Source organism: Castor canadensis, chromosome X, assembly GCF_047511655.1.
Source record: "Castor canadensis chromosome X, mCasCan1.hap1v2, whole genome shotgun sequence".
Taxonomy (NCBI): domain Eukaryota; kingdom Metazoa; phylum Chordata; class Mammalia; order Rodentia; family Castoridae; genus Castor; species Castor canadensis.
The window spans coordinates 136,332,204-136,404,292 of NC_133405.1; the positions used below are offsets into that span (position 1 = coordinate 136,332,204).

At 42.6% G+C, this 72,089-nt stretch overlaps 1 long non-coding RNA gene across 1 annotated transcript; it reads left to right on the forward strand.

Moving 5' to 3' along the window:
* Nucleotides 1–18,332: 18,332 nt before the first annotated feature.
* Nucleotides 18,333–54,297, forward strand: LOC141419526 (uncharacterized). The gene is made up of 3 exons (XR_012444176.1): nt 18,333–18,558; nt 52,177–52,342; nt 54,174–54,297. It is a non-coding gene; the product is annotated as an uncharacterized lncRNA (long non-coding RNA).
* The last annotated feature ends 17,792 nt before the right edge of the window (nt 54,298–72,089 follow it).

Genomic DNA, 72,089 nt, shown 5'->3' on the forward strand with positions numbered 1-72,089 from the left:
CTGTGTCATTAATTCACTGTTATGAGCTGACTTGGTTTAGGGTCTTGGCTCAGTTATAAAATGCTTGGATGTTTTAGTGGAAGACGCTTTGATAATTTGTCTGACTTCTGTTTTCTGGATTTGGATGCTAATGTTCCCCCTTTCATCTTCCTTCGAAGGAACAGGGATCATTTTATAACAGCATTTGGAACTTTCCATAATCAGAATTGGCTCACAACTTTACCAAGAGTCATCCATTCCTTTGAATAAAAACATCTATTTTTTGAAATGCCTTGGACTTTGAGAGTTTTATTTAGTGCTTGCACAGCTCCTTGACCATTAGTATTCAGCAATATGGAAACTTGTGCAGGTGAAAAATTCATTGTTGGTAGGTCAAATGTAAATTGTGTTCGGAGGAACAAAAATGACCCCAAACGCATAAAAAATGTGTGACTTCATGCAACAATAGTGACTCACAAATGACACCGCAAGTTGCTCAGGACATCCTTGTGTAACCAGCTTGATGTGGGATGCTGAGTTGCTATGTAGGCTTAGGGAGATGTAGGGGCCTGAACACAGGCAACCAGGAGCCCCAAGAAATGCAGCCAACCTGGAGGGACTTTTGAAAGACTTCCAGGTGGCTCTGAGTTAGACCCAGAGATAAAAATCTAGAGTTGGCCTTCTGTATCTGCAGGTTGAATCTGATGGATTCAGCCACCCAGAGATGGAAAAATCTCCAAAAATTTATTTCTACTAAGCATGTACGTTGTCATTATTCTCTAAACGATGCAGCATTTATATTACATTAGGTATTACATCATTTAGAGATGATTTAACGTATATGAGGCCAGGAATGGTGTCTCAAGTCTGTAATCCCAGCTACTCAGGAGGTGGAGGCAATATGAGCTGGAGTTTGAGGTCAGTCTGGGCAAAGCTAATGAGACTTTGTCTCAAAAACAAAAGGGCTGGGCGTGTGGCTCAAGTGGTAGAGTGCTTGCCTAGTATGCATGAGGCCCTGGGTTCAATCCCCAGTACCACACACAAAAACGTATGGAAGAATAACATCGTATGTATTTCAAAAAGCTAAAAAAGGGACATTGGATGTTTTTATCATTAAAAAAATAGTAAATGTCTGAAGAGACAGATACGTGTAGCCTCGCTTAAACATGGCCTAGTGTATACAGGTATTAAAATAGCACATGACCCTATAAATATGTGTGAATCTTTTTTTTGGTGGCACTAGCATTTGAACTCAGGGCCTCACACTTGCTAGGCAGGCGCTCTTACCACTTGGGTCACTCCACCAGCCCTTTTTTGTGATGGGTTTTTTCAAGATAGGGTCTCAGGTACTATTTGCCTGGTCTGGCTTCGAACCGCCATCCTCCTGATCTCTGCCTCCTGAGTAGCTAGGATTACAGGTGTGAGTCACTGGCGCCTGGCTAATACGTATGCTTTCTATGTAGCAGTTAAAATTAAATGTTAAAAAAGTATAGCACGTGTAGCACAATGGTATAGCACTGTATAGCAAGAGCTAGCTCCTGGGTTCAATCCCCAGCACCCCTCCTTCCCCATAAGAAAAGGGGTATGAGAGGATGTGCACAGACTATATGGTGCTAGAACCAATCCCCCACAGATATGGAGTGACAACTGTGTATCATACAGGTGCAAAAAGGTGTTGAAGCTGGGTATGGTGGTACGTATCTGTAGTCCCAGCTACTTGGGAAGCTGAGGGAGGAAGATCACTTCAGCCCAGAAGTTCCCTGCCACCCTGGGCAACATAACAAGACACTGTCTTGAAAGAAAGAGAGAGAGACAGAAAGCCAGAGAGAGAGAGAGAGAGAGAGAGAGAGAGAGAGAGAGAGAGAGAGAGGGAAAGGGAGGAAGGGAGGATGGGGGGAAGGGATTGATTCTTCTTATTAATTGTGGCGTTGCTCTGTGTAGTTACCTTAGCTATAGATAAAAGTGAATGAGTGGCAATGTTAAGGAGTTAAAGTCTAGACAAAGAAAATGAAAGAAAAGAATGAGTAGAGTCCTTATTTTAGGTTGAGAAAAAGGATCCAGACATCAGAAAATATGGGACATGGTCCCTGGATCTATATATGGGACAGAGTAATAAATAGATTTATGGCATTTTATCCTGGAATAGAGAAGGTGCTAGAAAGAGGGGCAGATAGGATGGAATTAGTTTTGGACTTTGAATAAATCTTGACTTTGTCTTTGTCGTGGACATCCAGGGAAACTGATGCAGGATGTGTATAGACTGGCATAATGATACATTTATCAGCAGTGAGGGAAGTAGTTTTAATCCCAGTGGCTGGAGCAGGGCCTAGTGGCATTCATAAATAAGAGGCGGGAAGAAGTCAGAGAGGAGAGTGATGTAAAGAAACGGTGGGAAAACTTCCAGGGCACACAGAGGCCGGGGTCGGGGGTTCTTTCTCTGCTTAAGACTTCTGTGATTTAGCAGCACATTCCTGTTGCAAGCATAGCAAAATCCAAGGAGGGCCGTAGGTCCCTGTGCGCTGGATTAGGGAGGCGCCTGTGTTGTATGAATCAGCGCAATTGCAACAGCAGAAGCCGGGGAAGTGGATGGAGAGTTGCCAACCTGTTTTTGGTTTAGCAGAAACATGGACAAGCTTGAATATGGAGCACACCGAACCATGAGAAGTGGAAGTGGAAGTGGCTCAGGCCACTGATGGTGAAGTGTAAATATGAAAACTAAGTATTTCCATCTTTGTGACTCGTCCACTCTCGTCCTGGTAGTCAGCTCTGCTGCTCTAGAATGAAAGGAGCCATTGACAAATGTGAACTGATGACTGTGGCTGAGTTTCAATAAAACTTTATTTATGGACCCTGCAATTTGGAGTCTGTATAATTTTCATGGGTTAGGACATACTATGATTCTTTTGACTTTTGTTCAACCATTTGGACATGTCAGAACCATTCCTAGCTTTTGCGTCGTACAAAAATAGGAGGAGGGCTGGGTATGCCTGCAGGCTGTCATATGCTGTGTGCTGATTCAGAACTATGATTTAGAACTTCTTCCAGCAGTTAGTCCAGATAGGTTCTGATTGTGCTCCTCAAAGTTTCATGCGTTGGAAGCTTGTTGTTGTAGTAGAACCTTTAAGAGGTGGGGCTAGAGGGAGGTGATTAGGCCACTCAGGTCATTACCTTTGGAAAGGATTAAGGTAGTTCTCATGAGACCTTGATAAGTTCTTGTAACAGGGTTGTTATAAAAGAGCAAACTGGGCCCCACCCTGGTCTCTGGCTTTCTGTCTCATCCCATGCTCTCCCACTACCGTGATGCCAATATGACTTGGGGTCCTCCCCAGAGCTACATCGATGCTGGCACCAGAACTGTGAGCAACACAAACTTTTCTTTATCAAGTATCCAGCTTCAGGTATTTTACTGTGGACTACCACACTTTCCTCATCTTGCCGTCAGTGGACTCAATGGCACACACTACTACTGTAGCTTGGTAACTTCTAATTAATTGCGTATCTTCTAGTGTGGAGTTAGCTGTTTTGAAATTCTCCCCCCAACCTTACTATTATTATTGTGTTGTTGTTTATAATTTCAGCCCAGGGTTCAGAGCATGGTGTTTTAATGACTTTCCTTGAATCAGGTACGGCCATTTCTTTTCTTTCTTTCTCTTTTTGGCAGGACCATTGTTTGAATTCAGGGCTTCATGCTTGCAAGGCAGCCACTCTAACTGCTTGAGCCACACCTCCAGTTCATTTTGCTCTGGTTATTTTGGAGATAGGGTCTTGCAAATTATTTGCCTGATTTAGCCTTGAAGCATGATCCTCCCAATCTCAGCCTCCTAAGTAACTGGGATTACAGGCATGAGCCTCTGGTGCCCAGCTCAGCCATTTCCAAAAAAGCTCTTTCCTTTACAACTGTTTTCCACCCCATGTCCTCTTTGTGGCCTTTGCCATGTTCCCTATGGCACAGCCTGTTTTGTTACTGGCCACGCCATTGTCCTTTCTTCTTGGCCACACGGCTGGACATATCCTAGCGTCCCTGGCCCTTTAGTGCAGCCATATGCCTGAACTCTGTCCAGCTAGATGTGGCAGATGACACGTGCCAGCTCCAGGGTGAGCCCCAAGCAGCTTCCCGGCTGTACTGTATGCACTATCTTGTCTCCCCCCCAACCATGTGCCTGCATGGAGAGTTCCTTATGGCCCTAGAATGTGATGGGCCCAAAATTGGGAGCAGGAGAGGTGTCCAGGATTCCTGTCTGAGCAAGAACTTGCCTGTTGGGATGCTGTTTGATGAATCCATGTTTATTGCTTAAGCCCCTGGGACTGTTTGTTCCAGATGTGTTCCTCCTTTGATTAAGGCATGTTTGACTTGTGAAGATAGCATATACTTCATAAAACATAGACAAGTGGTCTGATTACTTCATGCTTGGCTCTATCTGTGTATGGGCATCCCAAATTGCTCACTGAGTTCCCCAGCGTGGCACACCTTGCCCTCATCTGTAGGCTGATCCCCTCTCCCCTTGCTGGGCTCCATCTCGGAGAGTCATTCATGGTACTCAGATGAATTGTTTGTTCACTTTTCCTGGCATGGCTTTAAATTTCCAAGTAAGCAGTGACTAACAGCACAGAAAATACATTTAAGGAGCAGAGGAGTGGATGGTGGGAGAGCAGAAGGGTTGGTGAAGAATGTCAGGCAGTTTAAGAATGAGGAGTGACCGGTGTCCGTTGTGTTCACTGGGGACTACTTTGTGCTGGCCTGGGGCCTCTAGAGGACAGGCGGGCTGGGATGGACTGAGCATTAATTTGGGAGTTTGACATATTTTATGAGTTGGTAAAATTTAAAGGCTGTTATACATGCATGTAAAATATATTGTCAAACATTGATATATATGCTATGTAATGCACATTGCAGAATGGTAGAATTATATATTATGTAAAATATAATTGTACATTGCATATAATATCCATAGTCACGCATCTCTTTACAGTTGAAAGATTTTGTCCTTGTGCTATCATCACAGAGTGTACCTAGATGAGACAAGTCAGTCACTCCACGTGGCCTGATGCAATGTAGAAACACTGTTAACACTAGCTATCTGAGGCAACTGGCATAAAAAATACAGTTGCAAGCCGGGCGCAAAAATACAGTTGCAAGCTGGGCGCAACAGCTCATGCCTGTAATCTTAGCTACCTGGGAAGCCCAGATAGGGAGGATTGTTGTCCTAGGCCAGCCTGGGCAGAAAAAGTTCACAAGACCCCATCTCAATGGAAAAAGCTGGCATGTGGTGGCACATTCCCGTCATCAGCAATGGTGGAAAGCCTAAAATAGGAGACTCACAGCCCAGGATGGCCTGGGCAAAAAGTGAGATTGGGTTTCCAAAACAACCAGAGCAAGGGCTAGAGGTATGGCTCAAGCAGCAGAGCACCTGCCTAGCAACCTTGAAGCCCTGAGTTCAAATCCTAGTACTGCCCCCTTCCCCATATTGTAGTAAATATGTAAACCAGTAAGTCATTTATGACTATTACCAAATATCAGGAACTATAAATAATTATATGTGTCATGCCTTTATACAACTTTCTGTGTAGTGAATTTGTTTACACCAGTGCCATAGTTTGGATCTGAAATGTGCCCCAAAGGTCCAAGGTTGAAGCTTTGGTCTCCAACCTGTGGCACTACTGGGAGGTGTGGACAACCTTTAAGAAATGGGCCTCGCTGATGGAGTGGCTCAAGCAGTAAGAGCACCTGCCTGGAACAAGTGTGAGGCCCCAAGTTCAAAACCCAGTGCTGCCAAAAAAAAAAAAAAAAAAGAAAAGAAAAGAAGTGCACTTAATGGAAGGAAGTTAGGTCACTGGGGGCATGGCCTTAAAGGAGATGCTGGGACCCCGGCCCCTTCCCGTCTCTCTCTTTGCTTCCCACCTGCCAGAAGGTCAGCGGCCTCCTCCACCACACACTCCTGCCATGATGTACTGTGGCTGCCACAGCCCAAAGCAACTGGGCCAAGCAACCGCAGCCTGAAACCTCTGAAACTGTGAGCTGCAATACACTTTCCTCCTAATAAGTTGTTTATTTCAGGTATTTTGCTACAGCACTGGACAGCTAACAACCAGCATTGCTACAGGCAGTGAGGAATTTGTATCTCAGCTATGAGGTCACTGGGCAATAGGAAATTTTCAGCTCCATGTCACTTATGAGATCACTGAACATGTGGGCTGTCCTCGCCCAAAACACCATTAAATGGTACATGACTGGGACTATATTATATATTAATAAACATTAAAAACGTAACCTTACATAATTGAGTTATACAATATAAATTATTATGCAATTACAATTACACATTACGGAAATACATAAGACGGTCGTGCTCATGGTTTCTGGGTATAAGACTAAAACAGAAGCTACGTTGTGGGGTTTTTCCCTCAAGATGTTGCTCTTTGTTTTTCTGGATGCCAACTGATGCGTTTCCGGAACTAAGGAGCACTAGTGTATGGGTAATCGAGTGTCAGATCGAGTGATTGACTGCAGAGCCCTGAGCGCTGGGTCCCACCATGGGCGCCTGATCCGCATTGTAAAGCTCTCTCTCATCTGCACAGAGAGGCCCTGCCACTGACAGCAGTCATCCAGTCACACTGTCCTGCTCGTGTGGCCGTGCAGTGCTTGCCTAGTATTGACTGTGATTCATTTGCCAATAAGTAGGGAGCCTGCTGTGAGAGAGGCTCTGGTGGCCGCTCACACGCCTCACTGCCACCTATACATGCTTCTACCATTCTTTAGTGTGACAGGTATTGCCCAGGAAGCCGCAGAAATCCCATCTGTCTGGTAGCTCAGGCCACCAACCTCAGGATCTTTCTGGAGTCTTTGTGTCCAGCCCCTCCAGTCCCCCATCTTCAACACAAGCTGGCTGGAGCGCTGGTATTTCTCCCGCACCACTGGGAGCCACTGTCTTTTCTCTGCAGTTACTCTGAGCACTGCTTTGACATCTATCGCCTGTATTTAGAGGTAAATTGTTTTTATGTGGGTGAAAAAGCTGAAAAAAACAAAAAAGAGGGACTGGTGGTTGTATGAGCATTGTGAGAAACACGTGATCTGAAGTAGAACCTACCTGTCAAGTTAGCAGTGAGGGGAAGATGGAGGAAAGGACAGACAGACATCCGTTTGAGGAAGAAGGCACAGTTTCGGTTAGTTGGTGAAACATGCGTTAGACACTTCTCTATGGGCTCCAAAAACATGTAGCACAGCTTGGCAGAGTCTTGGCTGTGGTGGGGGTCTGGCGGAGGTGCAGGGGGCATAGAACGGAACACTCTGGTGCCTTGGAGAGGAGGTGGGGTGCCTTGCACAGACGGATCTGTGCAATATGCATTTGGAGCCCTTGTGCAGCATTTGCGTGGAAGGCAGAATTACACAGCACCAGGCACAGGGATCTGTCCTCTAGCTCCCCCGCCTATAATGAGGGTCCCCAGGGATCACATTCACGTGTAGATTGCCACTCAGTAATTCTGGGTGGGGCTGAGCTCCCGTGTTCCTAGGAAGGGCCAGGTGATGCCATTTTAAGGCACCTGACATTATCTTGATGTGCCATTTTCTTTACCTGGGAAAACTTCCAACCCCTTTGTTTTATTTCTTTATTATTATTATTATTATTTTTGGTGGTATTCGGGCTTGAACTCAGGGCCTCATGCTTCCTAGGCAGGCACTCCACCACTTGAGCTACTCTGCCAGCCCTGTCCCTTTCTTTTAACCTAGATGCATCTATACATCTTAATCTCTGCTTGCTTTATTTAGTTTTGCAACTATTTTTTGCCGTGTCAAGTCCATAGAGGAGAGATCCCCCCGACTCCTATCTTCTCCCCACCTGTTTTTAGAATCACTTATTCTTAGAATCCTCTAGGAGGCATTTAAAAAAGTGACAGTATGGGCTGGTGGAGTGGCTCAAGTGGTAAGAGCTCCTGCCCGGCAAGTGTGAGGCCCTGAGTTCAAACCCCAGTACTGAGGAGGGGCACAGGGAGAGTGACACTAGGCTGGGTGTAGTGGCTCAAGCCTATACTCTTAGCTACATGGGAGGCAGAGCTTGGGAGTGTCATGGTTCACCAGCCTGGGCAAAAAATTTGAGAGAGTCCATATCGACCTCAACCAGTGGCTGGGCATGGTGGTATGTACCTGTAATCCCAGCTACATGGGGAAGCACAAATAGGAAGATTATGGTCCAGACTGGCCAGGACATAAAGCAAGATCCTATCTCAAAAATAACCAAAGCAAGAGGGGCTGGTGGCACAGCTGAAGTGGTAGAGCACCTGCCTAGCAAGCATAAAGCCCTAAGTTGAACCCTCAATCTCCCCCCTCCCCACCAATGAAGACGCCAGTATAAGATTTTTTTTTTCCTGGGTTTGGGGATGGAACCCAGGATCTTCTGCATGCTAGGCAGGTGCTCTACCACTGAGCTACATCCCCAGTTCTAATATATGTTTTTATAAGTATCTTAAATACAAGTTAATTTTTCTTCCAAAAGGGAGAGAGGGAGGGAGAGAGGAAGGAAGGAAGGAAACCTAAGCCTGTTGGAACAAAGATCTTACAGTTTACTTAGCAGACTGTGTTTCATGTGTTTTAAATCATGCATTTAAAAAAAATGAGGTGAAACTCACATCAAATAAGATGGACCATTTCGGAGTGAACAATTTGGTGGCATCTAGTGTAGTCACAATGTTGGGCAACCAGAACCTCTCTCCAGTTCCTAAATATGTTCATCACCTCAAAATAAACTTGGATCCAGTACACACTCCCCCACCCCCAGCCCTTACCAACCTCCCAGTCAGCTTTTGTTTCTATGGATTCAGCTTTTCTGAATATTTCATAGAAGTGGAATCATCATATAATATTCATCCTTTTGTGTCTGGCTTCCTTCTCTGAACATATTTTTCAAGGCTCTTCCATGCTGTAGCATGAATCACTACCTCACTCATTTTTGTGGCTGAATAATATTCCACTCTACATATAAGCTCTAATTTGTGTCTATCCATCCTTTCCTGGGGATGTGATTTGCTTCCACCTTCTGCCTCTTATGAATAGCATTTCAGTGAACATTCATGGGAATCATACATGGTATTTGTTTAGGGAATGAGTCTTTCTAAAAAACACAAGTAGATTTTGAAGTCAGTGGTTTGAGGAGTGCACCAGAGGTGTGACACTCAAATACTCAAATTCATAAATTAAAAAACCCCACTTCTGAAACAGATTTCAAAATACTCTAAATTGTTGCAAGCAACGGATAATCTCGTTAAAGAAACTCAACGATTTATTCAGGAATCCTGGGGCTTCCTAACACAAAAGGGTCTGTGAATACAGCTGTGTGTACTGCCACACGAAATCAATAGCCATTTCTCTGCACAATCTTTGGAGGATCCACAGGACGTCAGAGACACTCACCCTGGGCCCCACAGTGGAGCCGTCTAGCTGCCTGCCAAAGGTACAATCTGAAAATTTCCCCTATTAACCCAAAGCTGTTGGAGCTTCCAGTCACATCACAGCAAAGGCTCCCCACACCGTGATGGGAGATAACGCACAGCTGTCATCTCTGGGCCGCACGCAGAGGGGCTCCCACCCTTTTCCATTAGGTGGAAAAAGAAACTGAGAGCCTGTGCGCGCCCGTGTGCGTGCATGTGTGCACGTGTGCTGCATTGCGGGTGAGAATGTGCGTGCAACCCTCCGCTTGGCTTTCCAGACACCAGAGCTTATCTGTGGCGAGGTTTCTTCACAGATCCCTCCAGGCTGCGGGCTGTAATTAAGATTGATTCCCGGGCAGCTGCGTAGTGTTGGGTCCCATCCGTCCTGAAATTGGCCCCACATGGCTGGGCCTGTTTGGTTGGATTGCAGGATGGTGGAGGCTCCTCAGCTGAGCGAGGTGAAGGTGCTGGGAAGGGGGTTCCATCCAGGGTGAGATGAGACAGGCTGCAAATGGCCTGTTGATTAAATGGAGCAGAAACTGGCCCTGGGGAAATGTAGCATAGAGTCCCACAGGGTCAGAGAGCCAGGGGATGCCAGGTGAGGGCCAGAGGAGGCTGAGCTGTAGAAGGCCCTGGGCACTGCCAGGCATTTCCCTTGGTGTAAGGCCTTTTGAAAGGAAGTAGAACGGGTCTGTGCTCTGCATGAGGTTTGTCCCCTGAAGGCTCAGGTACTGGAAGCTTGGGCCCTGGCGTGCTGGCATTGAGGTGGTAGGACCTTTAAGAGTAGGGCCTACAATAAACACATGAAGGAATGGTCACCATCTTTTGGATAAAAGAAATGCAAGTCAAAAGTACATTGAGATTCCATCTCGCCCTAGTCAGAGTGGCTGTCATCAAGAAAACAAAGAACAAATGCTGAGAGGACGGAAGAAAAGAGGGACCCATATCCACTACTGGTGGGAATGCAAACTAGTGCAAGGCTATGGAAATCAGTATGGAGGTTCCTCAAAAAACTAAAAACAGACCTACCTTATACTCTGCTGCACCACTCCTGGGCATAGACCCGAAGGAATGTAAGTCAGCACACAATAGACACCTGCACACCCATATTTCTAGCATCACTGTTCACAATAACCAGGCTGTGGAATCAGCCTAGGTGTCTGTCTACCAACCAATGAGTGGACAAATTAAAAATGGTACACACAATGGAGTATTAGTCATAAAGAGTAAAGTTATGTCATTTTCTGGAAAACGGATGGAACTGGAGATCGTGTTAAGTGAAATAAGCTAAACTTAGAAAGACAAATGTCACATTTTCTTTCATTTGCGGAACCTAGATATAAAAAATTAAAAGGTCATGAACATGAAAGGGAGACTATGGGGGACCAGCAGGAAGAGCGCTAGGATGACTATGATTGAAGTACACTGTCTACAGGTATGAAAATGTCATGATGAAACTCACTAAAAAGAAATGAAAAAAGAAGAGTGGGGCCTAGAAATTAGGTGCTCAGGTTCCAAGGCTCCACCGTCATGACGGGATTAATGTAGGTCTCAGGATAGGTCAGGTCTCTGTGACTGGATTAATTCTTAAGAGCCCAGCTTGCTGCAGAGCAAGGCTCCCCCAACCTCAGTCCTTCACCATGCAGCCAGTTTCCTCTCTGATTTTCTGCACTGCTGTGACACAGCTGGAGAATTCTCACCACAAGGTCAGCACCGTACTGTTTGGGCCTTCCAGCCACCAGAATCATGAACCAAATAAATTCCTTTTTTTTTTCTACCATTTTTTTATTCATTTATTCACATGAGCATACATTGTTTGCGCCATACAGAGAGATTCCTAGCATTGCTTCCATGTACAAATGTGTTACATCCCAAGTTGTTTCATCTCTAATTGACCTTTTCACTAGTTCCTGATCCCCTTCTCATATTGACCTCCATTGCTTTAAGGTTTCTGTATTAGTTCCTCTGCCAAATAAATTCCTTTGCCTGATAAAGTATCCAGCCTCAGGTATTTTGTGATTGCACACAAAATGGACTAAGACAGATGGAGAAGCATCTGGAACGTGGGAAGTGCACAGAAGTCATAAGGTAACAACTGTGCCTTGAGGGGAAGTCTCACCTGGGTACTTGTGCATGCTATTTAGTGCTTCATGGAAGCATCGCATGTCTAGATTCTAGCGTGACCAGGGGAAGCCATGAGAAGGCAAATGCATTTGGAGGAAGCACTGTTGATTTTACAAGTTGGATTCAGCAAACTTCTCTACTGGGAAGCTTTCAAATCTAGAGTAATATGTATAAAGAGAAAAAAGCAAGGGCAGTTTGAGTTCCTGCTGATGCTGGCAAAGGGTGGTTTTGTGTGTGGGAAGGGTATGTGGTTACCTCTTAATTTCAACGTTGCTTATTTGAACATAATCTCTTTCCTGGTCACAGGCAGTCGTTGACCTTCAGGGAATGTCCTGAGCCCTTGAGCTTTCTTTTGCGTTGCCTCGAAGCATGACTATCTTGTTCCAAGATGGGTACCATGGCTCCTTGCTATAGGTGCACAAGTGTCACTATTAGCATCTTGTCTTTTGTTGATGGACCAGACTAGAAATATGTGGACGTTCTTGCTAGAAGGCCATTTATAAGTCGAAGTGTCTCTCGTTTGTGTTTCTTGAGGTTGGTCCTGCGCAGTGCTTTAATACAGAAGGTCAGGGACCCTGAGGCTAAGGGACCCTGAGGCTGGGAAGTGAGAGGGAGGCAAACACATGAGCTCCAGGGATTTGAATCCCCCAATCACTCCTTAAAGCGACTGGCAGGAGGGAATATCGCTTGGGCCAGGTAGGTGAGAGGCTGAAGGGAGAGGGAGACAGGCCAGGTGTGGGCCAGACTCACTTCCTCACTGCCCTTTCCTAAGGCTATGACTATGAGACCTTGCGATAAGGAGGAATGAACTCAGCCGGAGGGCAGGGTGGGCTCCTTGCTGTCTGTGACCTAGCTGGAGCATGAGGACAGAGAGAACTTTAGATATTAAAAAACAAAACAAAACAAAACCCCCAACACTCTGTAAAGCTACACGGATGAGAGGTTCAACTATACAACGTCCGACTAGCATTTCTATAGGACTTTGGGTTCAGAATTTATAGCTCAAGGTCGTTATTGTCCAAACTTCAACAATTCTACCCGAATAATAATATTGATCTGAAATAAACAAGTCGAAGAGCAAAAGCTCCCCAGTATAATTTGTGTGTAGATACACGCACGGTATCTGCAATGTGCGTATGTATAATACATGCCTGTGTGCTTATACGTGACCGTTCACACGTTTGAATGCAGTTGCTTCTGTTACCAGGTTTTTACTACATTATACTACAATAGAATGCTTGATCTCTTCCCCTTCTTCTACATAATTGGCTGTAAATAATACACTTACAAAGTTTCTTGACTGTATTTTTTTAAAAAACATAAATTCACTCAGCCCTGTGTATACAGTAATGATTACATGTCACATATGAAAATGGGATGTCAGAGGAACTTTGATTGGAAGGCTTTTCTTTTCTTATTGGCAAATTTCAGGCTGGAGGTTTGGGGGTGTTTTTCGTGATGTTTTCTCTTCAGCACCATTGACCTTGACTAGCCAGTTCTGCTGGGCATAGAGATATGGCTTTGCTTTCCTGGATTCACAATTTAATTTACTTAGCAGTTCTGTAAGCACATGGGGGGCAGGGAAGATGTCCTGTGTTGCAAACCCGGGACTTTTCCTTTTCACTCTCAGCTGAAGCTGAAAACATTGCAGAGAAAGGAAAGATATAAAGACACGTGGCAAAGACTCCAAAAGTACAAAGATACACACCGTTAATCCCTGTATTTCAGGGCTTATAACCAAGCAGGGCCATTAAAGCAGAAGTACATGAAAGAGACAGCTAAGAACTGTGGGTAGTACATTAGGGAGTGGCTTTTAAGTGCTAGGGCGCAGCTGGAGCCCGGGCAGGTGGTACCCCAGGCTGGATGGTTTTGGAAAAAGGCTGCAATTTGAAGCTTTGCAGATTTTGCAATGTAGGGAAGAATGGGCAGGTCATGACAGAGAAAGCATGGGACCATTGTCTTTAACACCCAGCATTTCAAAGACTGATGATATTTACAAATACCAAGAGCTTGCTAAAACCTCTCAGCATCAGGATTTTGGATGAATTTTGCATCAAGTTTTTTTTTTTTTTTTTTTGGACAGGATCTCTCTATGTAGCCCAGGCTGGCCTCTAACCCTTGATTGTCCTGCCTCAGCTTCCCAAGTACTGGGATTACAAAGTGTGTCCCATCATGCTTGACTTTTGCTCAGGCTGGCCTTGAACTTGTAATCCTCCTACTGTCTCCTCCTGAGTAGCTGAGATTACAGGCATACACCACCTTGCCTGGCTCCTTCCATCTTTTTTGATGGGACTGAGATTTGACCTCAGGGCTTTGCACTTGCAAAGCAGACACTACCACATTCAGTCCTCCTGTCATCTTTTGATGCTGTTCCAACTACTGCTCTCTGGTTGCTGCCCAAACAGCTTGTATTTCATGAGAATACACTTTCCAGAACGCAGTCATGCTGAAAACGTCTGGTTTCAAATGGACAGGTGTAGTGTGTTGGTTGTGGGTGGTCTTTCCCCAAGTGGATATAGTCAGTGGCAGCTCATTAATTTGTTGACTTGTCATACTGAATTTTCAACGCAAAGATGAAGAACCTATCAAAAAAGTCACCAAACTTTTTCATGACAAGTCCAGCACCATTTTTTCCCCATCCTTGGGATGGGAACCAGGGCCTTGTGCATGCTGGGCAAGCACTGTATTAACTGAGCTACAGCCCCTCCTGGGAGCTTAATAAGCATATAGGATTTTGCAGAACAACCCGCATCTATTGATGGATTCGGTTAGCCGGCGGATACTTTCTCGAGGTCTTGCTGTGCGTTGGGTTTTGTGGGAATTATCAAGATAGGGCCCAAAGGAACCTCATGTGGTGAAGGTAGAGGGTGGAGAGCCAACCTCTGCACTCAGTGATCTAACTGCTTCAGTGGAGGTAAGGGAGCAGAGGGAAAGAAAAGAGAGAGGAATTACAGAGAGGTGCATGAGAAAGCTCTCCTCAAAGGATGCAGTCTTTGAAGCAAAAAAGTCAAAAGTGCAAAGGCAGGGTTAGCTGGAACAAAGGCTCAGCACGGTGGAGCCCAGGCAGATTTGGGCTGGAGGAAGTGTGCGATGTGTGGCTGGAGTGGAGGGGTGGGGGTGGTCTGGCCCTAGTGGAGCTATACCGGGAGGCCAGAATTTAGAAAAACCAGAATCCACTTAGACCATCCTTTTAAATTCTTTTTTTGTTTGTTTGTTTTTGAGACAGGGTCCCACTTTGCAGCCCAGACTGGCCTTGAGCTCTGTATCCTCCCACCTCCTGAGTGCTGGATTACAAGTGTGTACCACCATACCTGGCTTTTAAACACAATGCTAACGTAAACCAAGTTTTTAATCCTTAATTATTTTCTGAGAAAAACTGAAACTGTTGAAGGGAAAGCAGCAGAAAAAATTAAAAAGGTGAAAGAAGTTCCTTTAAGAGTTAAAGTTTTTGTTGGTTTGTCTCATTTACTTATTCTATTTCTTTTATTTTTTTTGGCCCTCTTGGAATGGCAGGTGTGTCCATAGAGAAGCATGACATACCTGGATTTTCCGTTGTACCCAGAGCTCTCTACAATGCGTGGTGTGGCTAGCCAGTGTGAGACGGCAGCTGCTCCAGCTTGGTGCATCTGGTCCTGTGAGAGGTGCTTAAACTACTTTTGCTGAAAACCACTGACCCCTTATTTGGGTCCACGAATTAACTAAAAACAGGAGAAAAGCTTGGCTTCTCTGACTCCATTTTGTACCTATTATACTTGGCTCTGAGCCATTCTCTCCGGTACCCACCTTGGAATCAAGGAAGGACAAGACAGATCAATAACTTTCTGACGTGACTGAAACTTCCCCTAAGGAACAATGGAAACTTGCAGGACAGACCACCCTCCAAATGAGGACAATCACCTATACTGGTGAGGCTGTACCCTGGGGCAGGAGTCTTGGGAACTAGATTCCTCCCCTCAAGTGATGACAGCGTTAACAGTTTTTCCAGAATCAGGGACAAGGACTGATAGTGCTTAACCAGGCCACACCTGGGCCTGGTACTGTTGATGCATAACTTTTGTCCCCTGTCCCTATGTCTTTGTCTATTTAAAGCAAGAGCTCATGTCTGTACCCTAAAGATGGCACGAGATGGGCTGAGTGGTTACTCTGCCTCTTTTCATGGCATATTCTGGGCCATATAATAAGTCTCCTTTCTCTTCCCTTCACCATGTCTCTTTATTTGGCGTATAGGGGCGAGAGGCTGAAATGGACATGTGGAAGCCCAAGAGTTCAGGCCTGGGGTCCAAAATTCTGGTTTCAGGGTAGCTGTTTTGCAGCCCCATCGCTTGTCACCACCTGGTGCCTAGTGGTCCAGGTCGTGACTGTGAGGAGACACTGTCTCCATTCCTTTCTTGGGCAGCAGACAGACCTCTCTGTTCTCATCCAGCATGAACATAGGCAGGGATACATCTCTGCCTTGTTTTCCCAGTTACAGGTAATTAGCTCTCTGCTTTTGGATGTGAGTTTGAAATTGCATCTTCTACATCTGCCTTATTATAATGCAGCGTGGCTGCCTCTAGACAAAACATCATCTAAATGAGATTTGCTCTCAAGTAGCTGCTGTGTAGGAGGAGGCAGCAAATGAAATGGTGCAGGTTTTAAATCTATCATGGAAAAACAGACGGCAGGGCTGAATAATGGTACCCGATGAAATCACACATTAGGCATATCTCATTGGAATAACCAGTGTGAAGGAGTAAGCATTTCTATTTTGAACTCCCATCCCAGAGGTGGGGTGAGCCATATAAATTTTCATAGCAGTGATCTGTTTATCTTGTGATTTCCTTTCCTGACCCTTTCTCTCTCCAGCTTTCCAGAAGACAAGCAATTTGGCTTATTACTGGCTTATTTGAACTCGTGCAATTCAAATATGATTTTTTTTTTCAAAACACAATTTGTCATGCATCTGTTGCAAAGGCAAGAGCCTTTGTTATAAGGATTGTACCGAGATTCTAAATTCTAAGGTCTGAAAAGGCATGTCTGTCTACAGGCTGTAAAGATTTTATCTTCTGTCTCTCCAGACTCTGAATCCAGTGTGCTAGGAAGCTGATTAGTCTATTGATACCAATCTTTGATGCAGATTTTCTCCAGGCAATGATGTCGAGCTGAGATTCCTTCTTTCCACTTACAGCCCCTCCCTCCAAAACTTTGCTAGTGCTTCGGTTAGTGCATGGCGAGCCTGGACCTTCTGTCTTGCCATCAGATTCCCCCCATAGCAGCAGTACTTCCCATCCCAACTTCCCACCTGCCACCTCGCTAGGGACATCCATTTTACGTTTCACAAAAGGGTTACGCTAGCAGAACTTTGTGAAAATAAAATGTGCTCCTGAATGCAAAGATAATTTATATAGCTGGTGCCATGTTGTGTTTGATTACCTGGGAGCCTGTTTTCATCAGCCCTTCATGCTAACAGCACCTTGATTGCCTGTGAACAAAACACTTTGTTACTTTCTCAGAGGGTCTGTAGTGCAGAAAATGGTGCCAGACACCAGGAAGGTCCACTTGAACAGGTCTAGAGGTTCACCTGGTTGTCATTACCTGTGTGGGTCAAGCAGATCTCTTTTCAGTCCATTCAAAAGCCTAGCTTATCATTATGTTACCTTCCTGCAGTGGTTTTAGCAGGTGTAGGTGTCCACCTGCCCCCTCCCAACAAGTAGAATAAAGGTTTAGATCAGAGGTCAGTAGGTATTTTTAGGGGACCAGAGAGTATATATTTTTAGCTTTGTGGGCCACTCTTTCTCTGTTACATCTTCTCTATTCTGTCATTATAGTGAAAGCAAGCATAGACGAATTAACAGCCTTGACTGTGTTTCAGTAAAACTTTATTTACAAAAATGTACAGGTAGCTGGGCATGGTGGAACACATTTTTTCCAATGTAAAAACTCATTTCTATCTCTTTCGGGAAATATTAACCCCTCCAACCCACAACCTCACATACAGAATGAAAATAAGAATCAGAACAAGCACGTTGTGTTTTTAGCCTTTTGTCACTGGGACAAACACCTAACATAAGCCACTAGAAGGATGAAAGCATTATTTCAGCTCGTAATTTCAGGGGTTTCAGTCCATGTCTGATTGACCCCATCGCTTTGGCCTGAGGCCGGGCAGAACATCATGGTGGAGAGACCACGGTGGACAGAGCTGCTCACCTCATGGCGGCTGGGAGACAGAGACAGAGGAAGGGCTTGGGGCAAGATGCATCCTTCAGAGGCACGCTCCAGTGACATTTCCTCTGACGAGGCCCCGTCTCCTCACACTTCCACCATGCCAAATTATGACTCTATGAATCCATTAATGAGGTCAGAGCCCTCAGGATCCAATCACCTCTCAAAGTCTGGTCCCCAGCTGGGGTCCAAGTCCTCAACACATGAGCCTTTTGAAGGTCACTTCACATCCAAACCATAACACACATAAACTCTAATGAGTGTATTAACTACCTTTAAAAGGATAAAGTAAGCTTTTCTTGAGGTCTTCTTTCACGGTTGGAAAATGTCCCTTGTCATGACACGTTGGATGCTGCGTCTCTGATAGTACTGCAGCATGCTTCTGTTCCTTGGAGTCATTACCAGCTCCTGCATCCCCCTTCCCCCTCCAGTCCTGGTAATTCTTTCCGTATGGACGGGAGAAGTAGCCAAGTTTGAGAGGCCGCCTTCTTGGGCGATTGCTGAAATCAACCCCACGTGCCTAACTGATCTGGCAGGTTGCTCCACACGTGCTTGAGAGGGCTGGAATTATTTTGAGTTTCAGGTTTTAAAAATAGCAGGCAATTCTCTTTGAGAATTTGCTATTCTTGAACACTCTGGGGACAATCGAGGAGGGTCAGATTTCGTGTCTGTCATTTTAGAGTACCCTCCCAGGGTAGAAGACTTCATTTTTGTGAGTGTTTGCCTAACACGTTGGTTTTGGTTGCAATTGTGTGTGCTGTGTCAGTGGCGTGTCCCAAGCTGGCCTCTCTGTAAGGAGCTGTCCGGGTAAGGATGTTCCAGCTGTGGTGACTGGTAAGTGTGAGTCCTCTGGGAGGAAGTTGTGCCCTCTGGGTTAGGCAGAGAGGGTCTCACCATGTAGACTCTTAGCTTCCAATCTGCCTCCTCTCCATGCAGCCATTTTCACATGTTGTAAAGCATGTGCAAGATGGTCTATTCTCCAAGGGTCCGTTGGAGATAAAAGTGTCATTATTTACTGCAGCACAAAGCCACTAGAGATGCATGGCTTTGGGGCACACCTTGGAGGATGACAGAATGCCCTCAGCTTGCACTTCTGAGGACCAAGGGGGAACAGAAGGGAAGAAGAGAACTCTCTCCAAAGGGAGGGGACCCCGGGCAGAGACACCTTTGTCCAGAGTGAAAGACCTTTCTTCTCAGGCCCGACAAAAGGTGAAAAGATGATTTTGTTTTGCCCATTGCCTGAGTATTTTGACTGTGGACGTTGCTGAGTGTCAGAAAGTATTCAAAATAACTTAGGTACCCAGATTTTACACTCTCAACACGAATCCTTTCATGTATATTAAATCTCGCCCCCACGTGCCATCTGAGCCTTATTGTCATGTTGGTAATATCTAACTGAGTGGTTCTTTGGGGAAGGAATGCACGCGTGGAGTTAGGTGCAGTAAATGGTAGCCATTGTTTATTAAGCATTGTGAGTTAAATTACAGGTGTGTATTGCAACTGATAACCCTTACATTCAGGGGACAGTGGTAGATTGGGTCCTGTTGATTGACTGATGGATTTTGTTTTTATGCTAGGCTTTATTGATGTATGATTTATACCTGGTGAAATGTACCCACTTAAGGGCAGAATTTGATGTGTTTTGAAAAACCCAGCCAGTCACATAGCATCACAATTGTGATATAGACTAATTCTATTAACCCTCTGCCCCCAATTCTCCCTTGTCCCTTTGTAGTCAGCCTGTCCCCCCTTCCTAGCCCCACTGATCTGATTTCTGTCCACTATTTTGCATTTTCTGAAAAATCTCAAATAAAATCAATCATGCAGGAAGAAGTTTTTGTATCTGGCTTCTTTCACTTCACATAAAGCTTTTGAGGTTCCTCTGTGTTGTAGCATGCATGGGAACTGTTCTTTTTTACGACTCACCAGTATTCCCTCATACAGCTATATTTACTATTGCTTGTTTGCTCACTCATCAAGGTAGGACACTAGAAAGTTTCTAAGTTTTGGTGATTATGAATAGGGTCATTAAACACATTTACAATCATGTCTTTGTGTGGACATGCAGGTTTTTTTTCTTGTATATATATGTAGCAGTATGAATGCTACATTGTGTGTAAGTGTGTGTTCAGTTGTACAAAAATACTGCCAGACTATTTTTCAATGTGGTTCTGCCATTTTCCACTCTTAGCAGCTATGCAAATACGAGTATCCCAACTGCCTGGCACCCTTGCCAGCACTTGGCACTGTCAACTATTTTCCTCCTACATTTCTTCATTTAATAGTCACGTAGTAATAATTCACTGTGGTTTTAATTTGTGTTTCTAGTTGTTAAAGATGGTGAACATTTTTTCCTGTGTTTATTTCCTTATTTATCTGTCCTTAAGTGGTGTATATGTATACATTTGGAGGGTCAGTTTCCTCCTGCATCTACTTTGCAATCACGTTATGGATGTATGGATGTATTTATTTGCAGGATCACAATGAAATAATTCAAGTGAAAGTTTCTTTTCTTCTTCTTCTTTTTTTATACAAGCGTGCGGTACATAGCTGCTTCTGTTTCTTTTAAATGCACAGTTATTGGCTGAAGAGTGACCTCAGAGTCACTCTTTGAACATCTGACAAACCATGAAGATGGGAGAATTAACTACCAGGAATAAAGATCCTCACAAGGAAGGCAGGAAGATGTGATGCTCACACGTGGAGACAAACAGCTGGAGAATGTTCCAGAGAGCTGAGCAAGGTTGCCTTGCCAAAAAGCTCAGCTCTCGTCCCATGGATGACAGGAGGTCATTGCGAACGTGAAGATGAAACTGTCCCCATTAGGTCTGAGTTCCAGAAACACAAACCAGGCAGCAATCCTGTGACTTAGCTTGTTTTATACATATGTCCATGCGTTGCCATGAATGTGGGCGACATCCTATTAGGTAAAGAATGCTATGATCTCAAAACCGGAAGAACACGGAAGGGTTGACTATAGAAGTAAACTATTGCGCCAGTGTAGCCACCTTCTGGAGGTGACAGCAGGATCCTCTGAGCAGGCATCTTTGACAGGAGCATAGGCAAGAGCCAGACGTCCTACCACCTGTCCTGGAAACTCGATCTGATTACTTTTACTTGCTCACCTGTTGTCATGTTGTATTGGCGGAGGGTAATATATTATGTTCATTTTACTTGCTTCTTACAATCTTAACTGTCAATACCCCCATGAGTGTATAAATCCATTCTAGTTGTCAGCAGACTACTCAAAAACATGTGGCTTAAAAACAGGAATCCTCAGTATAACCTAGCATGTTGGTTGGACACAGATTCACAGAGCATTGATTGGAGGCTTTGGATAGACACATCAGGGAGCAAAACTCACACAATTCCTCCTGGATCTGTGGGCTAGGAGAGACACTGCACATTCTGTACTGGTAAGTAAATTGTACCATCTGTTAGACAGTCGTGAGCACTACCATGGACAAGCTCTTTAAAACCTACTAGGTGTTTCCATGTGGCTTGGGTAGATCTGTGATCCTTGTTCATCTTATGGCATGTGATTCTGTGGCCAGGGTTATTTCTTCCACAGTGGAGATGTGGCCCTTATGGAAGGGGACACAGAGCTATGAAGCTTGGAGTCAGGGCAAAGAAGAGCCAGAGGGCTCAGGAGCCTATCTGCATTAAATCTGGGAGGCAGATGCACTGGTGGCATTCAGGGTAGACCCCCACTATTTCTCTTCTGATCCCAGGAGAATATGCACTGAAAAGTCTTGGCAGGGCAGGGTCCTGGAAGATGAAATAAAAACTTTCCAGTGCAAATACAGAGTGTGATGGAAGTGTGACTGCTGTGGTAGGGAGCCCAGATGCATACTGTTTGTAAGAGGAGAGCTGAGTGGCCCCGGCAGAGCAGAGGCATACACTGCTTTCTGTTTTGTTCCTTTCATTTTAATGCCACCTACAAATGAGCATTTCTTGACAGATTATAGGCAGAGTTCTTAAAACTTAATTTTGCAGTTCAAAATATTATTTTGACTTTTTTTCTCTGTAATGAAACATGCCTAGTGTTCTTCCAGGGACCAAACTCCGTTTTGAGTGTGGTTGATGAGAGAGAGAGAGAGAGAGAGAGAGAGAGAGAGAGAGAGAGAGAGAGAGATGGTGTACATTATGACTTGGGTTGAGAAAGACTGCCCCCCGCCCCCCCCAGCTCCCACCAAAACACGAACTTCTAGAATGTAAGACAGGCTGTGTTGGGCAATACAATTTTCAGCTGACACACGTAACATGTTAACAGAATTTCCTTTCCCCACAAGTGGAATGGAATCTTGTAATGCCACAAGAGCCTTCAGACATTTCTTGCTTTCAGAGTTTGGGTTACAACTCTTTTTCCTCTCAGAGATAATGATTTCATTAGGATGAAGATTTGCTAAATATAATAGGTTTCTTTGCTCCACTACAGTGTTTGACAGCAGGTAATTGGGCCTTTAGTTAATTAGCTGGGGCCGATAGCATATGTGCTAGAGTCACACACGGGTATTTCCCCTCTTATTTTATCACGTGCACATAGTTGGAAAGATATTTTAGGAGCATTCTAGTCATTCAAGTCTACCATACAAGAGAAAAAAGTCAATCCCATTAGTTTCAGGGTGTTTAGTGTAGAAGGAAGAAAATAGAATTTTCTGGGGAAACAAGGGCATCTGTGAAGGCTCTGTTCCTCTCCAAATATAAGTTTCTTTCTCCATTCCTGGGTTTGGTTTGTTGTCATTTTTTGGTCTTTTGTCAGCTTCTCTTGATTGTCCCAGAATACACAGGGACCTCTTGTCAAGCAGTAGTGAGCTCTTCAGCAATGCAGGAAAATGTAGACTGGATATTTGGTGTATGTGATGCCCTTGACACAGAACCTGGCAAGCCTCCAACTGCAAGACATGTGCCTGACCACAGGTCCCAGCTACTGTGCTCTGGGAGCCATTGCTGTATTGGCGCCGAGATCACGCTTGTCACGGACTCATCCCAACCAGTACCTGACTATGGCTGACATGGTTTGCCAGCTCCCCTAGGATCTCACCAAACCTACCTTTCTTGGTACAGCAGCAGAGAACGCTTCTTCTCAACCCTCCCTCCCTCTCTCCACCACTTGGGGCAGACCTCCATTGCATTGTTTTCAGGCAGGTATGTCCCCTAAAACAATCCTTATTTGCTCAATTCCATTTGGGCACCTGCTTCTTACAGGACCAGGACTCGCTCAATATGCTGGCCATTGACCCACTGCCTTTTCCTATAGGAGATAGGACTTCTTTTGTAGTTGTCTCTTTGGTGTTCAGAGACTGGCACCAGCCCACACAGCAGCGTGTTTGCATGGATGTCCCTATTTTGCCTGATTCCTGCTGGCCTTCCTGAGGGTTCTCTTGACCTTCTGTCTTGACAGGTTCTCTTTTTTACCTTGGGTATGTTGACAGAACATCCACCAGGCTTTGCTGCTGTCCTGCTCATGACTCTTCTGTAGACCTCTCCACTAACTCGTGTGTCTTCCGTGGTTGTGGATCCCGCCACACTTTTCTCACTTTTCCAAGTGATCTCAGCCATACCCAGAGCTTCTCCTTCTACCAGTACTCTCAAGTCCTTTTCAAAGTCATTTGCATAGGGGATACCACTACCTTGTCATCCCACAGTAGGCCTCTCAAACTCAGTATGTCTTACCCTCAAACTCTAAATCTATCCTCCTTCATCCCAAGCCACCATTTATACAGCTGATGGAACCACCGTCTTAGCAGTGTCTCAAGTAAGAAAGCTATGAGTTAGTTGCACTTAAACTCTATCCCTCTGGACTCTCCACCATCCCCTACTCATCCCCTACTCATCCAATAACCACTTTTCTCTAAGCCCTGTTGATCTCTTTGTAGCATTTTTTGAATTCTACAAAAGGTGTTTGGAATGTATGGATCAATGGAATAAAATTGAGAGTCTCGATATAAACCATCACGTTTAAGGTCAATTGATTTTTTTTTTCAACAAAGGAGTCAGGACAATTCAGTGGGGGGAGAAGGACAATCTTTTCAAAAGATGGTGCTGGGACAAATCAATATTCATACGCCAAAGTTTGAGGTTGGATCCCCATCTCATACCATATTGATAGTTAACTCAAAGTGGATCAAAGCTCTAAATGTAAAGACTGATAGGAGAAGAGGTTTAGAAGATGCTAATGATGTCTTCATTTGGAATCTAGAAAGAAGACTGTTGAAGCAAGTAAAGGAGAATAGTAGCGGCTTAATGAATGGTTAATTGGCCCGGGGAAGCTGCTACCTGCTTCTGGCACACGGTGGGGGTAGGAGGTTTTCTCCATGAGTGAGAGACCCTTGCTGGAATATCTGCCCACCTTAGGGGTGAAGACGTTGCTGCTGTTGTAATCTTGGGGTTGGAGCCCAGGGCCTCACCCATGCTAGGCAAGTGCTGTACCACCGAGCTACGCCCCAGCCCTATGTTAACCTTTCTTTATGCTCTTACTCATCATTTGATGAGCACAAACTGTGTTCTGCCATTTCTATCTTTTAGTGTATTGAGTCAGTTAAATTCTTTCCTAATAACTTTGTGTGATTAGGTTACTCACACAGGGCCAATAATCCTAAAAACCAGGGGTCAGCAAATTTTTCCATAAAGACTTAGAGGATAAATGAATATAAATATTCATTTGGCTTTGCTGGCTGTGTGGTCTCTGTTGCCACTGCTCAACTCTGTAGCTGCAACTTGAGGCTGCTATGGAAAAGACACATAAATGGCCATGGGTTCCAATAAAATCTTATATAAAAAACAGGTACTTGGCCAGATGTGGCCCAGGGGTAGGAGTTTTCCAGCCCTTGGTGGTTGTGAAAAACAATGTAAAATGTCAGTTAAAAGCCAGAGTTTTGGAATCAGGTTTGCATTCCCATTTTCCTTTACTTACTGTGTGATCTCATGCAGGGCATTAACGTCTCTGTGTCTTAGTTTGCTTATCTTTTAATACAAGGACCACCACAATGACTCAAGTTTTTAAAATTTTATTTTACTTTTTATTAGCATACATTGATTTTATGAGGGGGTTTATAGTAATAATTCCATATGTGTTCATCCCCTCCATTACATTCACTAATACTCCCTCTTTTTCAAGCAGTGTTTTCTGGGTTTCATTTCACTGTCTACTTCAATCCTCTTCACCCCTCAGTATCCTTGCCTTTCCTCCTCCCCCACTGCTTCTTGCCCATGTAGTCACCTTTACACTTATGTGTTATTGTTACTATCATCATCGTTTTAGGTCAAGAGTCCACAAATGACTGAACACGTGATATCTGGTTTTTTGAGCTTTGCTTATCTCACTCGACATGATGATCTCCAGTCCCATCCATTTTCCTGCAAATGACATAATTTCATTTTTTATGACTGAATATGTATACATATATATTTATCATATTTTCTTTATCCATTCGCTGGTTTTCTGGCCCTTTGGTTAATTCCATGGTTTGGCTATAGTGAACAGAGCTGCAATAAACATGGGCGTGCATGTTGATTGATATCCCTTTGGATATATGTGCAAAAGTAGTATGGCAGGGCCATAGGTAAGTCTGTCTTTAGTTTTTTGAGGAGCTTCCATACTGATTTCCAGAGTGGTTGCATGCATGCATGTGATTCCTTTCTCCCTGCATTCTTACCAGCATTTGCTGTTGTGTGTTTACTGGATGGCTGCCATTCTGACTGGGGTGAGATGGAAGCTTAGTGTGGTTTTGACGTGCATTTCCTTTATGGCTAAGGGTGTTGAACATTTCTTCATGTGTTTATTAGCCATCTGTACTTCTTCTGAGAGCCATTCAATTCGTTTGCCCATTCATCAATTAGATTATTTGTTCTTTTGCTGTTTAATTTTTTGAGCTCTTTGTATATTCTGCTTATCAATCTTTTAAGCATTGATTTGCTGGTGAAGATTTCCTCCCATTTTGTATGTTGTCTTTTGATTCTGGTAATTGTTTCCTTTGATGGGCAGAAACTTTTAAATTTGATGCAATCCCATTTGCTCTTGTTTTATTTCCTGGGCAACTGGAGTCCTATTTAGAAAATAATTACCTATGCTGCATCTTTCAGTGTATTCTCTATGATTTCCTGTGGTAGTTTCAAAGTTTCAGATTTTACATTAAGATCTGTGATTCATTTGGAGCTGATTTTTGTGCAGGGTGAGTGGTAGGGGTCTAGTTTCAGTCTTCCCAGCACCATTTGGTGAAGAGACTGTCTCTTCTCCAATGTATGCTTTTGCCTCTTTTGTCAAAAGTCAAATGGCTGTAGCTGTGTGGGTTTATTTCTGGGGCATCTATTTGGTTCCATTAGTCTTCATGTCTGTTTTTGCCAGAGGCATGCTGGTTTTGTTAATAGGGCTTTGTGGTATAATTTGAGGTCTGGTATTGTGATACCTCCGGATTATTTGCTATTTGAGGTCTTTTGTCTTCCCAATGAATGTTAGTATTGATTTTTCTATTTCTGCAATGAATGATATTGAGTTTTGATGGACATTGCATTGAATCTGTGGATTGTTTTTGGTAGTATGTTCATTTTTACAATATTAATTCTGCCAATCCATGAACACCGTCTTCTGATATCTTCTTTAATTTCCTTCTTCAACGTTTCATAGTTTTTCACTGTAGAGGTCTCTCACCTCTTTCATTAAGTTTATACCTAGTTTTTTGTTTTTTTTTTTTGAGGCTGTTGTGAATGGAATTGTTTTCCTGATTTCTTTCTCAGCCATTGTTGGGAGATAAATGTTGCTTTTTATATCCTGCTACTTTGCCCAAAGTATGATCAGATCTAGGAGGTTTTTTTAGTGAAATATTTAGGGTTTTTTAAGTATGGGATCATACCATCTGTGAACAGGAATGATTCAACTTCTTCCTTTGAATCTCTTATTTCTTTCTCTTACCTTATATCTCTGGCTAGGAATTCCAGTGCTATATTGAATAAGAGTGCAGACAGTGGACACTCTTGCCTCATTCCTGAGACAAAATAATTCAACAATATTAAAATTTATTAATAAGTATTCAAAACAATTTCAGTTTTTCCCATTTAGTGTGATGTTGACTATAGGATTGTCACACGTAGCTTTTTTTTATATCGAGGTGGAATATGATCTTTTAAATGCATTGTTAAATTTGATTTGCAATCATTTTATTGAGAATTTTTACATTTATCTTCAAAGAGATTAGTCTATAATTCTCTATTTTTGTTGTGTCCTTGTCCAGTTTTGGTATGTGTGTGATATTGGCTTCATAGTATGAGTTTGGTACCATTCCTTTTCTTTTTATTTCATGGAATAGTTTGAAGAGCATTGGTGTTAGTTTTTCTTAACGGTCTGATAGAATTTGCCAGTGAATATATCAGGTTCTGGGCTCTTCTTTGTTAAGAGACTTTATTACTGCTTCAATCTCATTACTTGTTATAGATCTGTTTAAGTGGTTGATATTCTCTTGGTTCATCTAGAAATTTATCCATTTCTTCTAGACTTTCCAGTTTATTAGAATATAAGTTTTCAAAGTAGTCCCTCATGACCCTCTGGATTTCCTTGGCATTCATTATGTTTCCTTTTTCATATCTAATCTTATTAATTTGGGTATTTTCCATCCTTCTTTTGGTCAGTTTGGCTAAGTGTCTAAAGATTATTTATCTTTTCAAAGAACTAACTTTTTGTTTCATTTATTCCTTGTATTGTCTTTTTAGTCTCCATTTCATTGATTTCTGCCCTAGTCTTTATTATTTATTTCAGCCTGCTAATTTAGGGTTTAGCTTATCCTTGTTTATCTAGAAGCTTGAAGTAAATATTAGGCTATTTGTGTGAGATCTCTTTCTCTCTCATAGCTGCAAATTTTCCTATTAGCACTGCTTTTGTTGTATCCCAAAAGTTCTGGTAAATTGTGTTTTCATTTTCATTAGATTCAAGGAACTTTTTGGTTTTCCCTCTTACTTCTTCAGTGCCCCACTGGTCATTCAACAATGTATTGTTCATTTTCCATGTATTTGAATATTTTCTGTAGTTTCTTTTGCTATTGAATGTTATTTTTATTCCATTATTGTCTGATAGAATACAGGAATTATTTCAAACTTCTTATATTTGTTAAGAATTGTTCTATGTTCTAAAATATGATCTATTTTGGAGAAAGTTCTGTGGGCTGCTGAGAAGAATGTGTATTGTGCAGTTGCTGAGTGAAATATTCTATAAATGTCTGTTAAGTCCATTTGGTTTATAGTGTTGATTAATTCTGAAGATTCTTTGTTGATGTTTGGTCTGGATGACCAGTCTATTGATGAGAGTGGGGTACTGAAGTATCTTCATATTATTGTGTTGGGGTCTGTGTTTGTAAGTCCAATAGTGTTTGTTCAATGAAATTGGGTATACCAATGTTTGGTGCATATATGTTATTATCTCTTTTGATGGATTGTTCCCTTTATTAATACGAATATATAATATATATAATATATAATTAATATATAATTATAATTATTTTTTTGGGGGTTTTCATTTAAAAATTTTTTTTATTGTTTTATTATTCATATGTGCATACAAGGCTTGGGTCATTTCTCCCCCCTGCCCCCACGCCCTCCCTTACCACCCACTCCACCCCCTCCTTCTCCCCCCAACCCCCTCAATACCCGGCAGAAACTATTTTGCCCTTATCTCTAATTTTGTTGAAGAGACAGTATAAGCAATAATTAATATATAATTATGAAGTGACCATCTTTGTCTTTTCTGACTAATTTTGGTTTGAAGTTTTATTTGTCTGACATGAGTATAGCTATTCTTGCCTGTTTTGGGGGTCCATTTTCTTGGAAACTTTTTCCATCCTTTCACCCTATGCCTATGTTTGTCTGTGAGTGAGATATGTTTCTTTTATGCAACAAGTGGTTAGGTCTTGCTTTTTAATTTAACTCACCATTCTATGTCTTTGGAGTGGGAAATTGAGGCCATTAACAAATTCAGTGTTAATATTGAAAAGTGTGTAGTATTTCCTATCATTTTGCTGTTTTTGTGACTGGAAAGTCATTGTCTCACTAATCCCTACAGTGGGGTTAACCTTGTAGGAGATGTGAGATTACCTTACAGCTAGAATTGTTGGTCTGTTGTCCAGGCCATTTATTTTACCTTGCAATGGAGTCTTCCTCTCCCCTTCCTGGGAAGCTGGGACAGGCTTGGAATTCCTTCCTGCATTTTTATCTGTTGACTCAGTTTCTCTATGGTTTTCGGCCTTCCTGCTACCTCTTTGGTGGTTGGAATCTAGTTTCTCCTGTGTTACCAGATCTTCTCAGTTAAAAGTAGGATGTTTCTAATCTGCCATCTTGCTCTGCTCCTTTCACCAAATTTTATAAGGATTAAGAATCATAATATATGTGAAACATTTATCTTGGTTTCTGGCACATTGTAAGTGATCATAAATGTCAGGAAATAATTATGTTCAATTATTTAAAACTTTACATTTAGATATAAAATTTGAAAGCTCATTTCCTTAATTTTTAGCCTCAAATTGTTCTTGGAACTTGTCTTTGGTTCCCCAGGCAGACAGATAGACAGGCAAATACATACCACAACCTGCCCGCTATCACAGGGAGGGATGCATTTTTGAATAAAGCAATCAATGAATGATGCAAGTTGGAAGTCAGTTGCTCATAGCAGAATTAAAGCTGATGCACATAACTCTGAATCCAGTGCCACTTAAGAAAATCCAGCCTATGAGAAATGCATTGTTGAGTCTACTATTCTTGTTTTCCTCTGCTGTGTAAGCCAGACCTCCAGACTACTATCGCTGAGTATCTGTGTTTGAAGGAAATGTGAGAAATTCTCTTCTCAGAATTGTATGAGAAAGTTTGGTTTTGTTGTTATTTCTTTGCTTGTTTGTTGTGTTTTTCCTTCTTAAGTTGTTTGCCCTTCTGCAGAGAACTTGGAACAGCTGCCTCCTTAGCCTCCTGATTGTGTCTCTTTCTTTTTTCTTTTCTTTTTATAATTATTTTGGCCATATCACCATGCCTTGGTACCAGGGGTTTGAACTCAGGGCCTCATGCTTGCTAGGCAGGTGCTCTATCACTTGTGTGTCTCTTTTTTTAATCCAGAATCAATTGTCTGCAGTTGCCACTGTACAAGGCTTTACCAGCCTTAACCACTAACACTTCTCCAAGTGCCAAAAACCATGTGCATGTCCTTCTGTGATACCATGGGGACAATTACCAAAAAGAAGTGTAAATCGCATTCACAGTCTTTCAGAGCTGTGCACTCAGTCAAGTAACATTATTGGGCAGCATTTTGTGTTCAGTGTAATTGTCTTCTCTTTTCTGAGTATTCCTAAGGCCTATGCTTTACCAGGTTTTAAAAAACAAACATGTACTTTTGTGGAAGCTACTAAAGTGCCTTGGGAAATGGGAACATTTTAATAAAAAAAATTATTTTTAGATAAAAAAATCCTTGTTTACCAAGAAAAGTATTTTTTAATAATTCTCTAGATCTTTTGCACACTTTACAGTTTATTGTTTCCCCACCATAGCAGGAGGTACAGTTGGATCCTCCCTGATGCAAGATGGTAACGTAGCTAGGGGTACTGAAATATGAAATGCAACTCAAATCTCTAAGCTATTTCTCTCATTTTGAAGGTTCAAAAATAATCACTAGTTAAAAAAAGCAACCCAAAATGAAGAACGCATGATGTTTGAGCAATGAAATTCCATAGCTAAGTCTATGGACTCTTTGCTTCCAGGCTGGGGGTGTAGCTCAGTGGTAGACCACTTGCCCAGCATATTCAAGGCCCTGGGTTTGATTCCCAGCACAACAAAAGAAAGAAAAAAGTCAAATAAGAAGAAATCACACAGACATATAAACTTTGCCTCCAAAAGTATCACAGGATAAAAATTTCCAATTTTTTTTCAGGTATATGTTGGAAATGTGATTTTTGGTGTTAGTATAAATAGAAGCACTTTCTTTCTGCTACTTACAAATTTAATTCTCATACTTGCAGAAAAAACATTCACACTTGCAAGCTTTTCTTAAAACTGGTTGTTCGTTCCTTGGCATACATCCATTTCACTTGTATTTAAGAAAAACAATTTATTTCAAAGATATAGTGAACAAAACAGGAAGTGCATAAAGCTAGTAGGGAGAACTATTTGAGAATGAACCACCTTGTAGGAACTGGGTCCTTGTGTTGGCTAGAAGCAGCTCTGTGTCTCATGGAGTAAGTTGCTGGACTAGCCGTCCATCAAAAGCCTCATTTTATTTGGTAGCCATCCATAGGGAAGTGCTTGTAAAGGAATATTTGATCAAATTGAAATCTGAAGTGCAATATCCTAATGGTTACTGAGGAGTTTTGCTTATAAGTGACTTCAGGGCTGAGGACATGGCTCAGTGGCAAAGCGCTTGCCTGGCATGCTCCAGGCCCTGAGGTCCAACCCCAGCATGGCAAGAGAACACCAAAACCAAACCAACAAACCCAAAACAAGGACAAAAAAGCGTCTTCAAAAGTGAATGAAGCAGCCAGATCCAGGTAGTAAGCCAGGTGGGCACCACTTTACACCTGAGGGGGTGATCTGAGAGCCTCAGTGGGAATCAAAGGTGCAGGGTAAGTGTGAGCACGGGATCCAGTTAGCAGTGTACTGCTGGCCTAAGCATGGCTCAAAGTCAATTCTTTTATTCTACCTGTCTGGAGCCCAAGGTGGTCAGGAGCTTGGGAAACAGGCTGGTGGCAGGTTTGTTCCTGTGACTTACTGAGCAGTGCATTCACATCACTAATAATGCATCGTTTTATTTCCCCTCTTCTGCCTAGTGTCCTCTGCAACCCCTGTGTGCGATGAGGAGAAGCTGCAGCTTGTTTTGTCACCTTTGAGGAAGTTCCAGACAACGTCTACTTCCTTTCTCTCCTCTTGGGTTGTGGTTGCCATCACAGTCAAAACAAAAGTGCTAAAAGTTGAAAGAGAAGCTGAGCTCCTATGCACTCTTCAGACTAAAATCTTCCTCCAAAAATCTTCCTGATCTTTCCATTCTCCCAGGCTCCCCTAGGCCCCCTACCGCGAGCTCTGCATGTTTCCCATACAACACCATCACGGGATGGTGGAGATTTTTTTTTTTATTCATATGTGCATACAATGCTTGGGTCATTTCCCCTCCCCCCTCCCTCTCCCCCTCCCCCCTCGCTACCAGGCAGAAACTATTTTACCCATATCCTAATTTTGTTGAAGAGAGCGTATAAGCAATAATAGGAAGGAACAAGGGTTTTTGCTAGTTGAGATAAGGATAGCTATACAGAGAGTTGACTCACATTAATTTCCTGTGCGTGTGTGTTACCTTCTAAGTTAATTCTTTTTGATCTAACCTTTTCTCTAGTTCCTGGTCCCCTTCTCCTATTGGCCTCAGTTGCTTTAAAGTATCTGCTTTAGTTTCTCTGCGTTGAGGGCAACAAACGCTATCTAGTTTTTTGGGTGTCTTACCTATCCTCACACCTCCCTTGTGTGCTCTCGCTTTATCATGTGCTCAAAGTCCAATCCCCTTGTTGTGTTTGCCCTTGATCTAATGTCCACATATGAGGGAGAACATACGATTTTTTGGTCTTTTGGGCCAGGCTAACCTCACTCAGAATGATCTTCTCCAGTTCCATCCATTTACTTGTGAATGATAACATTTTGTTCTTCTTCATGGCTGCATAAAATTCCATTGTGTATAGATACCACATTTTCTTAATCCATTCGTCAGTAGTGGGGCATCTTGGCTGTTTCCATAACTTGGCTACTGTGAATAGTGCCGCAGTAAACATGGGTGTGCAGGTGCCTCTGAAGTAACCTGAGTCACATTCTTTTGGGTATATCCCCAAGAGTGGGATTGCTGGATCATATGGTAGATCAATGTTTAGCTTTTTAAGAAGCCTCCAAATTTTTTTCCAGAGTGGTTGTACTAGTTTACATTCCCACCAACAGCGTAAGAGGGTTCCTTTTTCCCTGCATCCTCGCCAACACCTGTTGTTGGTGGTATTGCTGATGATGGCTATTCTAACAGGGGTGAGGTGGAATCTTAGTGTGGTTTTAATTTACATTTCCTTTATTGCTAGAGATGGTGAGCATTTTTTCATGTGGTTTTTGGCCATTTGAATTTCTTCTTTTGAGAAACTTCTGTTTAGTTCACTTGCCCATTTCTTTATTGGTTCATTAGTTTTGGGAGAATTTAGTTTTTTAAGTTCCCTATATATTCTGGTTATCAGTCCTTTGTCTGATGTGTACTTGGCAAATATTTTCTCCCACTCTGTGGGTGTTCTCTTCAGTTTAGAGACTATTTCTTGTGTTGAGCAGAAGCTTTTTAGTTTTATGAAGTCCCATTTATCTATGCTATCTCTGAGTTGCTGAGCTGCTGGGGTTCCATTGAGAAAGCCTTTGCCTATACAAAGTATTTCCAACTCTTTCTTGTACCAACTTTAGAGTTTGGGGTCTGATATTAAGATCCTTGATCCATTTTGAGTTAATATGGTATAGGGTGATAAAAATGAGTTTTTTTCTTGCTCCTGTTGCTACTGACCTAACTGGCAGCGACTGGAGATGCAGAAAGGACAAATGATAGAAGACAGACATGCAGAAAGCTGGGGCCAGGTGTGCTGGGCGCTTGGATGCAGACACACAACTGCCTCGTTGCTTCTTTTCTCTAATAACTCTTCTTTTACGTGGCTTCTTTTCTTCTCTAGTCTTTAAGGCCTTACTTCTGCACTATTCCTCTTTAAAACCGTGCTTCTTTCCTATTCTTTAAAGTTTCTTTCCTTAGACTCGCTCTGTCCACACTTTCTTTAGCTTTCTTAAAGTCTAGGTGCTCAGACTTGCACTGTCCCGTGTTTCCGCTAATTTCTAGCATAACAGCAGCAGCAGCATTATTCTCCAATCAGTCCCCCATCCAAAAACCTCCCATCCTCCTTCAGCGAGACTTTTATATCCAGTGGTAAACAAGGAGGTGGAGCAACAGTTATTGGGGAGGGGTGTGACACTGTAACAAGAGAAACCTGAGATCTTACTTCGCTGAATGTAAACAACTTAGGAAAAGCAGCTGTGCTGCATTTTGCCTTCCCCCCTTCTATGGCTGGGGCCATGCCAAACTCAGTGTGTAGATAATTGAGCACAACTGTGCTTATGTCCGTTCTCATAGGCTTCTCGTAATCCGTTCCCCACAGGATGGGCCATTCGTGAGCACTTTGCAGGCACATTCTGTGCTTCCTGCTTTGGGAATAAAGTGAGAACCTGGTGCATTTCTAAATGCTCAATTGCAGAGCAGTTGAGAGTTTTAAACACTATTTGGTTTCTAATTATTGTCTTAAAAGAGAAAATTCATGCACAGCTATTACACAGTGCCAAACACCTATATGCCTTTCGCTAGTTTCTATGTTATTTGGGGTCACTCAGCTGAAGCAAAGGAAAACCCAAGGACAAATGAAGAAGGATGATTTTGTCTTGCCCATGAAGATGAGGTCACAATGGGTATGGCGAGACAGTGGTCCTATGACAGTATCAAAGCTCCACCTGACATAGTAGGATGCCTTTGTCCTCATGCTTACATGGCCACCCTTTAGCTTCTCTAAAAGCCCCATCTGTCTATGATATTCACCTACTTCTCATTGGCCCAGAACTGGAGTTGTGGATGGAGTGGGATCCACCAAGTCACCTGGTCAGCTAGAGTCCGCTGTTCTACCTCTGCTCTGCACAGCTTCCAAAGGACAGTACATGTGTTGATGGTCCTGTTGGTGGTCCACAGGAGTGGCAGTCACAAGCCATCCCGAGTGTCTTGCTCCTTATTACTCTACTGCATTCCCCCCTCCCCTGTTTCTGTCTTTTATTCTGGGTCTACATCTAAGTAGCTGGTCAACAGATAGAATCAAAATGTTCCAAGAATGTTTGTATGCATTAATATCTTATATTCTGTATTGTGCAATTAACTATTAGGTCAATTTCTCTGGGCACTGGTGGCTCATGCCTGTAATCCTAGCTACTCCAGAGGCAGAGATCAGGAGGATCGCAGTTTGAGGCCAGCTGGGGCAAGTAGTTAGAGAGATACTATCTTAAAGCTACCCAACACAAGAAAAGGCTGGTGGAGTTGCTCAAGTGGTAGAGCACCTGCCCAACAAATGTGAGGCCCTCAGTTCAAACTCTCTGTCTCTCTCTCTCTAGTCGATGTATATTTGCAGCCCAGTTTAAAAAAATATTCGCTGATCTCAGTAGCTCTTGGATTTGATGAGTTTTCATTGTGCAAGACTATGCGTCTTCTTCTTTTCAGTACTGGGGATTGAACCCAGGGCCTAGAACTTGCTAGGCAAGCTATTTACCACTTAAGCCACACACCCAGCCTATTCTTTGGCTTCAATTTTGTTTTTGAGATAAAGTCTTGCTAAACTTGTCTAGGCTGGCCTCAAACTCAAAAACCTCCTGCTTCTAATTCCTGAGTAGCTGAGATTAGAGGCATATACCACCATTGCCCAGAGTTGTGCATGGCTCTTGATTAGGGGTAGAAGGGAAGTTCTAGCTCTGAATAACCATGAAGCAAACAAGTTTTCTTCATAGAGATATTTTATTATGTATGTGAACAGAGCTAATGAGCAATTAGTTTTCATATCATGAAGACTACATATATAGATATATGTGTGTGATATTATACATGTGTATCATGCACACATACTATATATGATAATTACATATATATGTAATTCTGAAAATTTTGCAAGAGAACATACCTAATTGCTTACTCTAACTTCAATTAAAGCAACAGTCTTGAAAAATTGAAATCACCAGGAAGAAATCGTTTATGGAATTAAATACTGACAACTTATTTTTAGAATGAACACCTTTCACTTTCACTAGGAAAAAAATGACTATGTATTTGAGATGTGAGATAAAATTAGCAAATGGAGGAGAGGAGCAATGAAGAGAGGGTGGGTAGGAATTTATTTTCCTTTCGGGTTCCAGGAGTCACTGTCACCAAAACTAAAACTTGGCCTTCATCAAGAGAAAACAAGGTTTCCTGCCAGCTAGCTTTTATTACTCTCTATGGCACCAGTTTTGGCTTGCAGACAGTAGCTTTCTGCAATGAAGATTCATAAATGGTTCTTCATACTTGACGCAAATGTAAAGGCTGTCAATTCCTGAGCCTGCATATTTTGCAAAAATATCATGCCCCAGCATCTTCATTCTAGTTTGGAACGAATTCAGGAAAATGTCCTTGGCTCCAAAATAGCTTTGACTAAGGGTTGGATGCTCTGGGAAGCTGGGCTTTGTTCCAGTCACGGTGCCCTTCACCACTTCCAGGTAAGGATGGAGATGTTCAGGCATCCGTGCCTTAAAAGGACTGGCCCTCTAAATAAGCAGAGATGCTACATTTTCCGGCTACCCAACCTGGGGCCTTGTTTGTGTACAAAAGCTGCCTGCTCTGAAAGTCACATCAAGAAGTCAAATGTGAGAGGCCTCAGCCGACTCAAACCTCTTTGCCAAGCTTTACCAGCCCCGTGCAACTCCTGTTTCCGGTCTTCCTGAGTTTCGGGAACCTGTGCACTCCACAGGGAGGCTGGCATCTCATGGGCTTTTGCAAGTTTCTCTGTAACCCTGCTCAAGAACTTTATCTGAGACTTGCGCTGATGGTATTCGTGTGTACATCCAGTGTTGATATGCAGCATCCCATGGTCGGCAAGATCCCAAATGATGTGACCACTGACCACCTCTCATGGACTGCCCACTCCTTTCCTCACTGTCAGCAAGCAGCCTGCCTTTTTGTTCCTCAGGCCTGGCACTCAGTCCAGTCTCCCAGTCTGCACTTGCTGTGGCCTTTCCCCTTTCCCCAGATACTCGTTTAGTTCTTCATTTTCCTGTGAGGCTGTCCTGATCTCTCCAGCTCTTCATATCACTTGACTTCCTGCAATATACTTCTTTGTTTATGTATATCTTCATCTTCTCCATTGCAAAAAAAGCTTGAAGCTGGGCATAGTGGTACATGCCTGTAATCCCAGCTACTCTGCCTGTAATCCCAGCTACTCAGAGGGCCACTGGTAGGAGGATGATGGTCCAAGGAGAGGCAAAAATGCTAGACCCTATCTGAAAAATAACTAAAGCAAAAAAGGACTTGGGGGCGTGGCTCAAGTAGTAGTGCATGCCTGGCAAGTACAAGGCCCTGAGTTCAAACCCCATACTGCCAAAAAACAAAATAAAACAAAAAAACCAACCAACCAAAAAAAAAAAAAAAACCCCAACCAAACAAAAACAACAAGAAAACACAGTTTTGATGGGAGCGGGCATTTTGTGGTTTTGTTTGTTTTGAACTAAGGGCCTAGGACCTGGCATATATTGCTTAAATAAATATTTTTATGTGGATTAATGAATAAATCCATGGATATGTTCTTAAGTATCACGTGTCGTACTTATTATTTAGGTGTCTTGCTCTTTGAGAAGATAACTGAGCAGTTGTTCAGTAGAATGCCCCAGTGTGGGCTCCCAGGCATTTCGTCATTACTTTACTGTAGGCTATGCGTTGTTAGCAAGAATGCCACAGAACTGACAGAGTCCTTCTCAGTGCATAGTCTCAAGGGGCACATAATGTCAGTATGTTTCATTCTTGGCAGCTTTAGCCTTGATCATTGTGTCTGCCGGGACTCTGGTCTGTAAAGTTACTATGTTTCCTTTGAAATTAAAACCCATCTTGTGGGAAGATACACTGTCAGTTTGTAAATATCCTATTTCTTATCATACTTCCTTTTTTTTTTGGCAGTACTGGTATTTGAACTCAGGGCCTTACGCTTGCTAGGCAGGCGCTCTATCACTTGAGCCACTCCTTCATTATAACACGCATAGATGGCTCCTCCCAGAGCAGTTATTGCTCTGGAATATGCATATGGTGACATTCTAGTTCTGTCATTCCTTCTACATTTTTAAATTGAATTTTCACAATGAGGAAGAGTTCTGCCTTCTCCCCCTTTTATTTTTATTAATAAATTCACAGATATTCATTCCATGGACTATCATTTGTTACTGTCAGGTTTTTTTGTTGTTGTTATTGTTCAGATTGTCTTCAGATTGGGTCATTGGGAGCGTCTTTAACTGTCCTTTGTCATCCCCCCATCACTTTTTATCACTTCTTACTTTTTGGCTCATAACGCAGATGGAACACCTCACATTTCCCTTGTCTTAGTCCTGGATTCTTCTTTTGGATAATGGATCTAGAAACCATGAACTTGGTGTGCTCATGCTACTGGGCTGTCATTGCTTTGTTTTGTGGTACTGGGTATTGAATTCAGGGTCTCCTATTTGTTACTGAAGCAGTATACTACTTGAGTCACAGCCCCAGCCTGTTTTGCTTTTGGTTTGTTTTTCAGATAGGGTTTCACACTTTTGCTTAGGCCTCAGACCGTGATTCTCCTATCTCTGTCTTCCAAGTGTCTGGAATTACAGGCACACACCACCATCATTGCTTCTTAGTCCTCTAGAAGAGCAGTGGTATTTCCTAGTATGTATGTGAATACACACAGGCACACACACACACACACACACACACACACACATACACATATGCAGGTACACACATCCCCATCCCTGTCCCTATTTCTATGTCTACCTCTATTTCATCTGTCTGTTTATATATTAAGGACCATGAGTTTATACTGTCATAGATTCAGTCCAACAACACAGTGCTCATTCTATCCTTTTCCTGTATTTGAAACTCTGTGTTTCCTCACTGAAACACCTGTTTCCCATTGCCCTCAGCATATTTACCGACTCATTCAATTCGAGCATGCTCGTTTCCAGATGGCTAATTCTATACCACTTGAAGAACACTTCCTAACTAGAACACAGCATACAGCTGTCCCTCATTTTCAGCGGGGGATTGGTTCTAGGACCCCCTGTGGATACCAAGCTCCATGGATGCTCAAATTCCTTCTACAGAAACGTGCAGTATCAGCACAGAACCTCCAAAATCCTCCTGTTTACTTGAAATCATCTCTACATTAATTACAATATCTAATACAGTATAAATGTTATACAAATGTGTTATGTGTTTAGGGAATAATGACAAGAAAAAAGTCTGTATATTTCCTTACAGACACATTTTTTTCTGAGTATTTTCAATTCACAGTTGGTTAAATCCATGGACATGGAAAATCTACAAAAGCAGAGTTCCAAGCAGTATTAAAATATAATAAAAATACTGTTTTTCAAGGTCAGTTAAGCCAATTCCTTTCTTCTTCTGGTGTGGCTCTGTTATTCATTTGCAATATGACTTAGTGCTGCTGCCACTGTCCTGGTTGATTTTAATTCTTTGTTAATTTTCTGAGTAAGTGAAACACTAACATAGTTCTAAAATCCATAGTATATGGAAAAGCACTGACATAGGCTGCTGCATCCCACTGAGCAGACGAGCTGAGCCCAAGACTCTGCTCTTTCTATTTTCAACTCCTATTCTACTCTGGTAAGTAGAATTACCTGCTGAAGGAAATCCACGGCTCAGTGGTGATAATCTCCTACAGGCAATTTCAACTAATTAGAGGAAAAATGTCCTAATTTACAAGGGAAAAGACAGTTGTCTTGAGAATAATTAATTTCCGCTATGAAAGATGCATATATTAGTATGGTTACCTTCAAGAATTAATTACCCTGTCTTTGACTATTTATCTTTTCAGGAATGCTGCTTACTTCGAAATGTAATTAAAATATTTAGCACATAACAAATCGAAAATCATTGCTCTGCTGTGATGAAGCTAGCATGCAGGAAAGAAATACTGGTTTGTAAACATGCTGTAATTTCTCATCTTAATTCCTCTGGGCAAAGGATGTTGGATGTTTCTTCCGAGATAATAATATCAGTGGTTGTGCTCAGTTTTCTAGAGATTTGAGATTTAGCTGCCTGGTACTAACGCTATGGGTGAATGAAATGATAATAACTGATTCCTGCCCCCTCGTGTGGTTCTTTTAATCTCAGAATCTGTAGATGCTGAGGGAGCCTTGGATGGTGCTTGCACAGCTTTTGATGACTTCACAGTTGTCCCCAAGATTATGTGTCTAGGAGATGCAATAGCATGTGTCGTGTGTAACTGTTGTGTGAGTCACCATGGTGGTGTCCATAAATTCTTGTCAGCTTTTGTGTCCCACATACATCTTCTAGAACCTTCTATTCCTTATCAGGAGGTGGAGTGTATTTCCTCTCTCCTTGAATCTGAGTGGGGCTTTTTGACTACTTCCATAAGTAGAATGTGGTAGAAATGATGAAGTGTAACCTCCTAGGCTAGATCATAAAATTCAAGATTATGTCCATCTCTCCCTGAACCTTTACTCTTGGAACTCAGGCACCATGTTGTGAGGAGGACCACACCACATGAAGAGGTTATGCATCAGCTATTCAATCAATACACTAAGATGTCAACTCACAGTTAATATTGAACTCTAGGAACATGACTGAGTGAGTCTTCAGCAGATTCCAGCCTAATGGGTGCCCTAGCTAAAACTAAGAGCAACAGAAATGAATGAGCCCTGTCCAACTTGCAGATTCTGGGAGAAAAATGGGAGATAATTTGTTAGGATATTATATGTATAATATAAGACATTTGCTTTAAAATTTTTTTTTCTTGCTGGGGATTGAACCCAAGGCCTTGTTGGCACACTCAGAAGCACTCTACCACTGAGCTACCTTTCCAGCCCCCCAGACATTTTCTGAAGATACTTTTTGGGGAAAGTTCCTTTGTGGTGGGTTATAAAAAATGTTTTGTGGTATAAGGATCAGTTAGATTGCTTATAATTGAGACTGACGTTTTCACTGAACTCAAGTGAATAAATGGCTTGCCAACACATGCACACACACATTTATTGCCTCAATGCCCCAAACTTTCCATCTCGCTTCTGCTCTAGCACTGTGCTGTGTAACCTTCTCAGATTACCTCATAACTCTTCTAGACCAAGTGGACCATAAAGGAAATCTTTATTTCTCTTTTATATCTCTCACACATTTTCCTTCAGTGGCCTAAAGAGTATTTGTAATTTTCTTCTTTGCTTTGGCTTCACAGCCTGCCAACACTAGTGTGCAGAGGTGGACAGGCCTGCTCACCTTTCTCTGGGGGCTATAAAACGCTATTTCTGTTGACTCAAGCTCTCATGAATCTAAAGAATGAGGAGCAAAGCCCTGAATGGAAGTATTTTCAGTAATAGCTCCTTTCCCCCACAGCCAGGGGTGGCTGTATACCAACTCTGTGATTTTAAAAACAAAACACACGCCTATCCTTTGCACCTTCACGTTCTTTAGAAATCAGCATAACTAGGAACATAGCAATGTTCTACCTCCCCAGTTCACAATTGCGTAGGGTGGAATAATGAATGTGTGTTTGCAATGTGCTCAGTGTGGTAGATGGCCAAGGCGGTGTAGAAAGCACTGCTAACAAGATCAGATCTCATGGAAATGCCATCAGAATTTACCACCCAAATTGCTGCATCAGTCTCAGCATCAATTCAAGAAAGTTCGCCTGATGCAAAAGCATGCTTCCTTCCCCTCGTCCCCCACCAGCAATCGCCTTTGGGATTGTCATGAAGCGATTGGCAGTGCAGATTTGCTTCCACACGGCCTAGATCATTGGCGCTAATGGAAACCCGCTTTCCCTTTGTCAATGGCTCTTCTCACTGACAAGAACAGATGCTACTCTGGGGATCACCTCGTGGCTTTCAACAGGAAGCATGCTCTGCCAACTTTAATATGAACCCTTCCATCTTTTGTGAAACCTCGCCAAGGCGTTTTCACAGCAAGTCCACGCTGACTGCAGGAATCCTATATATATGGATTGTAGGAATCCATAGAAGGTCACATTTAGAGACGGGAACTGGAGGCTTGATGGGATATGAGGAACCCATCTGGGCCGTGAAGCAGAGTTTTAGAAACTAGCACCATTTGTTAAGATTCTCCTGTAAAGAGATCTCATTTTCTCTCTCAGCAAACCACACGAAAGCCTTCCCGGGTGGGTATCAACACGACATCCAGGCGGAAAGCAGAAAAACTAATCAGTTCTTGGAAACATTTGGAATGATTCAGGGCGATGACAGACTAAGGTTTTCACATCTCAGAGGATCCTTGACAGCCTGTGGCTCTAATTCAGCCCATTGATGAAAATACAGGGTGAAAGGTAGTGATTGCAACTTGGCTAGCAGGCTCTTCCTTATGTATGACCTTGACTCTGTTTGTTTGTTAGCAATTTCTGAGAGCAGGTGACTAACTGCAGAAGGCAGTAATGTTGGTATTTGAGGCAGCTCTGAGTGTAAGAAAATTGAGAGTGTTGGGGCCTACAGGGAAAACAGATAAGATAGCTAATAGATAATAAGTTCGCTCAGATTTTCAAAACCACTGCATTGTTCAAACCAAGTAGGACTGAGCAGGAAGAGTTACATGACTTGCAGGGTCTAGTGCAAACTCAAACTGTGGAGTCACTCATTCAAAAATTAAGAATTTAAAGATGACAATGTTAGCAGGTCAGTAAGGCAGGTGTCCTTGGGACAAACTCCTAGATCAACGCACCTTCACAATGTCCTTTTCTTTGTTTTCAGCTAAAACCTTTTTTTGGGAAAAAGAAGCTGAATATGCCCAGAAATATTCCTGTCTGCCATCTTTATGACACATACATGCCTAGAAATATTCTTGCTGGCCATCTTTATGAGAAGCTGAACATGCCCAGAAATATTATGTCTGCCATCTTCACGATGTAAGCTAAGCATGCCCAGAAATGTGTCTGCCATGTTTTCTATTTGAACTATGACCTTAAACTGAGCATGCTCAGTAATGTACATCTTAAACTGAGCCTGCTCATGAGTGTGCCCATCCCCAAAGTACTTTTCTATGTGAATGTGTGTAGGCTCCCTGAATAAAATTCCCACACATCTTGGTTTGGGGAGGGAATTGCTTTGTAAATAACTCTTGCAGCTCTCCTTCCTTACCTGCTGCAGGTAATAACCCTTTCTCCATTCTTTTATCTTCTGGTTGTGCTTATTGGCTTTGCACTCACCAAGAGAACACTGTGTTCAGTTACAGCAAGAGCAGAGAATTAAACTGGGTGGAATCTGTCTGCCCTGATTTTGACCTTTTAAATAATGTCATATAAGTGGAAGGGTATAGTCAGCCCTCTGTACCTGCTAGTTCTATATCTGTGGATTCAGCCAACTTTGAATAGAAAATATTCAAAGCAAAACAAAACAAACAATCCCCCCCAAAAAAATCAAGAGAAAAGAAAAAGAAATTTCATGTGTACTGAACATGCAGATGTTTTTCTTGTCCTTATTCCCTGGGCACTGCAGTGTATCAACTCTTTACGTAGTGTTCACATTGCATTAGGTATTGGAAGTGATCTAGAGCTGACTTAAAGTCCTCTTACAGGAGGATGGGCATAGGTGATATGCAAATATTATGCCATTTTACAGAAGGGACTTGAGCCTCTGGATTTCGGAATCCAAGGGAGTCCCAGATTAATTAATATGAAGCATCTGCTTCTGTCTGGCCTCTTTCACTTGTTAGCTTATGCTTCTCAGTTGCACATGTCAGCGATTATTTCTTTTTTATTCCTGATGAGTATTCAAGTGTATATATGTATGGACCACCGTTCGTTTCTCTATTTACTTGTTGAATGACATTGGATTGCTTCCAGTTTTGGATGATTGTGAATAAAGCCACCATAAGCATTCATATTCAGGTTTTGTTGTGGACACACATTTCTACTGCTTTCAGGTAAATACCTAGGAGCAGATTTGTTGGGTCACACACTAAGCAACTCTGTAAGAGCCATTTTGCATTCCTGCCAGTGCTATGTGAGACTTCTTGCTCTGCATTGTCATCGTTACTTGCTGTTGTCAGTCTTTTCAACTTTAGTGACTCTCTTAGATGCATATGGCTTTCAATTCTGCTTTCCCTCATGATTCATGCTTCTGAACATCATCTTACAAGTGTCTTGCTGTTTACATCTTCTCTTTTGGAGTGACTGTTCCAATCTTTGGCTCATTTAAAAGGTTGGGTGGTTTATCCTCTTCTTGAATGTTCAGAGTTCTCTATATATTCTGCACACAAGCCTCTGTCAGAAATATTTTGCAATTTTTTTACCAGCCTGTGGAATTCCCTTTCATTTTTCTTGACTGTGTCTTTCACAGAGTAAATGTTTCTTTTAATCTTCATAATATCCATCTTTTTCATTTAAAAATATTCTTGTATCTTTTGTGTCCTGATTTAGAAAGGCTTGCTTTAGTCAGTTTCCCAAAAAATTGTCTCCTAGGTTCTCTCTGAAAAATTTAATAGTTTTACCTCTTTCATATATGAAGCACTTTGAGTCAACTTGGAAGTTTGGTATAAAATAGGAGTGAGGACTCATGTTTTTCTATGCAAATATCCAGTTGTCCCAGCACCATTTGTGTGCACACTTTTTTTTTGTAGTACTGGGGTTTTGAACTTGGCCTCATGCTTGCTAAGCAGGTACTCTACCACTTGAGCCACTCCACCACTCCTTTTTTGGTTGGGTATTTTTTGAGATAGACTAGACTCTCATGACTATTTTCCTGGGCTGGCTTCAAACCACGACCCTCCGGTGCCTGGCTGTGTTCAAACTTTGAATTTTCACTTGGAAGAATTCTGAGTGTGTGCTGTATGGATTTGATACCTGTGCAGTCATATCATACGTTCTATGCACTTCTTTCCATCTCTTCTCAGTTTATGCCTCTTTGAGACAGGAGCCTAGAGTTAGTAGCCTCAGGTTTTCTGAAATGTTCACTGTAGGGATCATAATTAACCAATGTCACGGCCAAAGGATTGCTAAATTCTAACTTAAAATACATGATTAAAAGATGTATTTATACATATTGTTCATGCTTCCTTTTTTTAAAGAAGGCATTTTTTCAGTGTTCCATGGGCTCAGTGACAACCAGCTAACTGATCACATCTCTTTTGTCCATTCTGTAGTAACTTGTAGATGACTATAATCACACGACAGTTCCTGGAAGTCACTTACGCCTGGCCCACCTGATCCTCCCAAGGCTGCTCCTTCATGGCAATGCCCAACTGGTTGGACCTAGTTAAGCTTGCCAACTGAGGAAGCTTTGTGCTGAAGATGGCTGCACCACAAGTTGGAAGAAGTTTAGCCTATGGCTTATCACCGGGAGGAGAGCTGCCAAGGGCATGCCATGAGTGAGGGATGAGCCATTAGTGTGCGAAACCACTGAGATGGGGGCTTGGTATTACTGCAAGTCAGAGTCCCGTCCAAAGGCATACACCCCCCAATGAGTGTGGAGATGGCTCCCTAAAAGCTCCTACCAGATTGCAGTGCTCTGTGGCACAGAGGAGCTTTTAGGGACCCAGTTCCACTCATTGGGGAATGTATGCCTTTAGATGGGACTCTGACTTGCAGTAATACCAAACCCTCATCTCATGAGCTGCTTCTTTCTTCAGCTGCAGGCTCCTGTTGCCATGTGAGATTTCCTTAGAAGCTAAGGACCACAGGGCAAGGATCTGTTATTTCACTCTGTGTCTGTGGATATGCAGCCTCAAGAGTGTTTTAGTTGTCTGATGTCTTCTGGCTTGAGGCATAGATGGCTTCTTTGGTGTTTTTGGTAGACAGAGTTATGGTCTCCTAAAGATATCCGTGTCCTAATTCCTTCAACTTGTGAATGTGGGGCTTTGTGATAGGAACAGTTATTTTGGAGTATCTGGTGGAGCCAATATAATTACAAGGGTTCTGATAAGGAGGCTAAGGGTCAGAACCAGAGAGGTAGAGATCAGAGCAAGACAGAGAGAGCTGGAAGATGCTGCATTGCTGGTCTTGATATGCAGAAGAAGCCATGAACCAAATAGTGCAGGTGGCTCCGAGAAGCGGGCTTTTCTGCTTGACAATCTCCAGAAGGAATCAACCCTGTCCACATCTTGATTTTAGGACTTCTGACCTCCAGAGGAGAAAGCTAACACATTTGTGTTGTTTTCAGCCACTGAATTTGTGGCACTTGGTTATAGAAACAAAAGGAAACTGATGTAGTGTTAGTTTAGATTTGTATTATCATTTCAAAGTATTTTGAAGATACATTTTCCCCAATCCTCTATCTCTACCTCCTGAAGCAGGAACAGAAACACAGTAACTCTTCATGGAGAGAAGCCACAATGAGGGCTTGACAACACTGTAGCTAATGATGAACAAGGAAAGTAGATGTGACAGTTACAGCTCCAGTTCCAAAGTCCTCCACCAACAGGTGTTTAGTGGTTATGAGGAATGATGCTACAGAAACTGCCTTTACTGGAAAATCCCCTCTCGTAATTTGATATGAAGAGTAGGTTGTAACAGGAGCGCTGCTAGCTCTTTGTGACTTTGTTGTTTTTGATACCCTTTTTGTTCATGTATGTGGAAAATTACAATCCCTCCCATCAAAAATCAGGGATATTAAGAATGTGTTGCTTCAGTCCTGCCTTCTTCCTTCTTTCCTTCAAATACTCTAGCATTCCTAAAATATTCAAGTGTTTTCTATTTGGGGCAAAAATTCAATCATGCAACTAAAACCTAGTGGCTTTTTTTTGATGGTACTGGACATTGAACTCAGGGTCTCCCACTGGCTAGGCAAGCACTGTAGCCCTTGAGCCATGCCCCAAGTCCTTTTGCTTTTGGTTTGTTTTTCAGATAGGGTCTCGTGTTTTTTGCCCAGGCTTTCCTCAGCCTGTGATCTTCCTATCTCTGCTTCCCTAATAGCAGGGATTACATGCATGTGCCACCATGCCTGGCTCTTGTAAAAATCTTTATCATGTGGGATTATTCCTTTAAGCCTATATTAAGTGGAAATCATTCATGGTAGAAGGATTTCACATCTGTTACAGGCACAACACTTGCTCCTGTGTTTCCTTACCTGTTGTCAAGCATAGGCTTTGGCAGATAGTGTGTTCCCATCTGATAAAGATCACTCATGTTTCAGCAAGTAATAAATCACTGGCAGTGGACAGACTCTTTGGGGCTGTTTTCTTTCACATCATTGCACGTTTTTTATTGGATTTTGTGTATCACTATAGAACTACAAGAATAAAATCTCCTGAATTTGCTCGTATCTCTAACCTGTGCAGATGAATAAACACAGTCTTATGCCTGCAGCATCCATATCTGCTACCTAGCAGGGTGATTTTTAACTAGAAAAAAACAGGATGTCTGAAACTCAGCTTTCCATGACTAGGGAGGACCACAATCCTCAGCGTTCCCACCCCAGTGGGTGATTTGTGTACCTGAACACTCAGAAATTCAGTTAAGTTCCCTAGATTTGGGGGTACGATGCATCTGAAAACAAGTTTCGTGCAAGCGCAGGGGATGTATAACATCAAGTGTCCTCATGAGACATCTGCTGAAGTCCCTGGAGCTGCACGTTGTCCTGCTGAGAGGACAGTAACTCATCCCAGCGCAGAGTAGGCACTAATTTTGCCTTGTGGAAGAGTGTCACTCCTGTGTTACAGTCTCCTGACACAACCTAGAACACGTTTTTGTCTGGCAGTAGTGGGGCTTGAACTCAGGGCCTTATGCTTGCTAGGCAGGCACACCACCGCTTGTGCCATTCCGGCAGCCCCTAGAACACATTTCAATTTCCTTTAGAATCAGGAGGAAGAGAATGACCTTAGTTTAGTATAGATTACATTCATCTTTTACAAAAGTTATCAAAATAGATAAAATTGATAGGTCAAATGTAAAAAATGTATTAAATACATATAATATATAAAATTATATATAGATCAGAAAAGGTAATAAACTGAATTTATATAACATAAAATATGTATACATTTATATGAATAATTTCTAGGTTAATACCACAAATACCTGAATTAATACACATATTTATATATAATGTATTTATATATGAAAGATAAATATATAATTTCTATTCAGCATTTGTGTGTATAATATATTATTACATGATATAAGTGATAGTCATGATGTGACAACCATATCCATATATCATGTAACTATATGAGGATATTATTAATATATGAAATATGTAAATATAGCTCAGGGTTTGGTTCTAGGATGGAGTGCTTGCCTGCTATGCATGAGGCCTTGGGTTTGATCCCCAGCACCACACACACACACACACACACACACACACATATTAACATATTAAGGCCATGGTGGTGTACACCGCAATTTTAGCAGTTGGAGGCTATGGTAGCAGGGTTGTGAGTTCAAGGACAGCCTGGGATACATAGCAAGACCCTGTCTCAACTCCCCCCAGATATATCTATGCTAGGCAACACTTTACCACTGAGCTACACCACCAGCCCATCTCATCTATCTATCTATCTATCTACCTATATTTTGCTGGGGTTGGCCTTGAACTGAGATCCTCCTGTCTTTGCCTCCAAGGAACCTGGGATTATAGGTGAATGCCATGACTGATGCCTGGCTCATATTATATTTTAATATTGTAGTATAATTTCAACTGACATAATTTATATTCTATATAATTGTTTATTATTACAAATAATCAGCAACAATAATTATTGTAAAATTGAAATAATTATATGAAATAAATATTGCATATTCATAATGATTTGTGCATTTACAATTTGACATATCCAAGACCTGTGGAGGACCAGCCAGTTGCCACGTCACTGAACTTTCACAATTTGAGAACTTGCAAAGATGAACAGACCCTCCTAACTTATTTTTGCATACAGGAATTACATACCCATCTTCCACAGAATGGCCCTCAAAAGAAATATCCCATGGTTCAAAGCTCCCCCTCCCGCAATGTGCTTTCCTGAAGTAATGCCACCAAGAAGGTTCTTTCTGGACAAAAGTTAGGAAGAAGTGCACTGGAGTGTCACTGCTACACAGAAGCCCTGCATGCAGCGTTTCTCAGTTGCATCTTCTTGGGGCTGCAGAAGGACAGCATTTTCTTCTCACAACAAACAGCTCCCCAATGAGCAGACCAATGTGCCAGGACAAACTTGTCTGAAGCCCACCAAGAGTGCTATCACCCAGCAGAGCACTGGGCCTAGCTGGGGTGTGCTCTGTGGAGAGCAAGGAAAGAGTTCTCCATTGTGTGCTCAGCAGACAACTGGACTGAGTGAGTCCCTTGCTTCCCTTCTCTCCTCTCATTCTCTTCTGACCTGGTCAGCAAATCTCAACGGCTTTATTCCATCTCACTGAGGAGATGCATGATTTGTAGGCACTAGTGTGGTCCTTCCAAATACCTCTGTAATCCAAGACTTTGTCTAAAGACTCTTGGACAATTTCTGCTTGTTCAAGAAAGTTGAGGTACATTTTGTGTCCCCAGAGTCCTACACATTGCTAATCTTGATTCTGGAGTTTTAGGCCCCAACCAAAACTCTAGGGGTTCCACATATCAGGTCTGGCCACTGGCTCCCAAATGCCAAATAAAGAGATGAGTAAATGGTGAAGGGCAAAGAAGACTTCTTATGCCACGCGGGCATGCCGGGAAGAAAGCACTCCAGCTCATCTTCGGGGTACAAATGTGAGTCTTAGGTTTAAATAGAAAAAGAAATAGTTCTAGTCAAAGGTGGTATGGCATGGCCTGGTTGATCATTATCTCAGTCCTAGCTTTGGGAGGGCTCTGAAATTGTTTTCTCTGTCATCACTTGAGGGGAACAATCTGGTCAGGATTATTCCAAATTAGTCCAAATTATTGCTGCTTGCTGCGTGGTCTGTCCTGAGGAGGCTCTGCTGTTCCTTTCTTTGGGGGCAGTTTCCTCCATCCTTCCTTATAAACATGGTACCAATCAGTCCAGTCCTTCTTTGAGTCTAAGGTGGCTGCAAGGTGAATGGCTCAGAGCAAAGACAGATAGAAAAATGGAGACAGAGACTGGAGGCGTGGATCAAGTGGTAGACCAGCTTCCTAGTGAGTTGAAAGTCCCGAGTTCAAAACCCCAGCACCACCAAAAAGAAAAGAAAAGAAAAAAAGATTTTTAAATGGAAGCAGGGATGCCAAGCTTTTCTCCTGCTTTTAGTTAATTTATGGGCTCAAGTAAGGAGTCAGTGCTTTCCAACATGAGCAGTTTAGGTACCTATTACAATCTCGTCTCTAGAAATGTAAACCTGAAATTTTCGCCTTCAGCATGCAGGGAAGAATGCCCAAGGGAGCTTGAACACATACGCATACTCTCTGGCTACTGCCCAAGATCCCAAGTCAGCAATTCTGTGCTGGCATCCAGGAGTTCACATGCAAAACAAGCCCCCAGGTGATGTGGCCGCAGGTTAGGGGGTCCTTCCTTCCTTCAACCATTAGGAAACATAGCACAGTTTTAAACTGTCTTCATGGTTGGCACTTTGGCCACCTTGTGCAGGTGATCTGGGATTACCTTCTTCCAATCACCATGTAAATAACGTTAGTAAAGAAGGCAATCCCTTCTCCTCGTTTCTATTTTGTGGTGCTGGGCATGGAACCCAGGGCCTCACACATACTAGCAAGCACTCCACCACTGAGCTACCTCCCCAGCTTCTCTGTCTTTTTTATTAAAATGAGGAAAACTGAGTTATCAAGCAAAGAGAAGCAGTGGCCTGAAAATATAAAGCTGTGTGTGTCACCCTGGTGGCCCAATTCCAGATCATTCAGGGAAGGGCAGGAATTGCAGGTCAGAAAGTGCTCCAATACTTAGTCTCTCCCATCCAAGTGCTAACCAGGCCCCACCCTGTTTAGCTTCTGAGGTCAAATGAGATCGGGCCCATTTTCAGGGAGATGGTCATGGACCTAAAACTTAACTTTCTCCTGAATGTTTCCTATTTTTCTTTTGGGCTACCTAAATCACACCTATTTTTTTAAATGCTCAGACTTGGTATCTACCTTTCTGAAGTTTATCCTGAGGGCTCCTGCAGTCTTTCCCCAGGTAAGCCCACACATAAACAGCATCCAAGTCTCTATCCTAGTATAAGACACTTGCTCATATGTAATTACAGTCTTGTAGGGTTTGCTTTTGGTCATGAATTTTAGTCTTGCAAATTGGTTGAGAGCCAGAGTGTCCAGCTCTTCCTTTTCTCCTGCTCTCCCCCAGGCCTGGCCAGGATCGGCCTTGGGAGGCATATGTCAGAGCCTGGTTCTGTTTTCAGTTTGGCTGCTGTGCTCAGGAAACTATACAGTCAGCATTCCACTTACAGAGGTGCTGTATCTGAGATTCCTCAGATCAAAATGTTTGAAAACCCTTGCATCTGTACTGAACAGGTACACACTTTTTTGGTCATTTTCCCCTGAACAATACCGTATAACAACTATTTGCACAGGACTTGCATTGCATAAATAATCTAGAGATGGTTTAGAGTGCATGAGAGGTGCATGGGTTCTATGCAACTACTATACCCCTTTATGTGAGGTAAAGGACTTGAACGTCCTTGGGTTTTGGCATCCACGGGTGTGTGTGGGGTTGGAACCAGTGCTTTGAGGATATTGAAGGGTGACCGTCTGGCCCTTTAGAACATAGTTTCAAAGGCATGCTACATAGGTGGGTATCTAAGGGGCTCTGTAAACCCTCAACCCTGACTTTTAAGAGTGGCAACGAATGAACTCAACTAACCAGAGACAGAAATAAATGAACTCAATTAGCTTAAGCAATGCACCCTGTTCCTTCTTGTCCATGGTGGAGAGGCATCATGAGTAAGTCAAGAAACAGTGACACCAAGCCAAGCCCTTCAACAATTGTACAGCTCCGACCACATGAGGTGGTCCAATGCCAAACAGAAGAAAGCCTGGAAATAAAATGTTATTGTTCAATCAAACTGTGATCAATACACCAGACAGGCAGGATGGAATTCAAATTGTTCCTAAGTAGGTTTTGGAGGAAGCTCCATCTGAAAGCCTTCTCATTTCAGAGGCCAGCATATCAAATAGAATTATAAAATAATATGGAGTCATGAATGCAATGCTTGCAGAAAGTTGATAATAATACAGACCACAGCTCCTGACAGTAACCCAGAGAGGAAGGATACAAAATGGTATGTGATGACAAAGAACATACACAAACTTACGCATGGGGGAAAGTTCTAGAATAAAACATTTAAAGAGTAGCAATGAAGTTTAAATAATGGAGCTGTGGCTCCATTTTCCTTCTCTTTCAACACTTTCTTTCCAGAATTTCTTTAATAATAAGGTCTATTTTAAAGTAAAAACACTATAAAATTTGGTGTATTGTGAAAATTATTTCGACACATTTTCCAAACTTATTAACTTTACTCAATTGACTATATTTTTCCTGAATTTGAAGATAGGGGTCTCCTTTCCCCAAATAATAAGCTTTCACCATCTCTCTCCTCCCCACCAAAGGCCAGAAAAACAATATTAGTCACAATAGATGACCAGTTAGTCACCTCTACTTTCAAATAGTTGTCTTTTACAAGACATCAATTGCAAATGGACCAATAACCTAACATATGTAAGTTTTGGGGCACTGCCTTGTTAAGAAGTGAACTTCTTCATTCCTCTATTTATAGGTTTGTCTTCTTCCCTGACTCCCTACTCCAGGTATGGTCCAGTCCAGGTGTGGTCTTTGGAGGGCAGAGGAAACAGCCCTTGGGAGCTCATTAGCAAGACAGACCAGCAGATTCAGAGCCTGCGTTTCGTGAATCCTCAGGGGACTGGTGTGGACATTAAGATGCAGCACTGCCCTACCTGGTACATTGGAACATCTGTGAGTGAAATCAGTGTTTGCACTTGGGAAAAGTGCTGGCTTTGTATCAGGGATGCATTTAGTTATTTTGTGTTTCTAGAATAGTTTCCCCCTTCCTTTTTTCTTAGTTGTCTGTTTTTCAGGGTGCTGATGTGTTTAAAGTGTCAGGACAGATTTCTAGCACTAGTGGTTTTAAACCCCATGTCGTATGTGATGGAGGGACGAATCCCACTCCCTCCCCCTCTCCTAGGACATCTGGCAATATCTTTAGATATATTTTGTTGTCAGACCTGGAGGGCGTACTGGCACCTAATGGGTAGAAGTCAAGGCTACTCTGGCCCAAAAGACCAAAAATCGTATGTTCTCCCTCATATGTGGACATTAGATCAAGGGCAAACACAACAAGGGGATTGGACTATGAGCACATGATAAAAGCGAGAGCACACAAGGGAGGGGTGAGGATAGGTAAGACACCTAAAAAACTAGCTAGCATTTGTTGTCCTTAATGCAGAGAAACTAAAGCAGATACCTTAAAGCAACTGAGGCCAATAGGAGAAGGGGACCAGGAACTAGAGAAAAGGTTAGATTAAAAAGAATTAACCTAGAAGGTAACACACATGCACAGGAAATCAATGTGAGTCAACTCCCTGTATAGCTATCCTTATCTCAACCAGCAAAACCCCTTGTTCCTTCCTATTATTGCTTATACTCTCTCTACAACAAAATTAGAAATAAGGGCAAAATAGTTTCTGCTGGGTATTGAGGGGGGGAGCGGGAGGGGGTGGAGTGGGTGGTAAGGGAGGGGGTGGGGGCAGGGGGGAGAAATGAACCAAGCCTTGTATGCACATATGAATAATAAAATAATAAAAAAAAGAAGTCAAGGCTATTAAGCATCTGGCAATACACAAAACAGCCTGGCCCCATGACTATGGTGCTGAAGTAGAGAAACGCTGTCTTTTACAATGGGTTGCATCCTGGATCTTTCTGGTTGTTTGCTAGTGGTTGGATTTAAATGAAATGTATCTTGGCAAGAACACCTCCTAGGCAATATATACTTCTTAATAGATAATACATCAGGAAGGCCCCTGTGTAAGCTGCCTTATTGCTGATGCCACGTTTCATCACTTGGTTAAGGGTTGAATAAAGTTGGTAGTCTGAATATTCTGTTACACACACACACACACACACACACACACACACACACACACACACACACAGAAACCATCTTTGCCATGGTTGATTGTAGTGTTTAAAATCAGCATTCAAAAACAGTTATGTTTCCTGTCATTTTAAAAGCTCTTGGAGGGAGAATCATTACTAAAATTTCTCTATAAGTAACATGCAACTAAACTAGAGTACCTATTGCCAGATGGGAGGCCCTACTTTCATTGAAGGAGGATGACTTTTTTTTTAAGTGTTAGAAATTTTATTGAAGTTGACATTCCATGAGGTCCTACTCAAACAATTCAAACTGCAAAAAATTCCAGGCATACAAATTATCATCTGTGGTAAGGTTCCATCTTTTTTCTCCAAATGTCAAAAATGTACTGGTTTTACGACACAAAAAGTTTTTAGAAACTCAAGTCCACCATCCATTTGTATTGGGCTGGAAACCTGTCTTCATTTATTTCATGGAATCCATGTTAAAAGAACCCTGTCTTAGATGTATATCATTACAGCACTTGTGTATTAATCCATTTCTCTCAGTTCCCCATCGTGGACTGCCATCTTGAGTTCTCAGTGGTAGGGTCCATTTGAGACTCTTCAAGCTGACTGGGTGTAAATGTTCCAATGTTTACTATGTTGTATAGGCTCTTTATTCCATCAGGGAATTCACATGTTTGCTATATAGACTCTCCCAAGGATTTGGAGGATAACATTCTGAAGCAAACTAAGCCTGCAGATGCCCCCCAGCAATCTGATATGAACAGGTCTTTTTAGGGTATTGAAGAGAGCTGTTGTGGACTGTAAAATAGGTACAGTGTGTGTGTGGGTACTTGTGAGAGGGAGGAGGGTGAATGGAGGAAATGAAGGTGAGGGAATTTTTTTATAGCTGATGGTTTCATATACCTACATGAAACAGAACGATGAAACCTCTTATAATTGCATTAGGTGGGATGGGGAGGGGGTTGTATTGGGGAGGGGGTTGCGTTGGGGGGGAGACGGTGGGGGTGATCTAACCAGTGTACAATTCTATTTGGAATTGGCACAATGAATCCCCTCTGTACAATAAATATATCCCAATAAAAATGGAAAGAAAGAAGACAAGTTCAGTGCCTTATCTTCTCTTTTCCTCTTAACCTTCAGCCATGGGACTATGCACTAAGAAGACCCTCACCTGATTCTGGTCTCTCCATCTTGGACTTCACAGTCTCTGAAATCATGAGAAATAAATTTCTGTTTATTATAAAAAAATAAAGAGTCCTGTTGTAAATACTTCCCACAAGCCCCTGTGCAATCTTGCTTATGTCTTTCTCTGCAGTGTCTGTGGAGAAAGTTAAATAAATTTTGGTTTCACCATGGTCCAAATGATCAAGTTTGTTCACTTATTAAGTGTGGGGAGTGGATTATGAGAAGCCTATGAGAACTTGACATAAGCACAGTTATGCTCAATGACAGGCTGAGTTTGGCATGGCCTCAGCTGCAGAAGGGGGTGATGGCAAAATGCAGCACAGCTGCTTTTCCTAAATTGTTTACTTTCAGAGAAGTAGGAATGCAGGTTTTTCTTGTTACAATGTCACACCCCTTCTGGAGAACTGTTGCTCCACCTCCTTGTTTAACACTGGATATAAAAGACTCGCTGAAGGAGGATGCAAGGTTTTTGGATGGAGGATTGATGGGTTTTTTGATGGGGGATTTATGGAAGGTTTTTGATGGAGGATTTGTTGATTGAGTGGCAGGCTGCTTGTGAGAATGACTCTGCTGCTGAGTTATGCTAGAGATTACAGGAAACATGGGACAGTGCAAGACTGAGCACCGAGACTTTAAGAAAGCTAAAGAGAGAACATGGGACAGTGCAAGTCTAAGGAAAGAGACTTTAAAGAATAGAAAAGAAACAAGGTTTTAAAGAATTGTAAAGAAGTAAGGCCTTAAAGAACAGAGAAGAAAAGAAGCATTGAGGCTGTTGTGCATCTTCAGCCAAGTGCCCAGCACACCTGGTCCCAACTTTCTGCATGTCTGTCTTCTATTATTTGTCCTTTCTGCATGTCTAGTCACCCCCAGTTAGGATGTAGGAACAGGAGCTCGAGAAAGCTCGATACAATTAAGCACTTGAAATCTACCATTCTGCATATATTTATCTCCCTAACAAATATAGGGTATAAGGAATATAGCTCTTATTGGACAATTTGGAAAATCAAGACCAAATCACTTGATGGGGTGTGCATAAGCAAGAAAGTGGGGTGTTGGTCAACACTCAGCATTATTGAGTTTAGAAGCCTGTAAGAGGTAAATGAAAGCATTCATTTTAATAGCATTAGAGTCTACTTGCAAAGGGCAATGAAAACTCCTTCCTTCAAGAAAAATGTACATTCAAAGACTTTGTTTTTGGAGACAGGGTCTCACTATGTAGCCCAGGCTAGCCTCCAACTCTTGATTCTCTTCCTTCAGCCTCACAAGTGCCAGGATTACAGATGTGTGCCATCACATCCAGCTCCAATATGGATCTTAAAATACCCAAAATAATTTAGAAAAGAAGCCTGATGGTTGGAGATACTAAAACAATAACAAACCAACCTGACTCTTTCTCTACACACGTGTTCTTACACATTGCTTCTGTAGATCCTAGTTCTGCACTAGGTGTGTGTTAGGAAAAGATGTGATCCTGAACAAAAACCAGGATACACACTTCCCAAGAGTGCATCCTGTGAGGTGACTGCAAGGAAGGAAGTCGGGTCAGGCACATCCGTGGGTTATGTGGTGGCTCAGCGATCAGCTGGCTGCAGCTGAGCTTTTGCAAACACGTTGCTCAGATGTTAACGATCATTTCCCACGATGATAATGTAGACATTGAGCTTTATCTCTTTGTGTGTTTCCGTTATTAATCAATGTTTTGATTTGCATTTCCTTTGTGTGACCTAATTTTCAATGCTTCTTTTGCCCCCAAGGGTAGGCCTGAGTTAGCACCTATATACTAATAATGCTGGTGCAATGACCTTGGCGTTCAGCAGCTGCGACTTTGTAACAGAGTGCAAAACAGAAAAAAGGCAATTAAGATAGCAAGAGAGAGATTTCTTTAGCAGTTGCAGATATTATTTAGATTTTCTGTGAACTAGAGTTAAATTCTTAACTCTAGATATTTTCTAAGTTCCCCAACAGGCAAAAATGTGAAGGCATTTTTGGTGTCTATGAGCAGCACACAGGGTTGCTCAATGCTAGATGGTCTAATCCATACTATGAGATATTGCTCCCATTTTGCAGATAAGGAAACTGAGGTTCATAGAAGTTAAGTAATTTTTTTATGCGTAGCTGGTGAGCAAACAAGCAGGCTTTCTAAGTAGGTCTCTCAGCTCCTGATTTCTGCCATTGTATCATATAGCCTTTGTGGAATTAAGACAGGTAAATAGAATAGGATGCTTTGAAAAGAATCTTTCCTTCTCCTTAAATGCATATAAAATGCCATTTAATAGCTGATATTTCAGGAAAACCAGTTCCCACATGACTTCTCTGTTTTGGACCTCTGGCCTTTCTGCATGATGGTTCCCCTCTCTATGAGACATGTTTTAATTTATTTGCCAAAACGGACTTTTTCTTGTCTTTAAAACAGTGCTCAAGACATCTTCATCTCATCTTCCTAGACAAGGCCCACTTGACCCCAAACCCACTCCAATTTTCCCACAGCTGCCAAAGCTTAATTGGGCCTACAGAGCTAGATAAGCCTCCCATGAACAGAAACATGCCCACATATGCAAGTCTATGCATATAGTTAATTAGTGGGTCCTTTCTGAGAGTTGCTTTGTGCAAACTACCCTGTTCAGCTCCATGGAGAATGTGGAGTCAAACAATGCATAGTCACCAGTCTCAGAGATCATGAAAATCATGGAGGAAAAAGGGCACGTAAACAAATAAGTTACCAATATCTAAATAGAGCTAAGAGCCAAATGCAAAGCAGGGGCAGGGCTGGCTTTTTAGAAGAGGTAGGGGACTTTGAGGTCATCCTTGAAGACTGGGAAGGATTTGCCAATTAGAAAGAGGGTTAAAGGCAATATGGGAAAGCCAATACAAAACCAATATGGCAGCAGGTGCTTGGAGGACCAGGATGGTGAGAAGGTGGTGATTGTGTGTGTGTGCGCATATGTGTGTTGTGTATCAGGGGATGAATGTGAAGAAAATTGGTATTAATAAAGTTAGGGCCACATGAAAGAAGTCTGTGACTTCCATGAGGATGGATTTGAATTTTTCCTATAGGCAGTGGGAGTCCACTGATAATTCCTGAGAAGTATGAAGTCCTTTAGAAATCTCTGTGGCCATGATTATAATGGATAAAGTCAACACGGAGAGGTAGATGATGTCAACTTTCCCCCCCCCTCTTTCTTTCTTTTTCTTTCATTCTTTCTCTCTCTCTCTCTCTCTCTCTCTTTCTTTCTTTCTTTCTTTCCTTCCTTCCTTCCTTCCTTCCTCCCTTCTTTTTCTTCCTTCCTTCCTCCCTTCCTTCCTTTCTTTTGACAAGGTCTCACTATGTAGTTCAGGCTGTCCTTGAACTCACAATCCTCTTGCCTCTACCTTCCAAGTGCTGGAATTACACATGGTGGCATGTACCACCATGCCAGACTCAGTGCATGTTCTTCCGACATTCATTTATACTTTTCCTCCATTCTATGACACAGTTCCTGAGGTTGGATGATGTGCTTTTTATGTCCAGTCTCAGGTGCACCCACCTTTCTGGTTATCCACAGGGAATTTCGTATTGCCCCACAGAGAATGGAAGATTTGTGCCTGTTGCACGTCTGACCATTGTTCAGAATTGCAAAGCTTTATGTTGTGCCATGAAAGGGCTGAACCACACCAAATGCTACAGAGCTTGTGTATGATGGGGCTTTCTTGGTGTGGTGAGGGCTGCTTTGTAATGACACCCCTGCCCCCAAATTATTGCCTTCAGTTCAGCAGTCCTAGCATGAGGCTCAATAGCACCAGCCTCTGGTGTAGGACACCCCATCCCCACCACCTCTTGCTCCCTCCAGGTGCTACTGAAATAGCTCTTCAAACTCCACTGTGATTAGATCTATGAAAAGGCTTCATCTCAGCCTGACCTTCGAGCACCAAAAGGAGACGAAAGAAAATCCTCTTCTTCTATAGACCTAGCTAATTGCATCTCTGCACTGTGGAAATCAATGATATTTTAAGAAGTAAAATCGCACTCACTTGGAGCAGAGCAAGCATGTCTTTAGCTTTTGCAGAAGTTGCTACAGCAACGCAAGTTGGAGCTCTTCCCCCTCTTCCCAGCTTCCCCTAAAATCTACTTCAATGAACTGTCTTAGCAAAGGACTGAGCTGGGAAATGGGATCGTTCCTTCGCTTAGAATGTCATTATCTTTGATCAGTGTAAGTGCAGCTCCAAAATGAGATGCAAAGTGTGTTGCTTTTAAGAAATCAAGTTGTGGGAAGAATAAAAGCTATCAAGGTGGCGTTTTCATCCAGTCAAACAGGATTCTGAAACTAAAAATGAAACTCTCGTTTCTTCTGTGGGGAGAAAGGAATCTGAGCCCAAGCTCATCCTAGAGGCTGTGGGAGCCCATCTGTGCGTAACTAGGCACCCCACTTGTGTCATCCTACTTTTGGCTGTGGTGTGAAAAAGCAAGGTTGAGAACCCAATCATTTGTTGCTATTTCCTTGTATCAGAGTCTTTGTAGAATGCAGCCACCTCACAAACATGACTCTTTCTAAAGAAGTCAAAACAGGTCACAGGGGAGGGATGCTTGGCCGAGCACAAGGCCAAACATCCAAGAACAGTCAATGAGAGCTGTGTCAGAGTTCTAAGAGAAAGCCACTTGAGAGATTTGAAGCTCCATCTTTATGCCAAGACAGATGCAGTCAGTCAACATGGGCGATTATTGAGTATAGTGAGTTGAATTTTGTGTTCATTTTTTTGGGAGGTGACTATTGAGTATTGAGTGAGCTGGGTTGAATTGAGTTGAATTTTGAATCTGATTTTAACTATTCTGACCCATGCAGAAAGAAGTGTAGTCTCTGTGGTAAAGTATTTACAGAATCCTGGAATCTCAGAATTGAATTAAAATTTAGCTTGTCTGAGACCTTCCTTCATTTCACTGATAAGTAAAAATGAACTCAAGAGAAGCTGACCAGGCCATCGACTGTACTAGTTATGAAGGCTAGTGACCTCCTGACTCCCACCTTTTGCATTACAATCTGCTTCACAAGATATTTTGGCTTCTGCAAATAGCATTTCTGAGTTTAATTGCCTTCATGGGCAGGAAATTCTTGTTCTGAAATTCTTCACAGGGTGCCCTAAGCTCACTCGAGTGTGTCAAAGCTGGAGATGGAAAGCACAAAGTGTCATGACCTGTCTTTTGGAAATGTTCTCCTCTTTCTTCCCAGTAACAGGGACAGGATCAAAGCAATGGCCAGCATGGATTTACCAGTCTTCAAAGCACCTTTTACAAGGAGGACACTCCTCCTCTCCACCCTCCCCATAGTGATGAAACTCATTCCTGGCTGCCATTCAATCACAAGTCATCTTCTATTTTTCTGGTCTAGGCCTGTGGATGCTGCTACAGGTAAGTATGTAACTCTTTTGGAGCATGACAAGAAATTGCTCTGCCCTGGTCGTGGTGGACCCAAAGCTAATTTGCATGCCTGGTTTGGCTTTTACAGCCACCTTCAGGAGCCACTGATAGGCACCCGGGACACACCTCTGCCTTTACTTGGAGTTGGTCTTCAAGGGACTCCTCTGCTCTCTGCCATGCAGACCAGCATCCTTGCCAAGCTCCCCACTTCTCCAACAGTCCTTAGTGCCTCTCACTCTTGCCCACACATCCCAGTATCTTTTAAAAAGCTTTGTATGTCTTAGACTCTCTTTGACTCATACATTTGCCTTGGAAAGAAGTTCGTGTTTGTGGCTTTTGGTTTAAGCACCAATGCTAGATGCCCATGCATTGATGCTGTTGTGGGAAGAATGTCGGACCAGCGAGAACAAAACTCAAGCCCAGGTGGTTGGAGGAAAGGAAGATTTATTACGCTAGGGTGCCAGAACCCTGGATCTTTCCAAACATGGCACCAGCTCCGCAGCTCAAGGCTGCAGGGTTTTTATGCCTCAGAATGTGGAAGCAAGCAAGCAGGAAGGACAAAAGCAGACGTGGCAGTTAGCCTCTCGCTAGGACATTACAGCATACCACACTGGCACCTCTGTGAAACCGGGGCCCAGCCGGGGGAGGGAGCTTGCCTTCAAATCTTTCCCCTGGGTTTCTTTATCAGTGCCAATGTTTTTCCTCCATGGCCAAAGAGAGTCTGGATAGTTCGGAAGGGGTGCCTCACTTCCAACAATGGGAGATGCTGTCTTGCTTGTGCTTGTCCATTGGTACCAAGGGAAAAAGAATTTGTCCTGATGTGCAAACACAATCATAGTGGCAGCCACGTTTTACATACCTTTTTCTGAGCAAAGCAATAATTTGATAAAAACTTTAATGTCCAAGATGGTTTTCATACAACAGGGAACCATAGAAAAAGCAAGTTTTACATATAGTTTTGAATAGTTTACAGTATGTTTAGGTCTTTTAATTATAAGACAGTTCACTGAAGAGTAGTTAAAGAATCAAGACCAAAACAGGAAAATGCAAACCACCACCAAATCTTCTTTTTTTTTTTTTCATTTTTCTTTTATTATTCATATGTGCATACAAGGCTTGGTTCATTTCTCCCCCCTGCCCCCACCCCCTCCCTTACCACCCACTCCGCCCCCTCCCGCTCCCCCCCTCAATACCCAGCAGAAACTATTTTGCCCTTATTTCTAATTTTGTTGTAGAGAGAGTATAAGCAATAATAGGAAGGAACAAGGGTTTTGCTGGTTGAGATAAGGATAGCTATACAGGGCATTGACTCACATTGATTTCCTGTGCGTGGGTGTTACCTTCTAGGTTAATTCTTTTTGATCTAACCTTTTCTCTAGTACCTGTTCCCCTTCTCCTATTGGCCTCAGTTGCTTTAAGGTATCTGCTTTAGTTTCTCTGCATTAAGGGCAACAAATGCTAGCTAGTTTTTTAGGTGTCTTACCTATCCTCACCCCTCCCTTGTACCACCAAATCTTACCACTTGGAGATAACCACTGATAGCAGAATGCTCACAATTTTCTGAACAATGTGATATATGCATATATTAATATAATTGTAAATACTGGTTTACTCATTTACCCACGTCTTCAACACTTTCCTGTGTCATTAGCTAGCCTTCAAAAATATGTTGAATATATATTTAAAATACTTAGTGATGGTACACTGTTCCATTTTAAGGATACACTGTGCTTTAACTAATCACTGCCCATTTAAGTGGTATCTAATTTTAGCAAATGCATCTAAAGAATGTTAAAAGAGCACTTCATTTGCTAAATGACTAAGAAAAACTTGGGAATTATGTTTCTTTTATTAACTTTTTACACAGTGCCAGTTCCAGAAGTCGATGATAGAAGCTGGTGCTGGTCACATGATGAGTGTGGATGTCTGGGCTCAGTCATGCAGTTCTATGTCTAGCAAATATAGGGCTGGAGAGATGGATTGAGTAGTTTATAGTGTCTAAGAGTATTGACTTATTTGTACATGATACAGACAAGGTAAAAAAAATTAGATGGAAGCTGGGGATGTGTCTCAAGTGATAGAGAGCTTGCCTACCATGCTTGAGGCCCTGGGTTCAGTCCCAGGCAACAGTTCTTGGTACCTGAATCCCCCAAATAGAGCTTACGGATCCAGCCCTTTTTGTCTTGGGCGTCTCTGGTCATCTAAGGTTGTAAGTCTCACAGGAGCAGGTTGGGAATATAATATTGCCAATATTATATATAATATATCCCTGTCTAGTGACAATTGTGGCTGTCAAGTGTATGGGGCTGCTCCTGGTATGTAGCAGGTAGAGGTCAAGAATGCCACTAAAGACCCTGCAGTGCACAGGACAGCCCCCACTGCAAAGTGTCCGGTCCCAAACATCAATCGTACTAATGTTGACAAACCCTCATCTTTCATATAAACAGATCAAGCCCAAGAAAGGGCAGGTTAATAAAGACAGAATTTTACTCCCCTAATTTTATTTCTGATATTTACATGCAACTCTCCATTTGGTAGATGAAGAGAAGTGACTTGTGGACTTCTTTCTTGAACACTTCCTTTGCGGGGGCCAGAATTTATCATGTAAGTCACTGTAGTCCAGCACTTTCAGAAGAAGTGCTTGTGCCTGAGTGCAGAGGAAGCCCTTTGCACACGCTGACTCACTGGTTGCACACAAATGTTTCCAGGGAATGATGTATTTTCTCTTTCCATTAGTGGCTCTCTAATCTTGATTTTCTTCCCTTTGCATCACCCTTCCTTGTAGCATCAGGAAAGTAGTACCTGTTCGGTCGTTGCCAAGTGATGTGATTATCGTATGACAGGAGAAAGAAGTCTTCAATTTTCATACATCTGAGATTTTAAAGCATCATGTATGTTTGCAAATTCTACATCAGTGCTTTTAAATTGCCTTTTTGGTATTGTGTCTTTGTATGGTAGTGGCAATGCAGAGCTGCCCCTGTTTAGCAAATTCAGTGGAAGTCCGTGTTCTGGAGTGTTTATTTCTCTACTGGATTGCATTTTTCTTGTTTCCTTCTAAAACTAGGATGAAGAAGAAATAAAAGGAAATTGTAGTAATATAAGATACATAGGTTCCATAAATATATGCAGTTGCAATTGGAATGAAGGCAGCTAGGCACATTAGAAGTTGCAAATCATTGCCTCCCATCCAATCCTCATCAGCTCTAAGCTGGGAGAATGAACACACCCGCAGTTCTGAAAGAAAAGAAGTTTCACGAGTGCGGATAACATACCGAAAGTATGTTGGTGTAAAGGACAGTGGGAAACTCACTGTTTGGCACATTTGCCAGCGCACGGTGCCCATTTAAGACTTCACAATCGTTCTGCGTTAAAGATCATTGCCGTACATGGAGCAAGAAAGAATGCTTAAGAAATACAGGATTTCTACTTTGATTCCAAAGCTTTTTTATTTTTTAAAGAATCTTCCTCAGTTTCAGATACGAATGTCTATTGAATGAAACCGTGTATTTTAACATTTTCCCACTGGGGATAGATTGCATATATTTCATTTCACAACACACACGTACTTCCATGTCGCCAATTACCTTCTGTCTAGACAGCATTTAAACACTGGCTGCACCCTGAGAATAAAATCATGGAGAACCGAGAATGCAGCAGGGTAACTGTCTTGCTGTGGATGTGAACACACATTTGATGATAGGTTCCTCTCTCCTCCTCCGTCCTCACTTACACGTTCATTATCTTTTTAAACTGACTGGTGTCTTGAAAGAGTCGCCACAATCCTTTTGGGAGTAAGGACGAGGGTAAGGTAGGGAAGTGGCAGTTTACTTCTTAAATTGAGTCTGGGGAGAAAACACAGGGTTCATTTGCATTCTGCAATTTACCAGCAGTCTGTCTGTGTCTGAGCCCAAATTGCTTAATTTCTTTGTGCATTAACTTTCTTAACTGAAACACAGGACCGGGTAATAGGACATAAGTTATAGGGTCATTAGATGGGAGAATGAGACGGGTCATGAAATGTGCCTGGTGTGGTGACTGGCTGAATACATGGTCACTGTGTTAATTATTTCCTTTGCCTACAGACCTTCCTGCCTCCCAGGTGAATCGCATTCCGAGTTGCCACCTTTCTGCCCAGGATTTACAATCCCTGGGAATATTCTGCTCATGTTGCCAGAGAAATTTCCTAGATACATTCAAAATACTTTCTCAGAATATATACACACTGTCATCGCTTAACCTGCCCACGAGAAAACAGTGAAATGTATCTTCAGGTGAAGCCACTGATCGACTAGTCAGTCATTTGTTCTGTACTGGCAACAATGGTGCAAATGTGTCCTCATTGCTCTTCTCCCTTTTCCCCTTCTCTCCTCCCCCCAGTTGCAGAACCATTAATCAGTGCTTGATTTGTGGTGGTTTTGATGGCATTAGATTTCACTCTTTGGAGAGTGCATACTTACTGTGCTCATAAATTAGTCAAGGGTTTATAGACCTCTTTGCTTTCTTCCATCCTGCATGCTATTGGTGGTGAAATAAAGAAGACTCCCCTAACTCCTAAATTCCCAGTCTCCACTCTACAGTGGGAGTCTTGAGCACGAAGCTGTGTTCTTTCTCTAGGTCATGTTGATCTAGACAGGTCTTCCTCCTGCCCCCTGCCCACAGACCAAGGTACACAATGCTCAAAAGCTTGAGCATAACAAAGTCAGGCCAACTTTCTGCATTTTGTAGACATGACAACACTTTACAGGCAAACGAGAAAAGAAAAAAGTCAATTTCATTTTGAAGACTGGTTTTGGTGTGAGACACAACAAACTTGGGTGTTACTGAGAGCTGTGGAAGATCAAGGCTGATTGGCTTTGTTGGGAAGGGGGGAGCAACGTTTTCGTTTCTGAACATCTGCAGAATAGGCATTTGATAATTTCTTGGCACTACAAAAGAGTCTACAAGTGAAATAGGGTCGGATGCTTTGCTTGATTTTCTCAGTTGATGTATCAAGATGACAGTCTGAGAACTGAGCTACGGGGGATATGTTCAGTTTTAAGTGACATTGGTCACCTTCCCACCTCAAGGACTCACTCTACATTCCTGGTGCCCACTTCAGCTTGAGGCTAGATGTGGACCCTTGAGACATTGGACAGTCTGCTAGTCATTTGATAACCAGCTACATTTTGCCTGACTGAGTTCAGAAGAAATGAAGAAAGTCAGGCAAGCTCTTTGGGTAGGGAATGGACAAATGCTGGCTTAAAACCCAGATCCGTGGTCTGGATGTTTGTCTGGGCATGGGAGGGCGTCCCTTCTCTATGTATCAGTTTCCTCTTCGGTATCACGAGCGCTAGAGCAAATGATCTCGGGAGCTTCTTCCAGGGAGAACATGCTGGCATGTGCCAGGCCGAAAAGGATCCCGGCATTCTTTCTTTCTTTCTTTATTTTTATTCATATGTGCATACAATGTTTGGGTCATTTCTCCCCCCTCCCCCACTCCCTCCCTTTCCCCCCTCGCTACCCGGCAGAAACTATTTTGCCCTTATTTCTAATTTTGTTGAAGAGAGCGTATAAGCAATAATAGCAAGGCACAAGGGTTTTTGCTGGTTGAGATAAGGATAGCTATACAGGGAGTTGACTCACATTAATTTCCTGTGCGTGTGTGTTACCTTCTAGGTTAATTCTTTTTGATCTAACCTTTTCTCTAGTTCCTGGTCCCCTTCTCCTATTGGCCTCTATCGCTTTAAAGTATCTGCTTTAGTTTCTCTGTGTTGAGGGCAACAAATGCTATCTGGTTTTTTAGATGTCTTACCTATCCTCACACCTCCCTTGTGTGCTCTCGCCTCATCATGTGATCAAAGTGATCATGTGATCTCTTTGTTGTGTTTGTCCTTGATCTAATGTCCACATATGAAGGAGAACATACGATTTTTGGTCTTTTGGGCCAGGCTAACCTCATTCAGAATGATGTTCTCCAATTCCATCCATTTACCAGCGAATGATAACATTTCGTTCTTCTTCATGGCTGCATAAAATTCCATTGTGTATAGATACCACATTTTCTTGATCCATTCGTCAGTGCTGGGGCATCTTGGCTGTTTCCATAACTTGGCTATTGTGAATAGTGCTGCAATAAACATGGGTGTGCAGGTGCCTCTGGAGTAACCTGAGTCACATTCTTTTGGGTATATCCCCAAGAGTGGTATTGCTGGATCATATGGTAGATCAATGTTTAGCTTTTTAAGAAGCCTCCAAATTTTTTTCCAGAGTGGTTGTACTAGTCTACATTCCCACCAGCAGTGTAAGAGGGTTCCTTTTTCCCCGCATCCTTGCCAACACCTGTTGGTAGTGTTGTTGCTGATGATGGCTATTCTAACAGGGGTGAGGTGGAATCTTAGTGTGGTTTTAATTTGCATTTCCTTTATTGCTAGAGATGGTGAGCATTTTTTTATGTGTTTTTTGGCCACTTGAATTTCTTCTTTTGAGAAAGTTCTGTTTAGTTCACTTGCCTATTTCTTTATTGGTTCATTAGTTTTGGGAGAATTTAGTTTTTTAAGTTCCCTATATATTCTGGTTATCAGTCCTTTGTCTGATGTGTAGCTGGCAAATACTTTCTCCCACTCTGTGGGTGTTCTCTTCAGTTTAGAGACCATTTCTTTTGTTGAGCAGAAGCTTTTTAGTTTTATGAGGTCCCATTTATCTATGCTATCTCTTAGTTGCTGTGCTGCTGGGGTTCCATTGAGAAAGTTCTTGCCTATACCTATTAGTTCCAGAGTATTTCCTGCTCTTTCCTGTACCAACTTTAGAGTTTGGGGTCTGATATTGAGGTCTTTGAGGATCCCGTCATTCTTTAGGAGGATGTTTAGTCACAGCTTTCTTCCGCTTCAGTGGTTCTCAGAGTGTGTTCTGTGGAACAGCAGTATGGGCATGGCCTGGGGGCCTTTTAGAAGTATAAGTTTCCAGTCCCCACACCAGACCTATGGTCTCAGAGGCTCTGGTTGGAGGAGCCCAGTCATGAGTTTTAACAAGCCCTCCATTGGTTCTGGCCTGTGCTTAAACTTCCGTACCACTCCTCTAAAGAGGCAATTCTCTATCTTGACTATACCTGAGGAGCTTCAAACAACCCTGAAGCTTGAATCGCATCTCTAAATATTCTATCTAGCTCAAATGACTGAGGGGGTAGCTCAGGCACTGGGAAGGTGACACTCCTCCCCAGGCGATTCTAGTATATGATCAGAACCCAGAAACTGCTGTGGACAGCTGACAAGAAACATCAGATCGTGATGTTAAGAGACCAGTGTCCAGGCCCCAATTTTTAAGAAGCCCCTATGTCAGTTCAGGTCTCTGAAAAGCAATGCCCAGACAGCCTTAGGTGTGCAGGGCATCATCAGGGAACGTGTCTGTATGTGTTTCTATAGCTGCCATTAAAAGGTACCACAAAGTAAGTGGCTTAGACCACAGAAATTTATCCTCTCCCCTTTCTGGAGGCCACAAGTCTGAAGTCAAGGTCTCTTCAGCCCCATCCTCCTTCCAGCGGCTTTAGGGAAAATTCTTCTTTGTTACTTCCAGCTCTTGGTGGCTCCCGGCATCCCTTGGCTTATGGCTGCATTGCTCCAGTCTCTTCTTCTGTCTTCACAAATCTCCTTCATGTCTCTGTGTCTTCCCTTCTTCTTACAAGGACAACCATCATTGGATTTAGGATCCACCTATTTGATTCTCAAGGTCCTTTAGACTGTTATTTGCAAAGACCCTTCTTTTTCCCAAATAAAGTTATTTTCAGAGTCTAGGTAGACATGTTTTTTGTGGAGCCCCATGTGGAGGAGGAAGGGGTAGAAAGCAACAGAAGACAAGAAGGGAACGTCAGAACGCAATGCGGGTCCTGAGGGTGTGACAGAGCAGAATGGAACGGTGTGTAGGAGGAGTCCTGGACTGCAGTGTAGGTCTCAGATTTCAGTAGGCTGTGGCAGAGTCCCTACGCCAAGACTGTCTGCTAGAGCCGAGAATCTCAGGCTGGGGTAATTCTGACTCCAACGGGCACTTTGCAATGTCCAGAGGCACTTTTGCTTGTCCCAATTTGCAGAGAAGGACGCTCCCCACATTGAGTGGATAGAAGCCAGGGATGCTGCTAGATATGCTATAGTTCGTGCCCAGGCCGGCCCCGCATAAAGAGCTATCCGGCTCCAAATGTGGAGTGCTGAGGTTGGGAAGGGCCCCCGGGGAGAAGAAGCCCTGAGTTGAATGACTGGCCAGGTGCAGCTCTGCTGCTGTGCTCCATCATTGGTTGGGAGCAGCCCAGGGGCATGGTGGGAAAAGCTCAGGATTGGCCTGAATGCTGGAGTGGAATCAAGACACACTATTGGATGATGTCATTAACTATGCAGCTCAACAGCAGATCTTCTTGAAGTGAGATCCAGGCTGTCCAAGTCCATGGCCACCAAAGCCCCCCAAACGATGATGACGTCCACTATGGCTGAAAATGTGAGACCCACTGCCGAAGATCTATGTTTCTGAGCTTAGTGCTGGCAGAGATTAATTTAAGAAGCATCAAGGACTGTAGCTCCATTTTGAAGAGCTCAAGTGCACTTTGGTGTATTTAACACTCAAGAAAGTCTGCTGTAGAGATGCCCACTTAATTTTGTTTGTGTCTGCCAAAATGATTTTTCTGAATTTCCCTTTATCCCGTGTAAGACCTGTTAACCTCCTGCCAAATGCACACAGTTTGAGGATGATTGCTGTGGATCAAGAGATAAACCAGGTTGTTTGAAAAGTGAGCTAATGAAGCTGTCAGGCTAGCCCCAGGAGGAAGGGAATCGCTTTTGTGGCATTCTTTTTTTTTGAGGACTACAAAAAGCCTCCTCAATTCAGAAAAACTTCCTGTGCTATGATTGATGCCTGTCATTAGGGTTTTATTCTTGACCTTGAGGTCTTAATCTCTCTTAGAGCATGAACACTTTTGTCCTAACTCCTCAAATATTTTCTGAACTTGGGAGCAGCAAGCTGAGGTGGGCAGAGCTCACCATCCTACCTCAGGTCTTGACACCATGTGGACCACTGCTTAGCTGGCCACTGCAAAGAAGGTGTGCAGAATGGCAAACACTGTGACTCCACAAATTTAGTGGGAAATGGAGAGGGTGACTGTCACAGTGGGAACCCGTTGGCTGAGGCAATGCGTGATTTTGCAGTTAATTTTACTTGACTTACCAAAAGGAACTGGATCTGATTTGGAACTGAATCACTAACTTCAAACAGATTACACCCCCTCCCGGAGAGATACTAGCTCCTAAAACATTGCTCCAAGGTTAAAGAAAGAGCTACAGATAGCATTAAGAATGTGGAGATTTTACATGTCTTTGGATTACAGTCTTTGATTTTAGATATTACTGATTGACTCCCTGCTATGAAATTTGAGGACATGAGTCATTTTATACTTTTTCCCATCTTCCCTTGTGATGTCCATTATCATGTCATGTCTGTGCTGTGATGGTTTATGGAACAGCGACACTGCTGGGCAGCTACAGTTCTCACAACTGCTTAGTACTAGTTCAGCTCTGACGAAACGCGGTCTCTGCTTCCTGCCTGTTGTTTGGCCAATGAGTTCCTGTTCTTGAGGTGTTTGTGTCCTTTTATGAGTCTGGATTTTATCTTTAAGTGGGTTTTTCAAGAGGGCTCATGTGTTCCATACCTATGTGTTCTTTCATTCTGGAGTGCACCTGTCTGGGCCTCTTTGCTGCATAGCATCTTGAATGGGTTTTGTGTGGTCCTCACATTCTCTCCTGTCACATGTCACAGTTATTACTCCATTACTGTCTGGCTCCCACTGTCACTGCACAGATATGCAGCACTTTCTTTTTTCTGTTTTGTAGATTGTTTGCTTTTCCTCAGTGTCAGAAGTATGCTTTCTTTCTTTCTTTTTTTTTTGGAGGTACTGAGGTTTGAACTCAGGGCTTCACACTTGCAAGGCAGGTGCTCTGTCACTTAGGCCTCACCTCCAGTCCTTTTTTCTCTGCTTATTTTGGAGATAGGGTCTTGCTTTTTGCCTAGACCAGCCTGCGCTGCGATTCTCCTCTCCTGGGCTTCCCACCTTCACTGGATGATAGGCACCCACCACCACGCCCAGCTTTTTTCCATTGAGATAGTGTCTCACCAACTTTTTCCCCAGGCAGACCTGGAATCTCGATCCTTCTGATCTCAGCCTCGTAAGTAGTGTGGGATGACAAGTGTGAGCCACTAGCACCTGGCTGGAAGTAGAACATGGACAATGTGTGAGGATTAAGGTAGGACCCAACTTCTTGAAAATGGCAAGAAGTTTAGACTCAGTGCAGGAGAAAGCAGATTTCTTGGTGGGTTTTAATGTGGTGGATAAGAGACATGTTTCAGGAAGAAAAATCTAGGAATTTATAATAGTCTATGCGGGGGTGCTCAGAGCTTGCTTCAGGGAAACCCTAATGAGGACGAAGAAGACATTTCTATTAGCTAGCTACTGTGGTGGAACAAATCACCCCCACACCAGGTGGCTTGAAATGACAATCGTCTGTTATTGTTTCTTGAGGTTTGTCCTGATCAGGAATTTAGTAGCAGCTGTGTGGCAGTTGTGGCTTGGGGCTGCTCAGGAGATGCCAGGGAAATATCCCCATGGCCACAGTCATCTGATGACACAGTCATCTGATTTCTGCCATGGCTCCCTCACAAGGTGGCACTTTCCACGTGGACTGGCTGTCCACGTGGGTGCTTCAATGGTCTCATCAGCTCATGGCTGGCTGCCCTCTGGGGAGCTATATAAATACTTGAGTTAAATTTGCCATCTTTAACTAGAAGTTAAGTCACGTTTCAAAACGCTCCTCAGCCCGAGAGCACACAAGGCCACATTTTCTTGAATCAGTGAAGGAATTTCTGCAGGACTTTATATTCATATTTTGGGGGTGAAGGAGATGAGACAATTGAAAAAGTGATTTTGCATTGTGTGTATTATGTGGTAGAGGTTTTCAATATTTATTAGGCGTCTCACCACTTTTGTGATGCTAACAGAGCTAATACTACCAATATTATGAGAAGTCAAAATAACAAGCAGCAGGTGTGTGTCATACGGAAGAGCTTTTGTCCTCCCCTTGGGGGGTATAAGATGAGTTCTGAAGTCAACCACAAGGGGTATCTGATGAAATAAAACTAACAACGCTAGGGCAGAACTCCCCTATAAGTATATTTTCTCTTGGGGATTTTGGGATTTCCCTGAGTCTTTATGATGACTGTCATTATTCTGTTTGGCACACACAGTGGTTTTTGGAAACTGTTTGATGAGAGATAAAAACTATAAGCAGGCTGGACAGATAAACATTTCTATGAAGAGAAATCCCTACACATTCTGGCAAGTAGTCATCACGCAAAAATCTAGCATCTTTTTGACAATGTGTGGTTTATTGTTTTAAAGACTTCATTGACCCTAGGTAGCACAGCTCTTTTTAGCTTTGCAAGATGTGGCTTCTAGTGGACAGAGGGCCACTTATTTCTGAAAAGCAACCCCCGTGCCATGATTGCTTCTGGGTTTCACCCAGTTTAGCTCCAAAGATACTTGCAACGTGTCTTCAGGGGACACAGCTCAGAGAGCTGTCTCTGCAGAAACAGTGTGCTGAGATCTCAAGGTGAGATGGCCAGTGAGTCGCTCCCTGAAACACAAAGCCAGCAATGACTCCTGAGAACGTTCCTTGTTCATTTTCTCTTCCTGAACCTAGGGGCTTGTGTGAACGCATCTCCCTCCGTCCGCGGCTCACTGAGGTGAAGGGGAATATAATCTCTCATTTTTTTTAAAAGACAGAAACACACTATTATATTATTACTGCCTGATTACTGAGAATTTACAAAAGGTGTAATTTATATCCTCCACCCACAATGCTCCATCTATTTACCAAAACTTTAATTGTAGTGAAACACTTCTGATACCAAACTGTGACCAGTGTAACTATTTTTGTGGCGTGAAAGGCATTCACATCTTTGTGCCTCTGTCTTGGCCATCATCTCCAGAACTGTCCATCCTCCAAATGGAAACTCCGCATC